At 46.7% G+C, this 72,089-nt stretch overlaps 1 long non-coding RNA gene across 1 annotated transcript; it reads left to right on the top strand.

The window, feature by feature from the left end:
* Positions 1–32,059: 32,059 nt before the first annotated feature.
* Positions 32,060–50,118, top strand: LOC138527321 (uncharacterized). The gene is made up of 4 exons (XR_011283892.1): positions 32,060–32,093; positions 34,982–35,014; positions 47,144–47,176; positions 50,085–50,118. It is a non-coding gene; the product is annotated as an uncharacterized lncRNA (long non-coding RNA).
* Positions 50,119–72,089: the final 21,971 nt, after the last annotated feature.

Here is a 72,089-nt window from a genome sequence, read left to right as displayed (position 1 = left end):
GTCATGCACACATTTTGTGGGTATGTGATTAAGGGGTAAGCACTTTCAACGTCTGCACATTTCTTCCCAGGAAAAACTCCTGATGTGGTTCAGGTTTAAATCCAGCCAATTGTTTTATCTGTTCATAGCCGCTGCTGGTGCCTTCGAAGTGCAAATCCAGCCAAAGCTATGATGATTTATGGGTCAGATTAGTCACATTGGGAGTAATGGGGTACCTGATGTATCCTGACGCTGAGGGAGCTTGGGTACAAGTCGCAAACAGTTATCTCTTCGGCCAGCCATGATCGCTGCATAAACAGCTTCAATTGATTGTATTGAAGAGGTGGATGCCGCAGAGATGCTTAGCCTAGCATAAGACTTGTTTGATGGGAATAACGTGCTGGTGAGGTATGGTTGGGGGAAACAAAAATCATCCACTACAGTTCCTACTTGTGCTAATGTTTCCTCAATTGGGGGAGTCTGAACTTTCTCCTCCTGGTAATGAGACATCTCTCCTTCAGAATTGGGGGATCCTCCTGGTAATGAGACATCTCTCCTTCAGCAATGAATTCCTCCGTTGCGAGACATGTGCTTTGTTTGCTGACATTGCTCTCTTGAGTTTATCATTCTGAGCCGTGCTCAGCTCTTGGCGTATATCATTATTTATTCCTTAACAAAGGGTCTGAATAAAACGGATTGCATAGGCAATCAACCCAGTTGGGTTTTTAGTTGCATAAATGGTTCCTGATTGCCATATACAGTCCGTTCTTCACATTCCCCATTTGAAAAGAAGCAACCCAAATTCATGGCTTTTGCCTAAAAAGAAAATATGGGTTGTTTGACCTAGCCACCAATGCCAGCACTGAATTCCAGCCATTCCCAGCCACATGGGTCTAATTCCTACCTCTGGTTAGATCTGAGGGCTACGGGCAAGGACCTGGCATGTCCCTGGAGATTCCTCTACATTGATGTCCACTATGGGGTGTGAAGCCATGCAGAAGATCATATGGAGAATGCAGATGTCATTGTGTGGAATTAGGTGCTGTAGAACATTGTAAGGCATTTTAGTACAATGGAGGTGCAGCCCAAATGATGATGTGCCCGTATCCAGTGATGCCCAGCAGCAAAGGAGATCTTTCTTTCCATGCTGGTACCACAGAAGGATGGTGAAGTCATTTGCGGTTGTTCAGTAAGGCAATTAGAGGTCTCTGTCTTTGTCGGCTGGCAGGGCATAGCAGAGTGAATCTGCTCACCCTGTAGTGATTCATATCACTGTGTTGATTGATCCCAGCCAGGTTTCTGAAAGGGCAAAGGTGGGCAACTTATGAAAATGTGGGCACAGCTAAGTCAAGATAGTGATCTCTGCCCTTAAGCTTACCCTGGTAGAAGTCAGTCAAGTTTCCCAGTCACTGCGCACAGCTTTGCCTTAAGTGGAGATTTTGGAAAGTTGCAGTGTCCAATAGGGCATCCTTACATGTTATCCTCAGGTCAGCATCTTTCTCCAAGTTCAGGACTCATTAGTGAAGCTGCAGGTAATATGGACACCTTATCCCATGGATACCTTTCTCAATCTGCCTTCCTCTATCTACTCTCTGCCCTCTGCAAATAATCCAGAGCAGGACTGTAAGACTTATTACATCACATTATCTATTAGGCGCGACCAAAGCGGCCCGGAGGCATACGGGCGACAAAGGCAATCTGTGTCAATTAGTAAGGTTGCAAAGGTCTGATCAAACCCACTTATTTAAATAGATACTTTTAAAGTTTTTTCTTTAAAGCATCTAGTGTCGAGCAATTTCTCACATCTGAAGGTAGTGCATTCAATTTTTCAGGGGTGACAGCCCAAAAGGCACCCTTTCTGACCATTTCCAGTAAGGTTTTTGGGATTTGCATTTTTTTTCACCATTTGAGTGAAGGGTGTGCACCTCTGGTTTATTTATCAGCCTATTTGAAACATAGGCTGGAAAGGATCCATTGAGAGACTTATAAGTGATGGTAAGCAACCTGAACTCAATCCTCTCTGCAATGCAGTTTTCTCCTCAACTCTGACATGTGCACATTTTCATAAGCCCATGATTGCTCCGACTTTGCTATTCTGCACCACTTGGAGTTTAGCAAGGTCTGTTTTTCCTACTCCTATGAGAAGAGAATCACAATAATCGAATTTTGAAGAAATGATAGCTCGAGCAATCGTTTCGCAAACCTTTTGGGATAAAAAAAGGGCGAATGTGTGCAAGAAATCTGATATAGTAGGCCGATGCTGCTACCAAGCTATTAACATGGCCGGACATACTCAGGGTCTGATCAAGTGTGACTCCTAGAATTATTATTTTACCCTTTGTTGGAATGAGATGATCCGCAATGCGGAAAGATTCATACTCTGCAGTGAGTTTGGCAAGCCTGGGTCTGGAGCCAATGATCATAAGCTCTGTCTTGTCATGGTCCAATGACATCCCACTCATATCCATCCACTCTTGAATAAGGTTATATACCTCTGACACAGCTATGGCTTCCCTCTCATAGTCCCCCATGAGGGGGATAAGGCACTGAGAATCGTCAGCATAGTTTGAAAAGAAGATTTTTTTTTCTTCTAGCATGCAATAGAAAGGGGCTGTGAAAAGGCTATACAGGACCGGGGAGAACGAGGCCCCTTGAGGGACACCATAACTAACTGAAAAGGGGTCCGCATCTGCTTGCTTGCTGCAAACCTGCATAGTTCTTGTCCCTAAAAAGGACTGCATCCATTCCTTTGCTTGCTCACAACAATTCGCTACCTTCTGCAGTATGTCCAAGAGGAGAGGGTGGTCCACTAAATCGAACAGGGCCAAGAAGTCCAGGGACACCAGCAGGATTGTGACCTTATTAATGTTGGTCATCATGTTGGACTTAATTTCCAGCAATGCTGATTCAGTACTGAATCCAGGGGAAGACATGACTGACTGTCGTTCAGGATGGGATGCTCTTTTATGTGGCAGAGGAGTTGTTCATACGCCACCCTATCCATTATTTTAAGGATGAAAAGAGAATTGGAGATGAGCCGATAATTGGTGTCAATTTTAGGATCAAGGTCATGTTTCTTTAACAAGGGGGTGATCCAAGCACCCTTCAGTCTGGTCGGAACACGGCCCTCTTTAAAGGAGGCATTCATGATCCTGGACATAGAGCTAATCAAAAGCTTGGAACTGGCTTTAATAGCCATAGCTGGAAACTGGTCCTCTTTACTTTAAGCCTCTTTTGGCTTAAGTTTACTTAGGAGTTTTACTTATCCTTAGCCTCAAGCTCAGGAAACAAATCTCTCCAGCTCTGAAATATCTACTGGCTCCCGGTGGCTTCAAGTCTCAAATAACCTCACCCACTCATGAAAAGGGCAGAACACTAGACTGGATACTGACGTTAAACGTCCGCATTTCTATTGATTCCAACATAGCAATTAACTGGACTGACCACCACCTATTTTGCTTCACAATTACACCACAAGAAAAACTTGCCATCCTCACCACAAATCCAAGTGCTATCGAAATCAGAAACACCCATAATCTCATGATAGACAACCTCACGCCAGTACTGGTGGAGGCTCTCGCAGACCAGTCCTATGCCAACTAAGCTCTTTGGTGTAAAGCGCTATATAAGCTCAATAAACATAAACATAAACTCCAACCAAAGCGGCATTGCTGATATCTATCACAACTGCCTCAAAACCACTATTGACGCCTTAGCTCCACTCAAAACTAAAATACCCAGGTCAGCCAAACGTTCCAACTTCTGGTTCAATGAGGATCTCGTAGCGATACGGCAAAACAAAAGATCCCCAGAACATGTTCACAGAAAATCCCCCTCAGTTGACTTGGCCCAAATTTTCCTAGCAGCAAACAAACTCTACAAATCTGCTATTATAGCACACAAAGCCAATGTCTTAAACACCTGTATAAATAATGCATCCTCGAATTCCAAAGAATTGTTAAAGAATTGGAAAGCCCCATGCCACCAATAACTCCAACCAATACGAGTAAAGCCTGGTGCACTACTATCCAAAATGCACTAGTCTAAAAAATAAACAGTCTCCAAGACAAAATACTAGACAAGAGAAAACTACTAGACGATAAAAGTTCACCTCCTCTACTCTTGGACACTGACAATGAAAACTCAGTAACTCAATTCAAATTCTCTCAGGTCAGTCAGGACCAGGTGCTAGACACCATAGCCAAGCTAAAACCATCTAACTGTAAAGGAGATTGCTTCCCCGCCGACCTAGTTAAGCTCTGTGCACCTACTCTAGCACCAATTATCACTAACTTTGTCAGTGTCTCATTTTGCACAAACACAGTCCCGGCGAGCATCAAAGAAGCATGGGTCAACCCTCTTCTCAAAAAAACATTGCTAGACCCCACAGTACCTACTAACTACCACCCTATAACGACAGTCCCCTTTCTTTGAAAATAATTACAAAATTGCTTACTCCCAAATACAAATCCACCTTGAACAAAACCATCTTCTAGGAGCTAGACAATCTGGCTTCCAGCCTAGTCATAGCACAGAAACAGCACTGTTGGTCCTTAAAATCTAAGTGGACTCAATAAGAGACTCTGGTAACTTATGCATCCTACTCTTATTAGATCTATCACCCGCTTTCAACTTGGTGGACCATGACAAACTATGTAATGCTCTGTCTGACAATTTCAAATTCTCGCACAAAGCCACCCTCTTGGTCAAATCCTTCCTTTCGGAAAAGACATCAAGAGTTGCCCTAGGGAAGGAAGCAGCGGACCCCATCCTAGTCCCCACAGGAGTGCCACAAGGGTCATGCCTCTCGCCTACACTAAATAGCTATTTGCGCCACTGGATGCAATGGGTGTCATCTACACTAACTTCGCATATGACACTCAGATATTCATCCCTATCACCGGAAACCGTGAGCAAGACACAATCACTGTAAACAAAATTTACGTCATAATCCAAAACTGGATGGCTAACTGTTAGGCAGAATCCTCTGCAGTACCCTTAGGGAACACTACAGTTGATTAAGTCCACAAGTGGCAGTACAATTTTACCTTTGGTACAAGCCTGTACTACACAGTTATAGTGGTAGCAGTAGCGGAGCAGCCAGACTATCTCAAGAGCATATGAGCAGTAATAGGGATTACACAAAGAACTACAATTACTGTGACTCAAACAAACACTGACTCAAGGTTTCTGGTTAAAAAATATAAGTACATTTATATTCAAACCATCATGTTCCCAAAACACTTCACTTCTATTAAACAAAACTGCACTCTAAATATACCATACACAACCAATTCCTTTGGTTCAGGAAAATTCAAGGTAAGTACATTAGAATTTGACAGACCAGTGTTGTGAAACATTAGACATTACCGGGGGTTAAGAAACGCTCACTTTTTAACTGTAATGACAGTACGGTCTTACGAAAGAAAAGCGTACCCGCGGGAAGAAATGCAACCGTAGTCAAACACACTTAGCACATTGAATAACAACCAAGGAAAAGTTGATAAAAATCATAGGCAAATCTTTTGTCAAGGCACTAGAATCAGAGGACGTGTTCTAAAATACAGATAAAGTCAATAGGCCTGCGCCAGCGTCAAATGGAGCAGGGATCTGTTGTCGAGGATCAAACAATCAGAACAGTTCGAGATAAACATTGCCAGGAGTACTTGGATATTGTCAAAAAGGGGGGGCAAAGGTTATAAGAGGGAAGGAAGAAAGGACAAGCATTCTGTAAGGAAAAGAGTTCACCCCAATTCCTCAAGGTCGGACGTAGAGAATGACCAAATGGACACAGTGCCTTATTTGAATGAAGAAAGCTGGTGCCACGGCAGTTGATCCTGGTAGTTCCTGCAGACTCACGGTTCCTGGAGCTTCAGTTATGGGGTAAAGAAGGAGGATGTCTCCAGAAATCTGCACTACCCAGGGCAGGGATGAAGCCAGCAGCAGCAAAGCAACAGTGAATAAAAGGTGCGCTCCTTAAAAACAGGAGAGGGCTCTACTGATGGTTATCCGGACCACTACAGCACTGTGCAGTGATTTCGACCCAGGAGAGATTCTCTGACTCTAGAAGGTGAGCTGGTTGATCCCACCAGGCTCAAGGGAAGAAGACTCCCGACTGGATCTTCTCTGTCGTTGAAGGGTAGATAGCTCAGGACTGCAGCAGGGCTTCACCGGGACTCGGGAGTTGCAGCAGCCATCTTCTTCTCTATTTCTCTTTGGTTCTTGTAGTTCCAGTGGTGACTCTGACTTCCAGCCCAAGAGTCCTGCCTTTTATGCGACAATCCCCCATTCACACAGCCTGGCTGTCAATCACACAGCAGGGGGGTTGTCCAGCCTGGACAACCACCCAAGCCAATGGACACAAAGTGCGACTTGGGTCTCCAAGGAGACCCTGTCCAGGGGGTTACTAAACCCCTCCCTCACATTCAGCCCACCTAGACACCCAGATGCCAAAGGAGGGCTTCTGTGCAGAAGCCCGCCAAAGGTCGGCGAACAAAGAAGGCAAACCTGGTTTGCAGCGCAAAGTAAAACACAAGAAGGACTTTAACAAAAATAAATGGCGACTAAACCCGAACTAAATCCGAGAGACACAGACAAAGAGGGATAGGAATTAACCCTTTCCAGTACTCCATGTAAGATGGGGTGTACTGGGTCTGCAATTTAAAGTGACTATGTAAAGTTAATGGCAACTTTATCTGTTTCTGGGGGACAGTAGTCAGCCCCAGCAAATGGAGTCAGTGGGAAGTCTCAGAGACAACCCTGTGTCAAAGCACTGAAGATGCTGTGTAACACACACAATAAGTTGGGCTCATGGAGTGGTGTCGCTCCAGAGCCCAAGATCACACAAAAAGTAGAAATACACATGGTAAAACACATGTAAGAGTGGGAAAAAAGGTTCACACTCTTACCAGGTGGAAAAGATAAACCCCAGAAATCCAGCAAAGCTGCCGAGGGACTCACTAGGTAAGGGAAGTTAGCCATAAATGAGAAATCTCCCAACACTAACAATAGTCTATGTCTCAACAATGAAAAGACGGAGATACTCATCGTGGGCTCACCCAAAATCAAATCTCTACACCCTGACTACTCGTCCATCACCATTGATGGAACGCCCATTCCTATGCTCAGACAGGTTAAAACGGTGGGCGTCCATCTAAATACTAATCTCACAATGACCAAACATATTAACTCCTTATCATCAGCCACATCGGACACGTCCAAACTTATTGTGTTAAGCCGCCAATTCCTGACCCCGCAAACCTGTATCACGCTTGTCCGGGCACTCATCCTGTCTGAATTAGACTATTGTAATGTACTATTGTTAAGGTCCTCCAACGCAAACCTGACCAAACTCCAACTCTTGCAAAATAAAGCACTGCGAGCAGCCCTTGGTATAAAAAAATCTGACCAGATCCCCTCGACTAGGAGGGAGGCCCACTGGCTCCCTATCAAAGCCATAATTATTTTTAAAACACTCTGCATTACCCACAAATGCATCAGTAAGAAAACTCCTGCCTACCTCAATAAGGCCATTATTCACAACAAGGCCATCAGAACTCTGAGATCTAACAACAGCACCCAACAATTTATCCCACGCTACAATTGCACAAGGGTGGGAGGATCCAGCTTTCCAGTCACGGCCCCCAAATTATGGAACTCCCTCCCCCATAACATCAGAAATGAGCCATCCCACCAGAGATTCAAGAAGACGTTAAAAACCTGGCTCTTCAACAAATACTAAACCTCCAGGGGAGGCCCTGCTACCATATTGACACTACTCCCCTGATATATCTGTATTGTATCTGTACCCATGACTGTTTTACTGTTGCAAATCTGTACTAATGCAACCCTGACTCCCTACTGTTACCATAGAATCAATTGCGTAAACAATGCTGTATCTTGTATAACGTGCAACTATTATTCTACTGTAACCAGAGTCTTGAAGCTTCATGTAACCTATGTTGTGATACCACTGGGTCTGGGCGTATAACAAATGTTAAAAAATAAAAATAAGACCCTGTGCATCGTCCACAAGGCTTTGTGGGGCTGGGGCTCCCACTAGATCAGATAGGCCCTCTTTAAAGGGGGCTTTCACGATCCTGCTAATAGAGCTAATCAAAAGCTCAAATCAAAGAGCCGTAGCTGGAAACTTGTCCCCTTTACAGGTAGAGGGCTTGAGTTTACCTAGGATGGTACGAAGTTCAGCTTCCAAAATACTCCTAAAGTAAAACTTAGGAGTTTTACTTATCCTTGGCCTCAAGCCCAGGGATAGTATCTCTCCAGCTCTGAAATCTCTACTGGCTCCAGGTGGCTGCAAGGATCAAGATTAAGACCCTACATATCGTCCACAAGGCTTTCTGGGGCCGGTGTTCCCACTAGATCCAACTCTCTCTTCCAAAATACCTTACTTCTCGAGCCCTTTGCTCAGCTACCTCCAACTCTCTGAGGATCAGACGCTTCTCCAGGCAGAGAGTGGCGGTAGATCTCACGGATCTGCAGGTGCCTCCCTTTGAGACCTTCCTCTTCTCCTCGTTCCATCTCTCCCTCCCTTGCTAAACCCCCTCAGTACCTGTGATTGGTGGCCTGGGCCCTTATGTATCCTGCCGGGTCATGGCCTTCTAGCTGATCACCATGCAGCATCCGCCATCCCACAGCACTTGCCTTTGGGGTCCTCTTGACCTGTGCTGCCTCACGCCGCACAGCCTGCACTCACTGTACGCGCTGGTGACCCCACTTCCTTCTTGGAATCACTGCCTTGCACCTACAGGCTTGCTTCACAACCGACTTCCACATTTAACGGTTGCCTTGCTAAGAGTTCCCTAGCACTTCACCCCTCTGTGGATTCCCAGCACCTCCCCTCCTCCACTCTCACTTTTCTCTCTCCCTGCACTTGCACAATCCAAATGTTCACAAGGCCTAGTAGGACCAACTTTTTCTTTTCATATTTCACATTTACCATTGTCCTGCTGTTCCCCTTTTTCCCCTCACTTTTCCCTGTGAGCGTTTTGAAACACAATTCCCTTGAAGTATAAGCGCCAATGGCCAATAAATAAATAAATAAATAAATAAATAAATAAATTCCAAGATGATGAGAAAATCTTCTTGTTTTGAGCAGTGGAAGGAGGGTGTTCTTTCAGTTCTGTCAAAGAATTTGTAAAGCGTTTGTCCATATATAAAGTACACATGTACTAACATTTTCTGCTTTTCTTTTTTCTGCCAGAACCAGGAACCTGTGGAGGTTCCCCTTGCTATGGTAAATACTTGTTCTTAACTATATTTTCATTGCAAAATGGTTGCACTTTGCAGTTGTACATGTAACATAATATCTATAAACTACATGCCAATACATTGCGTGGTCTAATCTATCCTTGTGCACTTATGGGTGTGCCGATTGGGGCAACTAGTGATGTCTTAAGATTAAATATGCATTTCCACAACATGTAAAAAAACAACATTGTTTGCATTTATTATGCTCACAACAAAAGGGCACATGTGGTTTAAAAGGCTATTAATAGTATTAGACTTTAAGATTCATCATTTCACAATGTGACCACTCTGCATTTGGGGTCTGCGTGTTAACTAGGTCATATGATGTATTTTCGGGGTATACACGCATTTCACTGCGGTATTTTCCATCGCATGTTTTTACTTTGAAAAAAAACTTGTTTATTTTTTTTTGGGGGGTTAAAAAATTAAATATATGGTTGTGGGTGTAAGGGAAAAAAAAGGGGGAAGCTGGGGGGGTAAACCCCCTCAAAAAAAAAAAAAACGATGAGTTTTTCAAAAAAATAAACGGCAATGAAAAAACCCGCGATGAAAAATACTGCGGCGAAATAACGTAGAACCATTTTCGGCAGGCCAGATCTGCTAGCAACCAATTTCCTGGGCCTGCCTTTGGCAATACAGAAAAATAGCATTCTTGTGCCTGCTTCACCTCTGCAACCTGCTCTTATGTGGAGGACACCTCAGTTACTCCACAGTCACCCTACCCCACCTACACTCACTCATCTCCTTCATTTTAGGCAGAGTAAACCTTGCTGTCCCTGGTATGCCCGTACTGGTGTCCATGTTTATTGGTTTCTAGCAACGTAGGTCTTGTGACAAGGGTTAAAGCTGCATGCTCAGCAGGCACTTATTATTACTCAAATTACTATATTTCAGCTAATTCTGTGTCTACCATTTAAGGGTAGTTTGTTTAAGGGCACTTCTTTCTAATATAGTAATTTAGCAGAGGCCGAGTGGAGATTGAATGCTGAAGAAACATATTTCTTTGACTGTTCAAATCATTGAGTATGGAACCCCTATAAAGTATCTTAATTAACATTTTAGGCACTGGATGTGATAGTTGATCATGGTGGTGATTATGGTGCTGCTTTGAAGCAGCTATGGTTTGTGTTATTAATTTCAGAGTCCCAAACAGTACTAGCGATGGTTGGTGATTTCCCTATAGATACGCATTTCAAATAATGTTATTCCTCACTGACCGTCCCTCTCAGGTTATCCTGGGTTCTTTCTCCTCACCTACCTCCATCTCCATCTGTGGCAGTCCCCAGGGCTGTACCCCCCTCACCCTGGTTCTTTAACACCTATCTCGCCCCCATTGCTCACCTTATCTCCACTTTTTCTCCTCACTTCCAGTGTTATGTAGACAACACCCAACTTTTCTTCAGACTACCCTCGGCCTCCCTTCCAACCTTCTCTACCATTCCTGACCGCCTATCTGCTATTCAGTTTTGGTGTACCTTCAATGACCACTGTCTCAATGCCAGCAAGACTGAGAGTCTTCCTATCAGGACTCCTGTTCCCCTTTTTCTCCCTTCATTCTGGCCATCCTCGATGGGCTCCCCCCCACCTTCCTCTGATACCAGAAACCTGCGAGTTTTCTTCAACTCCTCTCTCTCCTTCACTCCTCACATTCTGAACCTTGCTATGAAGGCCCACTTCCAACTCAACCTCCTCAAAGACATCCTCCCTTTCCTCACTTTCTGCCAGAAGCTTAATGTCTCCAGAGCACTAGTGCTCTCCAGGCGAGACTACAGCAACAGCCTCGTCCTCAATCTACCCTCTTCCTCCATCCGTCCCTGCAAGCTAATCCAGAATAGGGCTACAAGACGTATCCTTGGCCTTAAGCCAGGGACTGTATCTCTTCGGCCCTAAACCCTCTCCACTGGCTCCAGTTTGCTGCAAGGATCAAGTTCAAATCCCTCTGCATCATCCATATTGTCTAGGGCCGGTGTCCACGCTATCTGCAACTTGCTCTCACAAAATACTCTCCTTCTAGATCCTTCTGATCCTCTGGCTCCAACTCGCTGCTCGTCAAGCACTTCTCTAAGCAGAGAGCTGGCGGCAGCCGCTCCGTTTACTCAGCTGGCTGCCTCCACTGGAACAGCCTCCCACTCCGTCTCTGTCTTAAGCCAGACCTCCTTAAATACTGCAAACATCTCAAGACCTTCCTCTTCTTCTCATTCTTCCTTCTCTCCCTCCCTTGATTAACCCCTCAGTAGCTGTGATTGGTGGCCTGGACCCTTATTTGTCCTGGCCTTCTATTCGATTACCATGCAGCACCCGCCAACCCACTGCACTTGCCTACGGTCTCCTCTTGACCTGTGCTGCCTCACGCCATACAGGCCTGAACTCACTGCATGGGCTGGTGATCCCTCTTTCTTCTTGGGATCACTGCCTGGCACTTACTGGCCTGGCTCACAACCGACTTCCGCACTTACCGGTTGCTTTGCTAAGGGTTCCTTAGCACTTCATCCCTCTGTGGATCCCCAGCACTTACCCCCCTCCCCTCTCCCTTCTCTCTCTCTCTGCACTTGCACGATCCAAATGTTCACAAGGCCTAGTGGGACCACCTTTTTCTTTTCTGTATTTCACATTTACCATTGTCCTGCTGTTACCCTTGGAACACTCTTTGCCCTGTGTGTGCTTTGAAACACAATTCACTTGATGCATAAGCGCCTTGATATGATATGATATGGCATTTATAATGTGCCTATATACAAGAGTTTCGAGGCACAACGAGGCAAGGGAGGGGGAACAGATGGAAGACAGACAACTATCCTACTAGGCCAGGTGTCAGTCAGATCGCGCAAGTGCATGGGAAGGGGGAAAGGGAAAAGTGTGTGGGAGAATGGAGAGGGGAAAGTGCAGTACATGGGATAGTAGAATAAATAAGATAAATGTAACGGCCAGATGGTGGCAAGTGCAAGGTAAGAGCAACATATGTGCTGGTGGGGGGACTGTGGGGATACAGAATAACAGTCCCCAGGTGCGGGGGTTGCCAGGGACGCAGTGCAGGTGTGCCTGGACCCAGGATCAGAACGGGTGGCAGTTCAGTGCAGTTTCAACCATGAATTCAGCAGGGGAGAGGGTGAGAGAATGAAGAAGCAGAGAGGAAGGTATTGAGGTACTTCCGGAACCGGAGATGGTTCTCCTCAAGTTTCAGAGAGGCAGGAAGGCTGTTCCAGAGGGAGGCCCCTGCTGAGGGGAGAGATCTACCACCAACTCTTTGCTTGGAGTAGCGACTGACCCTGAGGGAGTTGGAGGCGGATGAGCGAAGAGCTCAAGAAGGAAGATATTTGGGAAGAGAGAGTTGAAGGTAATGCGGCCCCAGACCCCAGATGGCCTTGTGGACAATGCAGAGGGTTTTGAACTTAATCCTCGGAGCCACTGGGAGCCAGGGCAGAGATTTCAGTCCTCGAGAGATACGATCCCTGGGCTTGAGGCCAAGGACAAGTCTTGCAGTCCTGTTCTGGATAAGTTGCAGAGGGCGGAGAGTAGAGGCAGGCAGATTTAGATAGAGGCTGTTACAATAGTCCAGCCTAGAGAGAACTAGGTCTCTGGAGGCGGTGAACTTCTGGGGGAAGGAGAGGAAAGGAAGAATACCTCTGAGGAGGTGTAGCTGGTAGTGTGACTTCTTAGAGACGTCAGAGATGTGAGGAGAGAAGGAGAGTGTGGAGTCGAAGATGACTCCAAGGTTTTTAGCCTTGCAGGTGGGAGCAGGAAGAGGGCCAAGAGAGGCCAGCCAGTGAGCTGCAGGGAAGGAGGGAGTGGGTGTGACAATGAGTAAAATCTCAGTCTTACTGGCATTGAGGCAGAGGTAATTGACGACCCACCACTCCTGGATAGCAGACAGGCAGTCAGAGATGAGGGAAGGAGAGGAGGAGGCCGAGGGTAGCCTAAAAATTAGCTGGGTTTCATCCGCATAGCACTGAAAATTGGGGCAGAGAGCAGCGATGCAGTGGGCTAGGAGTGCTAGGTATTGGTTAAACAGCCAGGGAGAGAGGTTAGATCCCTGGGGGACACCACAGGTAGAGAAAAAGATATCGGAGAGGAAGGACCCAAGTTGGACCTGGGAGGGTCGGTTGGAGAGAAAGAGGTCAGCCACGCCATAACCTGACCAGTGATACCCAGGTTATCAAGGAGATGGTTGAGCAGGATGGCATGGTTGACAGTATCAAAGGCAGAAGAGAGATCAAGCAGGATGAGGACACACAGGATGTTGGAGTCAAGGTTGGAGAGCAGGTCCTCACAGCACTACTAGACCCAATACAACTACAAGTGTCAATACAAGGGAAGGTGATTTTTTGATATGGGACGGAACTAAACTTGTATGGGGGTATCATACCACACCATCCAGTGCTGTCATCTTACAAAGGAAAAAGCCACAAGGTGGAATGCAGAACAACACAATGTCTCCACCAGGGGTATCTAATTACAATGCCCACAGTTTAAATGACCGAAACCCGTCTGCCATATCGTGGTTGTATAACACCCCCACCAGCCAGCCTGCCCCCATACTAAACAACTACCTGCCAGATAACGTCAGGAAGGAAGAGGAAAAGCTGCTAGCAATACACGAAATATTATATGATGCATGGGCCAAGGGGGGCGGGGATGAGAAAGGGGGGTCTAGTTTGTCCCTTGCCCAGGGAGTTGGGAAGTACATGAGGAACAAGAACAACAGACGGAAGAGGGAAGCAGGGAGGAGGAAGTATGATGAGTACTATGGGCTAGGTCTAGATAAGATGGAAGACCCACGACACCCCCACCAAACAAATAAGTGGTATGCAGATATGAGTGCCACAGCTAAACAAACAACAAACGAGAGCTGTTATGTTTGCTCCCTCATCCCTCATGCATCAGGTACACCCAAAGTACTGTTACCCAAAGAGTTGCCAATTATAGATGCCCAATGTCTCCTTCATCTCACGTTGTGCAGGATTAAGAACACCTTCCAGGCACATGAAGTGACTTTTCAAATGCTGCAGAACGAGAAAACGTGCTACCCAAAACCGGCAGGGGTGGTATGTCTGAAAGAACCATTTTTTGTAATTGAAGGGACACTTTTTTCTGATAACAAGCGGAAGGATGAAGAAGTAGTGTGCAAAGCGGAAGCACTGAGAGGTGTGGCACCGGAGAAATTGCAGTGGATAGAAGAAACATGTACACCAGTATGGAAAGAACACATTTCAAAACTAACTTGGGTAACCGCCATCGAAAAACCCTTCAAACTACAGAGCGAAATGGACTATGAACTGTGTTTTAAAGGAGAAGGGAGAACCTCCATGGGAACAAACAAGAGCTGTAACAAGACCCTCACCATCCCAGATCTAAGAAAAGGGACTGCGGCCCTTATGGACACGTACTGGGTATGCGGCAACCAGGCATACCTGCACCTCCCCCCGTCATGGAGTGGCAGCTGCTCAATGGCCACTCTGCACTCGGCCCTAATGGTGATACCCGAAAGCCACATCGATGGGAGCAAAAGGACACAGGAACGCATGCAGCCGAGTGTGGCTCAACCAACTGCAGAGTCACAAATGTATGTCCTGTCTTCCGGAAGCAAGGGAGAGGTGCTGACCCGTAACAGACGAGCATCAAATTACATATCAAAAGCATCATCAGAACTATTGGCTCAGATCCCAGACAAATATCGATTATTCAGCTCAGCAGAAACATTTTTCGCCTCACTCGTCTCAAGTGTCCAAGCAAGGGCAAATGCAAAATGGCTCCAGATAACCCGCTGGGAATTGATTCAGCTGGCAAACGACACTGAAGAAGGGTTCAATATAATAAAAGTGGAACTAAGAGCTTTACGACTGATGACCATGCAAAACAGGTATGTCCTGGACCTGTTGACGGCGATAGACGGCGGTGTTTGCCGAAAAATAGGAAGTGCCTGTTGCACTTTCGTACCTTCTGAAGACGCAGAGAACGGCTCCCTGTCCCATGTGATCGAAGCAGTCCACAACCTAGGAGAAAAAATGAAAATGGAAGGTGGAGCAGAAGACAGTACATGGTTCGATAACATCTTCTTCTGGGTCCCTTCATGGCTTGGAATAACTGTGAAATTTTTGATGCCAGCTGTGGTGTTCCTCCTTTTAATTTTTTGCCTGTGTCAGGTGGGTCTTCGAGTTTGTGCTAACGCAGTACCAAATGGTGCAATGATGATGGTGACAGTGGGCAACTCACACGGTACAATAAAAACGATGCAAGAAGCACAAGTACAAACAGGGATAGATAACACACCCAGGTACCAACTGGTGCCTATGTACCACTATAAGGATATTGTAGATAAGTTATGGCACACCACCATCAAAGAGCCCCGTATACTAGAATGGTACGAGGAAGTTTGGGTAGATTTGGAAGGAGACGGTGGATGCATATATCTAACATGTACTCCAGATGAATACGCCAGGAGAGGTGAGAGCTTAAGGGGGGTGTGCAGAGCATGGATGCCCATCAAAGGAACTCCTGCATGGGATGAGGCAGTGATGGACGAAGCAGAATGTAGGAGGATAGAAGATTTAAAGAATTCGTTACTTAAGGAACGAAAGGGGGGAAATGTAAGGGAGGACTGGTCCAGGAGACCCCCCTCGCCTGCGTTTTCTCCCCAGGTGAGGGCTATGGCTCATTGGGCGTCCCCTCATGCCACCCGGGCCCAGGTGGTGGAGGGTTCACCCGCTGGAGACATTGCCCACACGTATTGATTGCCCACACGTATTGATTGCCCACACGTATTGACTGCCCACATGTAGTAAAATTTAGCTAGGCCCAGAAACCATTTTGTCTGGTAAAGATGGTGTGAGCTCAGCGCACTGTAGCACGGCCCCCACCCTTGGAGAGTCTCAGTCATCCCTGTCGCCGCAGCACCCTGGCAGATCCGCTGCGAGCACGTTCCCACGAACAAGACGGACATGAGCTAGCGTAATACACTAACATTGTATCAGTTCACCTCCCGCAGTGTATCATCGCTCCCAGCATGACCCGGCCAGCAGGCCTGGGAAATGAAAATAACAGTAAAATGGTCATCAGATGGCAGACAGTCTTTATATATTAATGTCAAGACCACTCGCAAAGTATGCTTTCTTCCACAAAATCCCTTATATTACAAAAGCCTGTAAAACGTATAAACATAAGAAAGCATGCTTCCATGATATAAGCGATGGCGAGCCCACACCATTGCAGTTGGGTGCTAATAACAAAGGAACGCACCAGGGATCTATTTGTTACGTGTATCACTGGGAAACTTACACTCTATGGGCTTGCGCCATAACTGAACTAATGCTGCTAGAGGACACGAGAAGATGAATGTAACCATACAGAGGGCTTATGTGAAGGATGCACGAGAAGGCGTTTGTCATGTGTGCATGTCTAGGCCCCACATGTGCCACCACCGTCACAAACAGTGGCGGGTCATTTTCTATGTACTCCACCAATCCTAATTCTACCTCACTTACTGCAAATATATATGCATATAACTAAATACTGTAGTTGTCAAAACATAATGTATGAATAAGGTGCTCAGACTGGGTATAATCGAGACGCATCCAGCAAAGTTTAAATGCATGTTTTGTATTGATTTGAATAAGTATTATAGAGTGTTCAAATGTTTGTGATGTCTTTACCTAAAATCGGCAACACACGAGGGAGATACCTTTGTGAAATACGTGCAAGGCCATTCCCCCTCCCACCCTGCGAAGGCTGCCAAGGCATGAGAGCAGAGACCGCACCGCACTGCTTTACCTCCCCCAATCAGACTGGAGCCGCTTCAAAGAGTTGTAATCCCCTCTGTAGCACCCAAGGCCGCGGCCCGCCACCTGCATTATTTACAGCTCAGCAGTAAACCTCTGCCTGAACACACGCGCCCCCTCGTAAACCCCACAACCCACCAGACCATCTCAGACTTATGGCCCTGTGCAATCAGGACACCCAACACTTTGACAACACACAGAGGAACATCCATAACAACTTCTAACAAGGCAGAAAGACCTGTACCGCCCGTCCCAGGCCCTGAAGCTTAGCCCCTCGACCTATGGCCCCGGTCAACAGGACACTGGTAACCATGTCCTGACGTATTACCTCCAGACCCCTCACAAGGTACATTCCTCCTGTGTTGCATTAACCTGTAGTATAACCTATTGGAAGATTTACTAAAGAGAATAATATTGAAATGACTGAATGACTGCGGTGTGCATGGCATAGGGCAACCAAGTCAGGAAAAGACATTCATCTCTGACACTGGCCACAATGGCACAACAACACCGTCCGGATGAACTCAGCCGACCTGCCAGGCCCAGCCCAACCCACGAGGCTGACCAGTGACGTCGTCCAGCCAAAGCCAACCGCATCGCAGCAGCACCTATAGTTAGTCGTCGCCACCCAATCCCATTAAACTTGTGCCCCCTATATTGTGTAGGTTCTTATGACGTTTTTTGTTAATATATACGCCTGTCTTTGCTATTGTCAGACAGAGCGCTCTCGGAGTTTGCAGAGTTCTTTGCATGCCCTATTCTGATTGATAAACTCCCATTTACGCTCACCCGCACTCTGTCTTGGCCTTATTCCCATTTTGGGAGAGTCCTTCATTGTCTCTCATTGCGGGGAGGATCGTGCTGTTTGGGGACGCATGCCTTCAATGTTCAGGAGAGCAGTTTCCGTGGTCTGGTAGCTCTGAAGCCAGACTGCTGGTCATGAAGACAACCAACAGATTCAGTGTGGAGATTAAGCTGGTAGATGGCCGTTTCTCCAGGAGCTTGCCCAGAAAGGGATTGATGGAGATAGGGCGATAGTTAGCCGTGCAGGAGGGGTCGGCAGAGGGTTTCTTAAGAAGAGGGTGCACAAGGGAGTGCTGGATGGGAAGACTCCAGTGGTGAAGGAGTGATTGCAGAAATCAGCCAGGGCAGGAGCCAGGGAGTCGATGTGGTCCTTGATAGTTTTGGAGGAACAGGGGTAAACCTGTTTCGACAAGACTTTCATAGATCGGACTTGTCTAGAAACCTTGTCTGCAGAGAAAAGGGGAAAGGCAGAGAAGGAGGGAGGGGGTGGCTGCAGAAGGGCCAGAGGAAGAGCAGGGGAATGGAGGGAGGGAGGCGATAGGAGGCGAGTGAGGACAGGATGTCCTGTGTTTTTTAAATTAGGTGAGAAGCTAGTGCCGTGCAGAAGGCCTGGGAAGGTACAGGAGAGGTAGAGACTGCGGCAGGATTGGCTAGTTCCTTGCAGATTTTAAAAAGTTCAGCCGAGTTGTTAGATGCCGCAGAGATGCGGGCTTGGATATGAGCTCTCTTCTTGGTGAGGACGGAGAGCCGGTATTGCCTTTGCAGCAGGCGGCAGGCCAGTTAAAGGATGACCATGAAGCATGCCATTTCCTCTCAGCCACCGTGCACTTGCGTTTTAGGGTGACAAGGTCTGAGTCATACCAGGAGTTACACTTGGCTTTGGGCTTCAGGTGGATTCTCATGACAGGGGCAAGGATATCAAGAGTATCAGATATAGAAGAGTGGAGCATGGAGAGGGCTGTGTCAGGGTGAGAGTCAGCCAAAGGGGGAGGAGGGGGTGAGAAGGTGGTGGCAAAAGCCTCAACTGACACGCGCTTCATGGGTCGGATGACTGAGAAGGTGGGTGGCAGTGATGGAGGTGGCTTGGCCTGGGGGGTCGGGAGGGTGAGGTGGGAGGATAGGAGAAAGTGATCACTCCAGGAGAGAGGAGTGGAGAGAGGACAGAGAGGGGAAGGTCAGAGGAGATCAGAACATTGAGTGTGTGCCCTGCGGAATGAGTCAGGCCAGAGTGGAGAATGGTGAGTGAGAGAGTCGCAGAGGTTACGAAAGAGTCCAGAGGGGGGACAGGAGGCATCCAGGCGGATGTTGAAGTATCCAAGAAGGAGGAGTTCAATGCTTGAGGCCAGGAGTGAGGAGGAGAGGTCTGCCCACTCAGAGTGGAAGGAAGAAATCTGACCAGGTGGCCGATAGATGGTAGCCACAGTAAGGGAATGGCTAGGAGAGAGAGAGAGAGCCGGCAGACGAGGCATTCAAAGGAGGAGTAGGTCTGCGTAGGAGTGACAGAGGCAGGAATCCACTTCGGGAAGATAAGGGCTACACCCCCACCGGATCTGTTGGGCCTGAGCGCAGAGAGGATTTTGTAGCCGTCAGGTAGGAGCATGTCAAAGCTGGTCACAGAGCTGGCTGTGAACAATGTTTCAGTGAGACTGAGGACATCTAGGTCAAGTTCTTCAAGAAGGCGGCAGATTTCAGAGCAATGTTTGACAACAGAGCGAGAGTTAAGAGTGGCAATGTGGAGAAGGTTGCCATCCTTGAAGGACTTCCAGGGAGGGGTACAGATCAGTGGTACGCCCTGCAGTGGTGTCGAAGGAGCCAGAGAGGGGGCAGAGAGGGAGGGGGAAGGCAAGGTAGACGAGCAAAGGGGAGGTGGGACAGCAGGAGAAGAAAGGAAGTTGATGAGGCGCAGGAAGCACCTATCAAAGAGGTGAAGGTTGGCCTGAGTGCCTTGGACCAAGACGGTCCCATTAGAGTAAACATTAATGATGACCTTAGAGGAGTGGAAGGAGGCCAGGAGGACGTCCCAACGGGTGCCACCATTAATGAGATAAGAGGAGAAAGGAGAGAGCACAGAGACCATATGAAGGGTCCATAAGTCAGGTGAAGGCACGACAAAGAGGATGTCGGTGAGAGTTTCCTTGGAGGAGGCACTGGTGTAGGTGTTAGCGATAGGGAGGCCTGGGTTGGAGACCAGGATGTCCTTTTTAAACTTCTTCCTACCAGATTTAGTGAGGAGAGCAGGAAAGTCGATAGAGAAGCAGTTAAAGAAGATAGGAGAGACAGAGAGCACCATAGAGTAGGTGGAAAAGGGGGGGACACTGGCGAGAGTAGGCAGACAAGATAGCGAGCAGCAATCAAGTAGCGTAATAGGATAGACTCAAGGTTAAAGAGCTCAGAATGCTCAACTTTAGAACTGGTGAGAAGCCACCTAAGTTTGAGAATCCTGAAAGGGGTGAAAAGCCCTAGTTTTACACTGCGCAAAATGTTTTTTTTCTTTTTTTTTAATACAGAAGCAGTGCGTATTACAGCAACATGTGGAGAAGCCACCTAAGTTTGAGAATCATGAAAGGGGAGAAAAAGCCCTAGTTTTATACAGTGCAAAATTAGTTTAAATACAGAAGCTGTGCGTATTACAGCAACACAGGGGACAGCACAGCCGTGTTTAAGAGTCTGAGGTTGGGTAGGCAGGAAGGCTAGTGGGACTGATCAGGGAGACTGACTGGCAACTGGCAGCCCCTGCGGACACCTGCAGACACAACAGGAGCCGCAGCCATGGGAGCCGCCCATTGCCTTAGGAGCCCTTAGCCGTGGGGGGACTGCCGGGCAGGGGGCTGCCCAGGAGGGTCAGTTAAGGCCAGATGAGCACCCAATGGGGGGAAGGCAAAGGGGGGTGGGTGGGCAGGGAGGGCGGAAGGGAGTGGGGACCGGGAAGTGGCTGCAGGGGGAGCGGAAGGGGGAGAGGGAAACAACGCACTTGAAGCGTTCAAACACCACCACACCAAAACAATGAAAGGAGACCGCAAGGACCATGCTGGGATCTTACCAGCAAGCTGGAAATGCCGGCCAACTGCGCACACCCGCTTCGCTGGACAAAAGAAGCGAGCGGGGAGAGCAGCCGACTGGTAGTCCAGAAGGACTTGTAGTATTCACCAATCATAGGGGGGGGGCAGGCGGGCAGGGAGGCGGGATGGAGTGGGGCCCAGGAAGTGGCTGCAGAGGGAGGGGGATAGGGGGAAACAACACGCTCAAAGCACTTAAACACCAAAACACCAAAACAATGAAAGGAGGCCCCGAGGACCGTGCTGGGATCTTACCAGCAAGCTGGAACTGCCGGCAAACTGCTCACACCTGCTTCGCCTTACAAATTCTGAATAAATAAATGAATACACAATTTCCAAGATGATGAGAAAAGCTTCTTGTTTGGAGCAATGGGAGGAGGGTGTTCTTTCAGTTTGGTCGAAGAATTAGAAAAGTGTTTGTCCATATATAAAGTGCACATGATCCTAACATTTGCTGCTTTTCTGTTTTCTGCCAGGACCAGCAACCTGTGGAGGTTCCCCATGCTTTGGTAAATACTTGTTCTTAACTATATTTTTATTGCAAAATGGTTGCACTTTGCAGTCGTACACGGAACATAGGATCTATAAACTAAATACCAATACATCGAGTGGTCTAATCTATTCTTAGGCACTTATGCGTGTGCCAATTGGGGCAAATAGTGCTGTCTTAAGAGTAAATATGCATATCCACAACATACAAAAAAAGAAAATTGTCTGTATTTATTAAGCTCACAACGATTGTACTCATGTAGTTTAAAAGGCTATCAATAGCTTTAGACTTTTAGATTCATCATTTCACAGTGAGACCACTCAGCATTTGGGGACTGCGTGTTAACTAGATCATATGATCTATTGTCGGCAGGCCAGATTTGCTAACAACCGATTTCCTGGGCCTGCCTTTGGCAGTGCAGAAAAGCACCATTCTTGGGGCTGCTCCACCTCTGCAACCTGCTCTTATGTGGAGGACACCTCTGTTACTCCATAGTCCCCCTCCCCCGTCTACACCCCACTCATCGCCTTCATTTTAGGCGCAGGAAACCTTGCTGTCCCTGGTATACCTGCGCAGATGTCCATGCACTGTAGGTCTTGTGATGAGGGTTAAAGCTGCATTCTCAGGTGGCACTTATTATTACTTAAATGACTATATTTCAGCTAATTCTGAGTCTACCATTGCTTCTGTATAAGGGCACTGCTTTCTAATATAGTCATTTAGCAGAGGCTGAGTGAGTTGAAGATTGAATGCTGAAGAAATGTATTTCTTTTGCTGCTAAAAACATTGAGTATGAAACCCCTATAAAGTATCCCTATGCTCAGACAGGTTAAAACGCTGGGCATCCATCTAGATATTAATCTAACAATGACCAAACATATTAACTCCTTATCATCAGCCACATCTTACACGTCCAAACTTATTGCGTTAAGCCGCCAATTCCTGACCCAGCAAAACTATATCACGCTTGCCCGGGTGCTCATCCTGTCTGATTTAGACTATTGTAATGTATTATTGTTAGGGTCCTCCAACACAAACCTGGTCAAACTCCAACTCTTGCAAAATAAAGCACTGCGAGCAGCCCTTGGTATAAATAAATCTGTCCACATGTCCACGACTAGGAGGGAGGCCCACTGGCTCCCTATCAAAGCCAGAACTATTTTTATAACACTCTGCATTACCCACAAATGCATCAGTAAGACAGCTCCTGCCTACCTCAATAAGGCCATTATTCACAACAAGGCCATCAGAACTCTGAGATCTAACAACAGCACCCAACAATTTATCCCACGCTACAATTGCACAAGGGTGGGAGGATCCAGCTTTCCAGTCACGGCCCCCAAATTATGGAACTCCCTCCCCCATAACATCAGAAATGAGCCATCCCACCAGAGATTCAAGAAGACGTTAAAACCTGGCTCTTCAACAAATACTAAACCTCCAGGGGAGGCCCTGCTACCATATTGACACTACTCCCCTGATATATCTGTATTGTATCTGTACCCATGACTGTTTTACTGTTGCAAATCTGTACTAATGCAACCCTGACTCCCTACTGTTACCATAGAATCAATTGCGTAAACAATGCTGTATCTTGTATAACCTGCAACTATTATTCTACTGTAACCAGAGTCTTGAAGCTTCATGTAACCTATGTCGTGATACCACTGGGTCTGGGCGTATAACAAATGTTAAAAAATAAAAATAAGACCCTGTGCATCGTCCACAAGGCTTTGTGGGGCTGGGGCTCCCACTAGATCAGATAGGCCCTCTTTAAAGGTGGCTTTCACGATCCTGCTAATAGAGCTAATCAAAAGCTCAAATCAAAAAGCCGTAGCTGGAAACTTGTCCCCTTTACAGGTAGAGGGCTTGAGTTTACCTAGGATGGTATGAAGTTCAGCTTCCAAAATACTCCTAAAGTAAAACTTAGGAGTTTTACTTATCCTTGGCCTCAAGCCCAGGGATCGTATCTCTCCAGCTCTGAAATCTCTACTGGCTCCTGGTGGCTGCAAGGGTCAAGTTTAAGACCCTACCTATCGTCCACAAGGCTTTCTGGGGCCGGTGTTCCCACTAGATCCAACTCTCTCTTCCAAAATACCTTACTTCTCGAGCCCTTTGCTCAGCTACCTCCAACTCTCTGAGGATCAGACGCTTCTCCAGGCAGAGAGTGGCGGTAGATCTCACGGATCTGCAGGTGCCTCCCTTTGAGACCTTCCTCTTCTCCTCGTTCCATCTCTCCCTCCCTTGCTAAACCCCCTCAGTAGCTGTGATTGGTGGCCTGGGCCCTTATGTATCCTGCCGGGTCATGGCCTTCTAGCTGATCACCATGCAGCATCCGCCATCCCACAGCACTTGCCTTTGGGGTCCTCTTGACCTGTGCTGCCTCACGCCGCACAGCCTGCACTCACTGTACGCGCTGGTGACCCCACTTCCTTCTTGGAATCACTGCCTGGCACCTACAGGCTTGCTTCACAACCGACTTCCACATTTAACGGTTGCCTTGCTAAGAGTTCCCTAGCACTTCACCCCTCTGTGGATCCCCAGCACCTCCCCTCCTCCACTCTCACTTTTCTCTCTCCCTGCACTTGCACAATCCAAATGTTCACAAGGCCTAGTAGGACCAACTTTTTCTTTTCGTATTTCACATTTACCATTGTCCTGCTGTTCCCCTTGTTCCCCTCACTTTTCCCTGTGAGCGTTTTGAAACACAATTCCCTTGATGTATAAGCGCCAATGGCCAATAAATAAATAAATAAATAAATAATTTCCAAGATGATGAGAAAATCTTCTTGTTTTGAGCAGTGAAAGGAGTGTGTTCTTTCAGTTCTGTCAAAGAATTTGTAAAGCGTTTGTCCATATATAAAGTACACATGTACTAACATTTTCTGCTTTTCTTTTTTCTGCCAGAACCAGGAACCTGTGGAGGTTCCCCTTGCTATGGTAAATACTTGTTCTTAATATATTTTCATTGCAAAATGGTTGCACTTTGCAGTTGTACATGTAACATAATATCTATAAACTACATGCCAATACATTGCGTGGTCTAATCTATCCTTGTGCACTTATGGGTGTGCCGATTGGGGCAACTAGTGATGTCTTAAGATTAAATATGCATTTCCACAACATGTAAAAAAACAACATTGTTTGCATTTATTATGCTCACAACAAAAGGGCACATGTGGTTTAAAAGGCTATTAATAGTATTAGACTTTAAGATTCATCATTTCACAATGAGACCACTCTGCATTTGGGGACTGCGTGTTAATTAGGTCATATGATGTATTTTCGGGGTATACACGCATTTCACTGCGGTATTTTTCATCGCATGTTTTTACTTTGAAAAAAAACTTGTTTATTTTTTTTTGGGGGGGTTAAAAAATTAAATATATGGTTGTGGGTGTAAGGGAATAAAAAAAAAGGGGGGAAGCTGGGGGGGGGTGGGTAAACCCCCTAAAAAAAAACCAAAAAAAACGAGTTTTTCAAAAAAATAAACGGCGATGAAAAAACCTGCGATGAAAAATACCGCAGTGAAATAACGTAGAACCATTTTCGGCAGGCCGGATCTGCTAGCAACCAATTTCCTGGGCCTGCCTTTGGCAATACAGAAAAACAGCATTCTTGTGCCTGCTTCACCTCTGCAACCTGCTCTTATGTGGAGGACACCTCAGTTACTCCACAGTCACCCTACCCCACCTACACTCACTCATCTCCTTCATTTTAGGCAGAGTAAACCTTGCTGTCCCTGGTATGCCCGTACTGGTGTCCATGTTTATTGGTTTCTAGCAACGTAGGTCTTGTGACAAAGGTTAAAGCTGCATGCTCAGCAGGCACTTATTATTACTCAAATTACTATATTTCAGCTAATTCTGTGTCTACCATTTAAGGGTAGTTTGTTTAAGGGCACTTCTTTCTAATATAGTAATTTAGCAGAGGCCGAGTGGAGATTGAATGCTGAAGAAACATATTTCTTTGACTGTTCAAATCATTGAGTATGGAACCCCTATAAAGTATCTTAATTAACATTTTAGGCACTGGATGTGATAGTTGATCATGGTGGTGATTATGGTGCTGCTTTGAAGCAGCTATGGTTTGTGTTATTAATTTCAGAGTCCCAAACAGTACTAGCGATGGTTGGTGATTTCCCCATAGATACGCATTTCAAATAATGTTATTCCTCACTGACCGTCCCTCTCAGGTTATCCTGGGTTCTTTCTCCTCACCTACCTCCATCTCCATCTGTGGCAGTCCCCAGGGCTCTATCCCCCTCGCCCTGGTTCTTTAACACCTATCTCGCCCCCATTGCTCACCTTATCTCCACTTTTTCTCCTCACTTCCAGTGTTATGTAGACGACACCCAACTTTTCTTCAGACTACCCTCGGCCTCCCTTCCAACCTTCTCTACCATTCCTGACCGCCTATCTGCTATTCAGTTTTGGTGTACCTTCAATGACCACTGTCTCAATGCCAGCAAGACTGAGAGCCTTCCTATCAGGACTCCTGTGCCCCCTTTTCTCCCTTCATTCTGGCCATCCTCGATGGGCTCCCCCCCACCTTCCTCTGATACCAGAAACCTGGGAGTTATCTTCAACTCCTCTCTCTCCTTCACTCCTCACATTCTGAACCTTGATATGAAGGCTCACTTCCAACTCAACCTCCTCAAAGACATCCTCCCTTTCCTCACTTTCTGCCAGAAGCTTAATGTCTCCAGAGCACTAGTGCTCTCCAGGCGAGACTACAGCAACAGCCTCGTCCTCAATCTACCCTCTTCCTCCATCCGTCCCTGCAAGCTAATCCAGAATAGGGCTACAAGACGTATCCTTGGCCTTAAGCCAGGGACTGTATCTCTTCGGCCCTAAACCCTCTCCACTGGCTCCAGGTTGCTGCAAGGATCAAGTTCAAATCCCTCTGCATCATCCATAATGTCTAGGGCCGGTGTCCACGCTATCTGCAACTTGCTCTCACAAAATACTCTCCTTCTAGATCCTTCTGATCCTCTGGCTCCAACTCGCTGCTCGTCAAGCACTTCTCTAAGCAGAGAGCTGGCGGCAGCCGCTCCGTTTACTCAGCTGGCTGCCTCCACTGGAACAGCCTCCCACTCCGTCTCTGTCTTAAGCCAGACCTCCTCAAATACTGCAAACATCTCAAGACCTTCCTCTTCTTCTCATTCTTCCTTCTCTCCCTCCCTTGATTAACCCCTCAGTAGCTGTGATTGGTGGCCTGGACCCTTATTTGTCCTGGCCTTCTATTCGATTACCATGCAGCACCCGCCAACCCACTGCACTTGCCTACGGTCTCCTCTTGACCTGTGCTGCCTCACGCCATACAGGTCTTAACTCACTGCATGGGCTGGTGATCCCTCTTTCTTCTTGGGATCACTGCCTGGCACTTACTGGCCTGGCTCACAACCGACTTCCGCACTTACCGGTTGCTTTGCTAAGGGTTCCCTAGCACTTCATCCCTCTGTGGATCCCCAGCACTTACCCCCCCCCCTCTCCCTTCTCTCTCTCTCTGCACTTGCACGATCCAAATGTTCACAAGGCCTAGTAGGACCACCTTTTTCTTTTCTGTATTTCACATTTACCATTGTCCTGCTGTTACCCTTGGAACACTCTTTTCCCTGTGTGTGCTTTGAAACACAATTCACTTGATGCATAAGCGCCTTGATATGATATGATATGGCATTTATAATGTGCCTATATACAAGAGTTTCGAGGCACGACGAGGCAAGGGAGGGGGAACAGATGGAAGACAGACACCTATCCTACTAGGCCAGGTGTCAGTCAGATCGCGCAAGTGCATGGGAAGGGGGAAAGGGAAAAGTGTGTGGGAGAATGGAGAGGGGAAAGTGCAGTACATGGGATAGTAGAATAAATAAGATAAATGTAACGGCCAGATGGTGGCAAGTGCAAGGTAAGAGCAACATATGTGCTGGTGGGGGGACTGTGGGGATACAGAATAACAGTCCCCAGGTGCGGGGGTTTCCAGGGACGCAGTGCAGGTGTGCCTGGGCCCAGGATCAGAACAGGTAGCCAGGTAACCAGTGCAGTTTCAACCAGGAATTCAGCAGGGGAGAGGGTGAGAGAATGAAGAAGCAGAGAGGAAGGTATTGAGGTACTTCCGGAACCGGAGATGGTTCTCCTCAAGTTTCAGAGAGGCAGGAAGGCTGTTCCAGAGGGAGGCCCCTGCTGAGGGGAGAGATCTACCACCAACTCTTTGCTTGGAGTAGCGACTGGCCCTGAGGGAGTTGGAGGCGGATGAGCGAAGAGCTCAAGAAGGAAGATATTTGGGAAGAGAGAGTTGAAGGTAATGCGGCCCCAGGCCCCAGAAGGCCTTGTGGACAATGCAGAGGGTTTTGAACTTAATCCTCGGAGCCACTGGGAGCCAGGGCAGAGATTTCAGTCCTCGAGAGATACGATCCCTGGGCTTGAGGCCAAGGACAAGTCTTGCAGTCCTGTTCTGGATAAGTTGCAGAGGGCGGAGAGTAGAGGCAGGCAGATTTAGATAGAGGCTGTTACAATAGTCCAGCCTAGAGAGAACTAGGGCTCTGGAGGCGGTGAACTTCTGGGGGAAGGAGAGGAAAGGAAGAATACCTCTGAGGAGGTGTAGCTGGTAGTGTGACTTCTTAGAGACATCAGAGATGTGAGGAGAGAAGGAGAGTGTGGAGTCGAAGATGACTCCAAGGTTTTTAGCCTTGCAGGTGGGAGCAGGAAGAGGGCCAAGAGAGGCCAGCCAGTGAGCTGCAGGGAAGGAGGGAGTGGGTGTGACAATGAGTAAAATCTCAGTCTTACTGGCATTGAGGCAGAGGTAATTGGCGACCCCCCACTCCTGGATAGCAGACAGGCAGTCAGAGATGAGGGAAGGAGAGGAGGAGGCCGAGGGTAGCCTAAAAATTAGCTGGGTTTCATCCGCATAGCACTGAAAATTGGGGCAAAGAGCAGCGATGCGGTGGGCTAGGAGTGCTAGGTATTGGTTGAACAGCCAGGGAGAGAGGTTAGATCCCTGGGGGACACCACAGGTAGAGAAAAAGATATTGGAGAGGAAGGACCCAAGTTGGACCTGGGAGGGTCGGTTGGAGAGAAAGAGGTCAGCCACGCCATAACCTGACCAGTGATACCCAGGTTATCAAGGAGATGGTTGAGCAGGATGGCATGGTTGACAGTATCAAAGGCAGAAGAGAGATCAAGCAGGATGAGGACACACAGGATGTTGGAGTCAAGGTTGGAGAGCAGGTCCTCATGGATGTTCAGGAGAGCAGTTTCCGTGGTCTGGTAGCTCTGAAGCCAGACTGCTGGTCATGAAGACAACCAACAGATTCAGTGTGGAGATTAAGCTGGTAGATGGCAGTTTCTCCAGGAGCTTGCCCAGAAAGGGAGTGATGGAGATAGGGCGATAGTTAGCCGTGCAGGAGGGGTCGGCAGAGGGTTTCTTAAGAAGAGGGTGCACAAGGGAGTGCTTCAGGGGGGATGGGAAGACTCCAGTGGTGAAGGAGTGATTGCAGAAATCAGCCAGGGCAGGAGCCAGGGAGTCGATGTGGTCCTTGATAGTTTTGGAGGAACAGGGGTAAACCTGTTTCGACAAGACTTTCATAGATCGGACTTGTCTAGAAACCTTGTTTGCAGAGAAAAGGGGAAAGGCAGAGAAGGAGGGAGGGGGTGGCTGCAGAAGGGCCATAGGAAGAGCAGGGGAATGGAGGGAGGGAGGCGATAGGAGGCGAGTGAGGACAGGATGTCCTGTGTTTTTTAAATTAGGTGAGAAGCCAGTGCCGTGCAGAAGGCCTGGGAAGGTACAGGAGAGGTAGAGACTGCGGCAGGATTGGCTAGTTCCTTGCAGATTTTAAAAAGTTCAGCCGAGTTGTTAGATGCCGCAGAGATGCGGGCTTGGATATGAGCTCTCTTCTTGGTGAGGACGGAGAGCCGGTATTGCCTTTGCAACAGGCGGCAGGCCAGTTTGAGGATGACCATGAAGCATGCCATTTCCTCTCAGCCACCCTGCACTTGCGTTTTAGGGTGACAAGGTCTGAGTCATACCAGGAGTTACACTTGGCTTTGGGCTTCAGGTGGATTCTCATGACAGGGGCAAGGATATCAAGAGTATCAGATATAGAAGAGTGGAGCATGGAGAGGGCTGTGTCAGGGTGAGAGTCAGCCAAAGGGAGAGGAGGGGGTGAGAAGGTGGTGGCAAAAGCCTCAACTGACACGCGCTTCATGAGTCGGATGACTGAGAAGGTGGGTGGCAGTGATGGAGGTGGCTTGGCCTGGGGGGTCGGAAGGGTAAGGTGGGAGGATAGGAGAAAGTGATCACTCCAGGAGAGAGGAGTGGAGAGAGGACAGAGAGGGGAAGGTCAGAGGAGATCAGAACATTGAGTGTGTGCACTGCGGAATGAGTCAGGCCAGAGTGGAGAATGGTGAGTGAGAGAGTCGCAGAGGTTGCGAAAGAGTCCAGAGGGGGGACAGGAGGCATCCAGGCGGATGTTGAAGTATCCAAGAAGGAGGAGTTCAGTGCTTGAGGCCAGGAGTGAGGAGGAGAGGTCTGCCCACTCAGAGTGGAAGGAAGAAATCTGACCAGGTGGCCGATAGATGGTAGCCACAGTAAGGGAATGGCTAGGAGAGAGAGAGAGAGAGCCGGCAGATGAGGCATTCAAAGGAGGAGTAGGTCTGCGTAGGAGTGACAGAGGCAGGAATCCACTTCGGGAAGATAAGGGCTACACCCCCACCGGATCTGTTGGGCCTGAGCGCAGAGAGGATTTTGTAGCCGTCAGGTAGGAGCATGTCAAAGCTGGTCACAGAGCTGGCTGTGAACAATGTTTCAGTGAGACTGAGGACATCTAGGTCAAGTTCTTCAAGAAGGCGGCAGATTCCAGAGCAATGTTTGACAGCAGAGCGAGAGTTAAGAGTGGCAATGTGGAGAAGGTTGCCATCCTTGAAGGACTTCCAGGGAGGGGTACAGATCAGTGGTACGCCCTGCAGTGGTGTCGAAGGAGCCAGAGAGGGGGCAGAGAGGGAGGGGGAAGGCAAGGTAGCCGAGCAAAGGGGAGGTGGGACAGCAGGAGAAGAAAGGAAGTTGATGAGGCGCGGGAAGCACCTATCAAAGAGGTGAAGGTTGGCCTGAGTGCCTTGGACCAAGACGGTCCCATTAGAGTAAACATTAATGATGACCTTAGAGGAGTGGAAGGAGGCCAGGAGGACGTCCCAACGGGTGCCACCATTAATGAGATAAGAGGAGAAAGGAGAGAGCACAGAGACCATATGAAGGGTCCATAAGTCAGGTGAAGGCACGACAAAGAGGATGTCGGTGAGAGTTTCCTTGGAGGAGGCACTGGTGTAGGTGTTAGCGATAGGGAGGCCTGGGTTGGAGACTAGGATGTCCGTTTTAAACTTCTTCCTACCAGATTTAGTGAGGAGAGCAGGATAGTCGATAGAGAAGCAGTTAAAGAAGATAGGAGAGACAGATAGCACCATAGAGTAGGTGGAAGAGGGGGAGACACTGGCGAGAGTAGGCAGACAAGATAGCGAGCAGCAATCAAGTAGCGTAATAGGACAGACTCTCAAGGTTAAAGAGCTCAGAATGCACAACTTTAGAACTGGTGAGAAGCCACCTAAGTTTGAGAATCCTGAAAGGGGTGAAAAGCCCTAGTTTTACACTGCGCAAAATGTTTTTTTCTTTTTTTTTAATACAGAAGCAGTGCGTATTACAGCAACATGTGGAGAAGCCACCTAAGTTTGAGAATCATGAAAGGGGAGAAAAAGCCCTAGTTTTATACAGTGCAAAATTAGTTTAAATACAGAAGCAGTGCGTATTACAGCAACACAGGGGACAGCACAGCCATGTTTAAGAGTCTGAGGTTGGGTAGGCAGGAAGGCTAGTGGGACTGATCAGGGAGACTGACTGGCAACTGGCATCCCCTGCGGACACCTGCAGACACAACAGGAGCCGCAGCCATGGGAGCCGCCCATTGCCTTAGGAGCCCTTAGCCGTGGGGGGACTGCCGGGCAGGGGGCTGCCCAGGAGGGTCAGTTAAGGCCAGATGAGCACCCAATGGGGGGAAGGCAAAGGGGGGTGAGTGGGCAGGGAGGGCGGAAGGGAGTGGGGACCGGGAAGTGGCTGCAGGGGGAGTGGAAGGAGGAGAGGGAAACAACGCACTTGAAGCGCTCAAACACCACCACACCAAAACAATGAAAGGAGACCGCAAGGACCATGCTGGGATCTTACCAGCAAGCTGGAAATGCCGGCCAACTGCGCACACCTGCTTCGCTGGACAAAAGAAGCGAGCGGGGAGAGCAGCCGACTGGTAGTCCAGAAGGACTTGTAGTATTCACCAATCATAGGGGGGGGCAGGCGGGCAGGGAGGCGGGATGGAGTGGGGCCCAGGAAGTGGCTGCAGAGGGAGGGGGATAGGGGGAGACAACACGCTCAAAGCACTTAAACACCAAAACAATGAAAGGAGGCCCCGAGGACCGTGCTGGGATCTTACCAGCAAGCTGGAACTGCCGGCAAACTGCTCACACCTGCTTCGCCTTACAAATTCTGAATAAATGAATGAATACACAATTTCCAAGATGATGAGAAAAGCTTCTTGTTTGGAGCAATGGGAGGAGGGTGTTCTTTCAGTTTGGTCGAAGAATTAGAAAAGTGTTTGTCCATATATAAAGTGCACATGATCCTAACATTTGCTGCTTTTCTGTTTTCTGCCAGGACCAGCAACCTGTGGAGGTTCCCCATGCTTTGGTAAATACTTGTTCTTAACTATATTTTTATTGCAAAATGGTTGCACTTTGCAGTCGTACACGGAACATAGGATCTATAAACTAAATGCCAATACATTGAGTGGTCTAATCTATTCTTAGGCACTTATGCGTGTGCCAATTGGGGCAAATAGTGCTGTCTTAAGAGTAAATATGCATATCCACAACATACAAAAAAAGAAAATTGTCTGTATTTATTAAGCTCACAACGATGGTACTCATGTAGTTTAAAAGGCTATCAATAGCTTTAGACTTTTAGATTCATCATTTCACAGTGAGACCACTCAGCATTTGGGGACTGCGTGTTAACTAGATCATATGATCTATTGTCGGCAGGCCAGATTTGCTAACAACCGATTTCCTGGGCCTGCCTTTGGCAGTGCAGAAAAGCACCATTCTTGGGGCTGCTCCACCTCTGCAACCTGCTCTTATGTGGAGGACACCTCTGTTACTCCATAGTCCCCCTCCCCCGTCTACACCCCACTCATCGCCTTCATTTTAGGCGCAGGAAACCTTGCTGTCCCTGGTATGCCTGCGCAGATGTCCATGCACTGTAGGTCTTGTGATGAGGGTTAAAGCTGCATTCTCAGGTGGCACTTGTTATTACTTAAATGACTATATTTCAGCTAATTCTGAGTCTACCATTGCTTCTGTATAAGGGCACTGCTTTCTAATACAGTCATTTAGCAGAGGCTGAGTGAGTTGAAGATTGAATGCTGAAGAAATGTATTTCTTTTGCTGCTAAAAACATTGAGTATGAAACCCCTATAAAGTATCCCTATGCTCAGACAGGTTAAAACGCTGGGCATCCATCGAGATATTAATCTAACAATGACCAAACATATTAACTCCTTATCATCAGCCACATCTTACACGTCCAAACTTATTGCGTTAAGCCGCCAATTCCTGACCCAGCAAAACTATATCACGCTTGCCCGGGTGCTCATCCTGTCTGAATTAGACTATTGTAATGTACTATTGTTAAGGTCCTCCAACGCAAACCTGACCAAACTCCAACTCTTGCAAAATAAAGCACTGCGAGCAGCCCTTGGTATAAAAAAATCTGACCAGATCCCCTCGACTAGGAGGGAGGCCCACTGGCTCCCTATCAAAGCCATAATTATTTTTAAAACACTCTGCATTACCCACAAATGCATCAGTAAGAAAGCTCCTGCCTACCTCAATAAGGCCATTATTCACAACAAGGCCATCAGAACTCTGAGATCTAACAACAGCACCCAACAATTTATCCCACGCTACAATTGCACAAGGGTGGGAGGATCCAGCTTTCCAGTCACGGCCCCCAAATTATGGAACTCCCTCCCCCATAACATCAGAAATGAGACATCCCACCAGAGATTCAAGAAGACGTTAAAAACCTGGCTCTTCAACAAATACTAAACCTCCAGGGGAGGCCCTGCTACCATATTGACACTACTCCCCTGATATATCTGTATTGTATCTGTACCCATGACTGTTTTACTGTTGCAAATCTGTACTAATGCAACCCTGGCTCCCTACTGTTACCATAGAATCAATTGCGTAAACAATGCTGTATCTTGTATAACCTGCAACTATTATTCTACTGTAACCAGAGTCTTGAAGCTTCATGTAACCTATGTCGTGATACCACTGGGTCTGGGCGTATAACAAATGTTAAAAAATAAAAATAAGACCCTGTGCATCGTCCACAAGGCTTTGTGGGGCTGGGGCTCCCACTAGATCAGATAGGCCCTCTTTAAAGGGGGCTTTCACGATCCTGCTAATAGAGCTAATCAAAAGCTCAAATCAAAGAGCCGTAGCTGGAAACTTGTCCCCTTTACAGGTAGAGGGCTTGAGTTTACCTAGGATGGTACGAAGTTCAGCTTCCAAAATACTCCTAAAGTAAAACTTAGGAGTTTTACTTATCCTTGGCCTCAAGCCCAGGGATCGTATCTCTCCAGCTCTGAAATCTCTACTGGCTCCTGGTGGTTGCAAGGATCAAGTTTAAGACGCTACATATCGTCCACAAGGCTTTCTGGGGCCGGTGTTCCCACTAGATCCAACTCTCTCTTCCAAAATACCTTACTTCTCGAGCCCTTTGCTCAGCTACCTCCAACTCTCTGAGGATCAGACGCTTCTCCAGGCAGAGAGTGGCGGTAGATCTCACGGATCTGCAGGTGCCTCCCTTTGAGACCTTCCTCTTCTCCTCGTTCCATCTCTCCCTCCCTTGCTAAACCCCCTCAGTAGCTGTGATTGGTGGGCTGGGCCCTTATGTATCCTGCCGGTCATGGCCTTCTAGCTGATCACCATGCAGCATCCGCCATCCCACAGCACTTGCCTTTGGGGTCCTCTTGACCTGTGCTGCCTCACGCCGCACAGCCTGCACTCACTGTACGCGCTGGTGACCCCACTTCCTTCTTGGAATCACTGCCTGGCACTAACAGGCTTGCTTCACAACCGACTTCCACATTTAACGGTTGCCTTGCTAAGAGTTCCCTAGCACTTCACCCCTCTGTGGATCCCCAGCACCTCCCCTCTTCCACTCTCACTTTTCTCTCTCCCTGCACTTGCACAATCCAAATGTTCACAAGGCCTAGTAGGACCAACTTTTTCTTTTAGTATTTCACATTTACCATTGTCCTGCTGTTCCCCTTGTTCCCCTCACTTTTCCCTGTGAGCGTTTTGAAACACAATTCCCTTGATGTATAAGCGCCAATGGCCAATAAATAAATAAATAAATAAATAAATTCCAAGATGATGAGAAAATATTCTTGTTTTGAGCAGTGGAAGGAGGGTGTTCTTTCAGTTCTGTCAAAGAATTTGTAAAGCGTTTGTCCATATATAAAGTACACATGTACTAACATTTTCTGCTTTTCTTTTTTCTGCCAGAACCAGGAACCTGTGGAGGTTCCCCTTGCTATGGTAAATACTTGTTCTTAACTATATTTTCTTTGCAAAATGGTTGCACTTTGCAGTTGTACATGTAACATAATATCTATAAACTACATGCCAATACATTGCGTGGTCTAATCTATCCTTGTGCACTTATGGGTGTGCCGATTGGGGCAACTAGTGATGTCTTAAGATTAAATATGCATTTCCACAACATGTAAAAAAACAACATTGTTTGCATTTATTATGCTCACAACAAAAGGGCACATGTGGTTTAAAAGGCTATTAATAGTATTAGACTTTAAGATTCATCATTTCACAATGAGACCACTCTGCATTTGGGGACTGCATGTTTACTAGGTCATATGATGTATTTTCGGGGTATACACGCATTTCACCGTGGTATTTTTCATCGCATGATTTTACTTTGAAAAAAAACTTGCTTATTTTTTTTTTGGGGGGGTTAAAAAATTAAATATATGGTTGTGGGTGTAAGGGAATAAAAAAAAAGGGGGAAAGCTGGGGGGGTAAACCCCCTCAAAAAAAAAAAAAACGATGAGTTTTTCAAAAAAATAAACGGCAATGAAAAAACCTGCGATGAAAAATACTGCGGCGAAATAACGTAGAACCATTTTCGGCAGGCCAGATCTGCTAGCAACCAATTTCCTGGGCCTGCCTTTGGCAATACAGAAAAATAGCATTCTTGTGCCTGCTTCACCTCTGCAACCTGCTCTTATATGGAGGACACCTCAGTTACTCCACAGTCACCCTACCCCACCTACACTCACTCATCTCCTTCATTTTAGGCAGAGTAAACCTTGCTGCCCCTGGTATGCCCGTACTGGTGTCCATGTTTATTGGTTTCTAGCAACGTAGGTCTTGTGACAAGGGTTAAAGCTGCATGCTCAGCAGGCACTTATTATTACTCAAATTACTATATTTCAGCTAATTCTGTGTCTACCATTTAAGGGTAGTTTGTTTAAGGGCACTTCTTTCTAATATAGTAATTTAGCAGAGGCCGAGTGGAGATTGAATGCTGAAGAAACATATTTCTTTGACTGTTCAAATCATTGAGTATGGAACCCCTATAAAGTATCTTAATTAACATTTTAGGCACTGGATGTGATAGTTGATCATGGTGGTGATTATGGTGCTGCTTTGAAGCAGCTATGGTTTGTGTTATTAATTTCAGAGTCCCAAACAGTACTAGCGATGGTTGGTGATTTCCCCATAGATACGCATTTCAAATAATGTTATTCCTCACTGACCGTCCCTCTCAGGTTATCCTGGGTTCTTTCTCCTCACCTACCTCCATCTCCATCTGTGGCAGTCCCCAGGGCTGTACCCCCCTCACCCTGGTTCTCTAACACCTATCTCGCCCCCATTGCTCACCTTATCTCCACTTTTTCTCCTCACTTCCAGTGTTATGTAGACAACACCCAACTTTTCTTCAGACTACCCTCGGCCTCCCTTCCAACCTTCTCTACCATTCCTGACCGCCTATCTGCTATTCAGTTTTGGTGTACCTTCAATGACCACTGTCTCAATGCCAGCAAGACTGAGAGTCTTCCTATCAGGACTCCTGTTCCCCTTTTTCTCCCTTCATTCTGGCCCAACTCGATGGGCTCCCCCCCCATCGAGTTGGAATACCAGAAACCTGCGAGTTTTCTTCAACTCCTCTCTCTCCTTCACTCCTCACATTCTGAACCTTGCTATGAAGGCCCACTTCCAACTCAACCTCCTCAAAGACATCCTCCCTTTCCTCACTTTCTGCCAGAAGCTTAATGTCTCCAGAGCACTAGTGCTCTCCAGGCGAGACTACAGCAACAGCCTCGTCCTCAATCTACCCTCTTCCTCCATCCGTCCCTGCAAGCTAATCCAGAATAGGGCTACAAGACGTATCCTTGGCCTTAAGCCAGGGACTGTATCTCTTCGGCCCTAAACCCTCTCCACTGGCTCCAGGTTGCTGCAAGGATCAAGTTCAAATCCCTCTGCATCATCCATATTGTCTAGGGCCGGTGTCCACGCTATCTGCAACTTGCTCTCACAAAATACTCTCCTTCTAGATCCTTCTGATCCTCTGGCTCCAACTCGCTGCTCGTCAAGCACTTCTCTAAGCAGAGAGCTGGCGGCAGCCGCTCCGTTTAGTCAGCTGGCTGCCTCCACTGGAACAGCCTCCCACTCCGTCTCTGTCTTAAGCCAGACCTCCTTAAATACTGCAAACATCTCAAGACCTTCCTCTTCTTCTCATTCTTCCTTCTCTCCCTCCCTTGATTAACCCCTCAGTAGCTGTGATTGGTGGCCTGGACCCTTATTTGTCCTGGCCTTCTATTCGATTACCATGCAGCACCCGCCAACCCACTGCACTTGCCTACGGTCTCCTCTTGACCTGTGCTGCCTCACGCCATACAGGCCTGAACTCACTGCATGGGCTGGTGATCCCTCTTTCTTCTTGGGATCACTGCCTGGCACTTACTGGCCTGGCTCACAACCGACTTCCGCACTTACCGGTTGCTTTGCTAAGGGTTCCTTAGCACTTCATCCCTCTGTGGATCCCCAGCACTTACCCCCCTCCCCTCTCCCTTCTCTCTCTCTCTGCACTTGCACGATCCAAATGTTCACAAGGCCTAGTGGGACCACCTTTTTCTTTTCTGTATTTCACATTTACCATTGTCCTGCTGTTACCCTTGGAACACTCTTTGCCCTGTGTGTGCTTTGAAACACAATTCACTTGATGCATAAGCGCCTTGATATGATATGATATGGCATTTATAATGTGCCTATATACAAGAGTTTCGAGGCACAACGAGGCAAGGGAGGGGGAACAGATGGAAGACAGACAACTATCCTACTAGGCCAGGTGTCAGTCAGATCGCGCAAGTGCATGGGAAGGGGGAAAGGGAAAAGTGTGTGGGAGAATGGAGAGGGGAAAGTGCAGTACATGGGATAGTAGAATAAATAAGATAAATGTAACGGCCAGATGGTGGCAAGTGCAAGGTAAGAGCAACATATGTGCTGGTGGGGGGACTGTGGGGATACAGAATAACAGTCCCCAGGTGCGGGGGTTGCCAGGGACGCAGTGCAGGTGTGCCTGGACCCAGGATCAGAACGGGTGGCAGTTCAGTGCAGTTTCAACCATGAATTCAGCAGGGGAGAGGGTGAGAGAATGAAGAAGCAGAGAGGAAGGTATTGAGGTACTTCCGGAACCGGAGATGGTTCTCCTCAAGTTTCAGAGAGGCAGGAAGGCTGTTCCAGAGGGAGGCCCCTGCTGAGGGGAGAGATCTACCACCAACTCTTTGCTTGGAGTAGCGACTGACCCTGAGGGAGTTGGAGGCGGATGAGCGAAGAGCTCAAGAAGGAAGATATTTGGGAAGAGAGAGTTGAAGGTAATGCGGCCCCAGACCCCAGAAGGCCTTGTGGACAATGCAGAGGGTTTTGAACTTAATCCTCGGAGCCACTGGGAGCCAGGGCAGAGATTTCAGTCCTCGAGAGATACGATCCCTGGGCTTGAGGCCAAGGACAAGTCTTGCAGTCCTGTTCTGGATAAGTTGCAGAGGGCGGAGAGTAGAGGCAGGCAGATTTAGATAGAGGCTGTTACAATAGTCCAGCCTAGAGAGAACTAGGTCTCTGGAGGCGGTGAACTTCTGGGGGAAGGAGAGGAAAGGAAGAATACCTCTGAGGAGGTGTAGCTGGTAGTGTGACTTCTTAGAGACGTCAGAGATGTGAGGAGAGAAGGAGAGTGTGGAGTCGAAGATGACTCCAAGGTTTTTAGCCTTGCAGGTGGGAGCAGGAAGAGGGCCAAGAGAGGCCAGCCAGTGAGCTGCAGGGAAGGAGGGAGTGGGTGTGACAATGAGTAAAATCTCAGTCTTACTGGCATTGAGGCAGAGGTAATTGACGACCCACCACTCCTGGATAGCAGACAGGCAGTCAGAGATGAGGGAAGGAGAGGAGGAGGCCGAGGGTAGCCTAAAAATTAGCTGGGTTTCATCCGCATAGCACTGAAAATTGGGGCAGAGAGCAGCGATGCGGTGGGCTAGGAGTGCTAGGTATTGGTTAAACAGCCAGGGAGAGAGGTTAGATCCCTGGGGGACACCACAGGTAGAGAAAAAGATATCGGAGAGGAAGGACCCAAGTTGGACCTGGGAGGGTCGGTTGGAGAGAAAGAGGTCAGCCACGCCATAACCTGACCAGTGATACCCAGGTTATCAAGGAGATGGTTGAGCAGGATGGCATGGTTGACAGTATCAAAGGCAGAAGAGAGATCAAGCAGGATGAGGACACACAGGATGTTGGAGTCAAGGTTGGAGAGCAGGTCCTCACAGCACTACTGGACCCAATACAACTACAAGTGTCAATACAAGGGAAGGTGATTTTTTGATATGGGACGGAACTAAACTTGTATGGGGGTATCATACCACACCATCCAGTGCTGTCATCTTACAAAGGAAAAAGCCACAAGGTGGAATGCAGAACAACACAGTGTCTCCACCAGGGGTATCTAATTACAATGCCCACAGTTTAAATGACCGAAACCCGTCTGCCATATCGTGGTTGTATAACACCCCCACCAGCCAGCCTGCCCCCATACTAAACAACTACCTGCCAGATAACGTCAGGAAGGAAGAGGAAAAGCTGCTAGCAATACACGAAATATTATATGATGCATGGGCCAAGGGGGGCGGGGATGAGAAAGGGGGGTCTAGTTTGTCCCTTGCCCAGGGAGTTGGGAAGTACATGAGGAACAAGAACAACAGACGGAAGAGGGAAGCAGAGAGGAGGAAGTATGATGAGTACTATGGGCTAGGTCTAGATAAGATGGAAGACCCACGACACCCCCACCAAACAAATAAGTGGTATGCAGATATGAGTGCCACAGCTAAACAAACAACAAACGAGAGCTGTTATGTTTGCTCCCTCATCCCTCATGCATCAGGTACACCCAAAGTACTGTTACCCAAAGAGTTGCCAATTATAGATGCCCAATGTCTCCTTCATCTCACGTTGTGCAGGATTAAGAACACCTTCCAGGCACATGAAGTGACTTTTCAAATGCTGCAGAACGAGAAAACGTGCTACCCAAAACCGGCAGGGGTGGTATGTCTGAAAGAACCATTTTTTGTAATTGAAGGGACACTTTTTTCTGATAACAAGCGGAAGGATGAAGAAGTAGTGTGCAAAGCGGAAGCACTGAGAGGTGTGGCACCGGAGAAATTGCAGTGGATAGAAGAAACATGTACACCAGTATGGAAAGAACACATTTCAAAACTAACTTGGGTAACCGCCATCGAAAAACCCTTCAAACTACAGAGCGAAATGGACTATGAACTGTGTTTTAAAGGAGAAGGGAGAACCTCCATGGGAACAAACAAGAGCTGTAACAAGACCCTCACCATCCCAGATCTAAGAAAAGGGACTGCGGCCCTTATGGACACGTACTGGGTATGCGGCAACCAGGCATACCTGCACCTCCCCCCGTCATGGAGTGGCAGCTGCTCAATGGCCACTCTGCACTCGGCCCTAATGGTGATACCCGAAAGCCACATCGATGGGAGCAAAAGGACACAGGAACGCATTCAGCCGAGTGTGGCTCAACCAACTGCAGAGTCACAAATGTATGTCCTGTCTTCCGGAAGCAAGGGAGAGGTGCTGACCCGTAACAGACGAGCATCAAATTACATATCAAAAGCATCATCAGAACTATTGGCTCAGATCCCAGACAAATATCGATTATTCAGCTCAGCAGAAACATTTTTCGCCTCACTCGTCTCAAGTGTCCAAGCAAGGGCAAATGCAAAATGGCTCCAGATAACCCGCTGGGAATTGATTCAGCTGGCAAACGACACTGAAGAAGGGTTCAATATAATAAAAGTGGAACTAAGCGCTTTACGACTGATGACCATGCAAAACAGGTATGTCCTGGACCTGTTGACGGCGATAGACGGCGGTGTTTGCTGAAAAATAGGAAGTGCGTTGCACTTTCGTACCTTCTGAAGACGCAGAGAACGGCTCCCTGTCCCATGTGATCGAAGCAGTCCACAACCTAGGAGAAAAAATGAAAATGGAAGGTGGAGCAGAAGACAGTACATGGTTCGATAACATCTTCTCCTGGGTCCCTTCATGGCTTGGAATAACTGTGAAATTTTTGATGCCAGCTGTGGTGTTCCTCCTTTTAATTTTTTGCCTGTGTCAGGTGGGTCTTCGAGTTTGTGCTAACGCAGTACCAAATGGTGCAATGATGATGGTGACAGTGGGCAACTCACATGGTACAATAAAAACGATGCAAGAAGCACAAGTACAAACAGGGATAGATAACACACCCAGGTACCAACTGGTGCCTATGTACCACGATAAGGATATTGTAGATAAGTTATGGCACACCACCATCAAAGAGCCCCGTATACTAGAATGGTACGAGGAAGTTTGGGTAGATTTGGAAGGAGACGGTGGATGCATATATCTAACATGTACTCCAGATGAATACGCCAGGAGAGGTGAGAGCTTAAGGGGGGTGTGCAGAGCATGGATGCCCATCAAAGGAACTCCTGCATGGGATGAGGCAGTGATGGACGAAGCAGAATGTAGGAGGATAGAAGATTTAAAGAATTTGTTACTTAAGTAACGAAAGGGGGGAAATGTAAGGGAGGACTGGTCTAGGAGACCCCCCTCGCCTGCGTTTTCTCCCAAGGTGAGGGCTATGGCTCATTGGGCGTCCCCTCATGCCACCCGGGCCCAGGTGGTGGAGGGTTCACCCGCTGGAGACATTGCCCACACGTATTGATTGCCCACACGTATTGATTGCCCACACGTATTGACTGCCCACATGTAGTAAAATTTAGCTAGGCCCAGAAACCATTTTGTCTGGTAAAGATGGTGTGAGCTCAGCGCACTGTAGCGCGGCCCCCACCCTTGGAGAGTCTCAGTCATCCCTGTTGCCGCAGCACCCTGGCAGATCCGCTGCGAGCACGTTCCCACGAACAAGACGGACATGAGCTAGCGTAATACACTAACATTGTATCAGTTCACCTCCCGCAGTGTATCATCGCTCCCAGCATGACCCGGCCAGCAGGCCTGGGAAATGAAAATAACAGTAAAATGGTCATCAGATGGCAGACAGTCTTTATATATTAATGTCAAGACCACTCGCAAAGTATGCTTTCTTCCACAAAATCCCTTATATTACAAAAGCCTGTAAAACGTATAAACATAAGAAAGCATGCTTCCATGATATAAGCGATGGCGAGCCCACACCATTGCAGTTGGGTGCTAATAACAAAGGAACGCACCAGGGATCTATTTGTTACGTGTATCACTGGGAAACTTACACTCTATGGGCTTGCGCCATAACTGAACTAATGCTGCTAGAGGACACGAGAAGATGAATGTAACCATACAGAGGGCTTATGTGAAGGATGCACGAGAAGGCGTTTGTCATGTGTGCATGTCTAGGCCCCACATGTGCCACCACCGTCACGAACAGTGGCGGGTCATTTTCTATGTACTCCACCAATCCTAATTCTACCTCACTTACTGCAAATATATATGCATATAACTAAATACTGTAGTTGTCAAAACATAATGTATGAATAAGGTGCTCAGACTGGGTATAATCGAGACGCATCCAGCAAAGTTTAAATGCATGTTTTGTATTGATTTGAATAAGTATTATAGAGTGTTCAAATGTTTGTGATGTCTTTACCTAAAATCGGCAACACACGAGGGAGAAACCTTTGTGAAATACGTGCAAGGCCATTCCCCCTCCCACCCTGCGAAGGCTGCCAAGGCATGAGAGCAGAGACCGCACCGCACTGCTTTACCTCCCCCAACCAGACTGGAGCCGCTTCAAAGAGTTGTAATCCCCTCTGTAGCACCCAAGGCCGCGTCCCGCCACCTGCATTATTTACAGCTCAGCAGTAAACCTCTGCCTGAACACACGCGCCCCCTCGTAAACCCCACAACCCACCAGACCATCTCAGACTTATGGCCCTGTGCAATCAGGACACCCAACACTTTGACAACACACAGAGGAACATCCATAACAACTTCTAACAAGGCAGAAAGACCTGTACCGCCCGTCCCAGGCCCTAAAGCTTAGCCCCTCGACCTATGGCCCCGGTGAACAGGACACTGGTAACCATGTCCTGACGTATTAACTCCAGACCCCTCACAAGGTACATTCCTCCTGTGTTGCATTAACCTGTAGTATAACCTATTGGAAGATTTACTAAAGAGAATAATATTGAAATGACTGAATGACTGCGGTGTGCATGGCATAGGGCAACCAAGTCAGGAAAAGACATTCATCTCTGACACTGGCCACAATGGCACAACAACACCGTCCGGATGAACTCAGCCGACCTGCCAGGCCCAGCCCAACCCACGAGGCTGACCAGTGACGTCGTCCAGCCAAAGCCAACCACATCACAGCAGCACCTATAGTTAGTCGTCGCCACCCAATCCCATTAAACTTGTGCCCCCTATAGTGTGTAGGTTCTTATGACGTTTTTTGTAAATATATACGCCTGTCTTTGCTATTGTCAGACAGAGCGCTCTCGGAGTTTGCAGAGTTCTTTGCATGCCCTATTCTGATTGATAAACTCCCATTTACGCTCACCCGCACTCTGTCTTGGCCTTATTCCCATTTTGGGAGAGTCCTTCATTGTCTCTCATTGCGGGGAGGATCGTGCTGTTTGGGGACGCATGCCTTCAATGTTCAGGAGAGCAGTTTCCGTGGTCTGGTAGCTCTGAAGCCAGACTGCTGGTCATGAAGACAACCAACAGATTCAGTGTGGAGATTAAGCTGGTAGATGGCCGTTTCTCCAGGAGCTTGCCCAGAAAGGGATTGATGGAGATAGGGCGATAGTTAGCCGTGCAGGAGGGGTCAGCAGAGGGTTTCTTAAGAAGAGGGTGCACAAGGGAGTGCTGGATGGGAAGACTCCAGTGGTGAAGGAGTGATTGCAGAAATCAGCCAGGGCAGGAGCCAGGGAGTCGATGTGGTCCTTGATAGTTTTGGAGGAACAGGGGTAAACCTGTTTCGACAAGACTTTCATAGATCGGACTTGTCTAGAAACCTTGTCTGCAGAGAAAAGGGGAAAGGCAGAGAAGGAGGGAGGGGGTGGCTGCAGAAGGGCCAGAGGAAGAGCAGGGGAATGGAGGGAGGGAGGCGATAGGAGGTGAGTGAGGACAGGATGTCCTGTGTTTTTTAAATTAGGTGAGAAGCTAGTGCCGTGCAGAAGGCCTGGGAAGGTACAGGAGAGGTAGAGACTGCGGCAGGATTGGCTAGTTCCTTGCAGATTTTAAAAAGTTCAGCCGAGTTGTTAGATGCCGCAGAGATGCGGGCTTGGATATGAGCTCTCTTCTTGGTGAGGACGGAGAGCCGTTATTGCCTTTGCAGCAGGCGGCAGGCCAGTTAAAGGATGACCATGAAGCATGCCATTTCCTCTCAGCCACCCTGCACTTGCGTTTTAGGGTGACAAGGTCTGAGTCATACCAGGAGTTACACTTGGCTTTGGGCTTCAGGTGGATTCTCATGACAGGGGCAAGGATATCAAGAGTATCAGATATAGAAGAGTGGAGCATGGAGAGGGCTGTGTCAGGGTGAGAGTCAGCCAAAGGGGGAGGAGGGGGTGAGAAGGTGGTGGCAAAAGCCTCAACTGACACGCGCTTCATGGGTCGGATGACTGAGAAGGTGGGTGGCAGTGATGGAGGTGGCTTGGCCTGGGGGGTCGGGAGGGTGAGGTGGGAGGATAGGAGAAAGTGATCACTCCAGGAGAGAGGAGTGGAGAGAGGACAGAGAGGGGAAGGTCAGAGGAGATCAGAACATTGAGTGTGTGCCCTGCGGAATGAGTCAGGCCAGAGTGGAGAATGGTGAGTGAGAGAGTCGCAGAGGTTACGAAAGAGTCCAGAGGGGGGACAGGAGGCATCCAGGCGGATGTTGAAGTATCCAAGAAGGAGGAGTTCAGTGCTTGAGGCCAGGAGTGAGGAGGAGAGGTCTGCCCACTCAGAGTGGAAGGAAGAAATCTGAACAGGTGGCCGATAGATGGTAGCCACAGTAAGGGAATGGCTAGGAGAGAGAGAGAGAGCCGGCAGACGAGGCATTCAAAGGAGGAGTAGGTCTGCGTAGGAGTGACAGAGGCAGGAATCCACTTCGGGAAGATAAGGGCTACACCCCCACCGGATCTGTTGGGCCTGAGCGCAGAGAGGATTTTGTAGCCGTCAGGTAGGAGCATGTCAAAGCTGGTCACAGAGCTGGCTGTGAACAATGTTTCAGTGAGACTGAGGACATGTAGGTCAAGTTCTTCAAGAAGGCGGCAGATTTCAGAGCAATGTTTGACAACAGAGCGAGAGTTAAGAGTGGCAATGTGGAGAAGGTTGCCATCCTTGAAGGACTTCCAGGGAGGGGTACAGATCAGTGGTACGCCCTGCAGTGGTGTCGAAGGAGCCAGAGAGGGGGCAGAGAGGGAGGGGGAAGGCAAGGTAGCCGAGCAAAGGGGAGGGGGGACAGCAGGAGCAGAAAGGAAGTTGATGAGGCGCGGGAAGCACCTATCAAAGAGGTGAAGGTTGGCCTGAGTGCCTTGGACCAAGACGGTCCCATTAGAGTAAACATTAATGATGACCTTAGAGGAGTGGAAGGAGGCCAGGAGGACGTCCCAACGGGTGCCACCATTAATGAGATAAGAGGAGAAAGGAGAGAGCACAGAGACCATATGAAGGGTCCATAAGTCAGGTGAAGGCACGACAAAGAGGATGTCGGTGAGAGTTTCCTTGGAGGAGGCACTGGTGTAGGTGTTAGCGATAGGGAGGCCTGGGTTGGAGACCAGGATGTCCTTTTTAAACTTCTTCCTACCAGATTTAGTGAGGAGAGCAGGAAAGTCGATAGAGAAGCAGTTAAAGAAGATAGGAGAGACAGAGAGCACCATAGAGTAGGTGGAAGAGGGGGGACACTGGCGAGAGTAGGCAGACAAGATAGCGAGCAGCAATCAAGTAGCGTAATAGGATAGACTCTCAAGGTTAAAGAGCTCAGAATGCTCAACTTTAGAACTGGTGAGAAGCCACCTAAGTTTGAGAATCCTGAAAGGGGTGAAAAGCCCTAGTTTTACACTGCGCAAAATGTTTTTTTTCTTTTTTTTTAATACAGAAGCAGTGCGTATTACAGCAACATGTGGAGAAGCCACCTAAGTTTGAGAATCATGAAAGGGGAGAAAAAGCCCTAGTTTTATACAGCGCAAAATTAGTTTAAATACAGAAGCTGTGCGTATTACAGCAACACAGGGGACAGCACAGCCGTGTTTAAGAGTCTGAGGTTGGGTAGGCAGGAAGGCTAGTGGGACTGATCAGGGAGACTGACTGGCAACTGGCATCCCCTGCGGACACCTGCAGACACAACAGGAGCCGCAGCCATGGGAGCCGCCCATTGCCTTAGGAGCCCTTAGCCGTGGGGGGACTGCCGGGCAGGGGGCTGCCCAGGAGGGTCAGTTAAGGCCAGATGAGCACCCAATGGGGGGAAGGCAAAGGGGGGTGGGTGGGCAAGGAGGGCGGAAGGGACTGGGGACCGGGAAGTGGCTGCAGGGGGAGCGGAAGGGGGAGAGGGAAACAACGCACTTGAAGCGTTCAAACACCACCACACCAAAACAATGAAAGGAGACCGCGAGGACCATGCTGGGATCTTACCAGCAAGCTGGAAATGCCGGCCAACTGCGCACACCCGCTTCGCTGGACAAAAGAAGCGAGCGGGGAGAGCAGCCGACTGGTAGTCCAGAAGGACTTGTAGTATTCACCAATCATAGGGGGGGGGCAGGCGGGCAGGGAGGCGGGATGGAGTGGGGCCCAGGAAGTGGCTGCAGAGGGAGGGGGATAGGGGGAAACAACACGCTCAAAGCACTTAAACACCAAAACACCAAAACAATGAAAGGAGGCCCCGAGGACCGTGCTGGGATCTTACCAGCAAGCTGGAACTGCCGGCAAACTGCTCACACCTGCTTCGCCTTACAAATTCTGAATAAATAAATGAATACACAATTTCCAAGATGATGAGAAAAGCTTCTTGTTTGGAGCAATGGGAGGAGGGTGTTCTTTCAGTTTGGTCGAAGAATTAGAAAAGTGTTTGTCCATATATAAAGTGCACATGATCCTAACATTTGCTGCTTTTCTGTTTTCTGCCAGGACCAGCAACCTGTGGAGGTTCCCCATGCTTTGGTAAATACTTGTTCTTAACTATATTTTTATTGCAAAATGGTTGCACTTTGCAGTCGTACACGGAACATAGGATCTATAAACTAAATGCCAATACATCGAGTGGTCTAATCTATTCTTAGGCACTTATGCGTGTGCCAATTGGGGCAAATAGTGCTGTCTTAAGAGTAAATATGCATATCCACAACATACAAAAAAAGAAAATTGTCTGTATTTATTAAGCTCACAACGATTGTACTCATGTAGTTTAAAAGGCTATCAATAGCTTTAGACTTTTAGATTCATCATTTCACAGTGAGACCACTCAGCATTTGGGGACTGCGTGTTAACTAGATCATATGATCTATTTTCGGCAGGCCAGATTTGCTAACAACCGATTTCCTGGGCCTGCCTTTGGCAGTGCAGAAAAGCACCATTCTTGGGGCTGCTCCACCTCTGCAACCTGCTCTTATGTGGAGGACACCTCTGTTACTCCATAGTCCACCTCCCCCGTCTACACCCCACTCATCGCCTTCATTTTAGGCGCAGGAAACCTTGCTGTCCTTGGTATGCCTGCGCAGATGTCCATGCACTGTAGGTCTTGTGATGAGGGTTAAAGCTGCATTCTCAGGTGGCACTTGTTATTACTTAAATGACTATATTTCAGCTAATTCTGAGTCTACCATTGCTTCTGTATAAGGGCACTGCTTTCTAATATAGTCATTTAGCAGAGGCTGAGTGAGTTGAAGATTGAATGCTGAAGAAATGTATTTCTTTTGCTGCTAAAAACATTGAGTATGAAACCCCTATAAAGTATCCCTATGCTCAGACAGGTTAAAACGCTGGGCATCCATCTAGATATTAATCTAACAATGACCAAACATATTAACTCCTTATCATCAGCCACATCTTACACGTCCAAACTTATTGCGTTAAGCCGCCAATTCCTGACCCAGCAAAACTATATCACGCTTGCCCGGGTGCTCATCCTGTCTGATTTAGACTATTGTAATGTATTATTGTTAGGGTCCTCCAACACAAACCTGGTCAAACTCCAACTCTTGCAAAATAAAGCACTGCGAGCAGCCCTTGGTATAAATAAATCTGTCCACATCTCCACGACTAGGAGAGAGGCCCACTGGCTCCCTATCAAAGCCGGAATTATTTTTATAACACTCTGCATTACCCACAAATGCATCAGTAAGACAGCTCCCACCTACATCAATAAGGCCATTATTCACAACAAGGCCTTCAGAACTCTGAGATCTAACAACAGCAGCCAACTATTTATCCCACGCTCCAAATGCACAAGGGTGGGAGGATCCAGCTTTCCAGTCACGGCCCCCAAATTATGGAACTCCCTCCCCCATAGCATCAGAAATAAGCCATCCCACCAGAGATTCAAGAAAAAGTTAAAAAGCTGGCTCTTCAACAAATACTAAACCTCCAGGGGCAGCCCTGCCACCATAGTGACACTATTCCCTTGATATATCTGTATTGTATCTGTACCTGTGACTATTTTACCGTTGGAAATCTGTACTGATGCCACCCTAACTCCCTACAGTAACCATAGAATCAATTGCATAAACAATGCTGTATCTTGTATAACCTGCAGCTATTATTCTACTGTAACCAGAGTCTTGAAGCTTCCTGTAACCTACGTCGTGATACCCCTGGGTCTGGGCGTATAACAAATGTTAGAAAATAAAAAGAAATAAAATAAAATAAGACCCTGTGCATCGTCCTCAAGGATTTGTGGGGCGGGGCTCCCACTAGATCAGACTAGGCTCTCTTTAAAGGGGGCGTTCATGATCATACTAATAGAGCTAATCAAAAGCTCAAATCAAATAGCCATAGCTGGAAACTGGTTCGCTTTACAGGTAGATGGTGTGAGTTTACCTAGGATGGTACGAAGTTCGGCTTCCAAAATACTTCGAAAGTAAAACTTAGGAGTTTTACTTATCCTTAGCCTAAAGCCCAGGGATCGTATCTCTCAAGCTCTGAAATCTCTACTGGCTCCTGGTGGCTGCAAGGATCAATTTTACGACCTTCTGCATCGTCCACAAGGCTTTCTGGGGCCGGTGCTCCCACTAGATCCAACTCTCTCTTCCAAAATACCTTACTTTTTGAGCCCTTCGCTCAGCTACCTCCAACTCTCTGAGGATCAGACGCTTCTCCAGGCAAAGAGTGGGGGTAGATCTCTCTCCTCTGCAGGTGCCTCCCTTTGAGACCTACCTCTTCTTCTCCTTCCAACTCTCCCTCCCTTGCTAAACCCCCTCAGTAGCTGTGATTGGTGGCCTGAGCCCTTATGTGTCCTGTCGGGTCCTGGTCTTCTAGCTGATCACCATGCAGCATCCGCCCTCTCACTGCACTTGCCGTCGGGCTCCTCTTGACCTGTGCTGCCTCACGCCGCATAGCCTGCTCTCACTGTATGCGCTGGTGACCCCCTTCCTTCTTGGAACCACTGCCTGGCACTTACTGGCCTGCCTCACAACCGACTACCGCATTTAACGGTTGTCTTGCTAAGAGTTCCCTAGCACTTCACCCCTCTGTGGATCCCCAGCACCCCCCTCTTCCACTCTCCCTTCTCTCTCTCTCTCTCTCTCTCTGCATTTGCACTATCCATTTGTTCACAGGCCTAGTAGGACCACCTTTTTCTTTTCTGTATTTCTCATTTACCATTGTCCTGCTGTTACCCTTGTTCCCCTCCCTTTTCCCTGTGAGCGTTTTGAAACACAATTCCCTTGATGTATAAGTGCCTTACAAATGCCCAATAAATAAATAAATAATTTCCAAGATGATGAGAAAATCTTCTTGTTTTGAGCAGTGGAAGGAGAGTGTTCTTTCAGTTCTGTCAAAGAATTTGTAAAGCGTTTGTCCATATATAAAGTACACATGTACTAACATTTTCTGCTTTTCTGTTTTCTGCCAGGACCAGCAACCTGTGGAGGCTCCCCTTGCTTTGGTAACTACTTGTTCTTACCTATATTTGGATTGCAAAAATGGTTACACTTTGCATTTGTGCATGGTACGTAGGATGTATAACTACATTCCAATACAGTGAGTGGGCTAACCTATTATTATTCACTTATGAGTGTGTAGATTGGGGCAAATAGTGATGTCTTAAGTTTAAATATGCAATTCCACAACAAGCAACAACAAAAATAGGATCATATTTATAAAGCTCACAATAATGGGGCACATGTTTTTTAAAAGGCTATCAATAGCAGCAGACTTTTAGCTTCATCACTTCTCAGTGAGACCACTCAACAATTAGGGACTGTGTGTTAACTATGTGGTCAGGCCAGATTCGCTGATGAGCGATTTCCTTGGCCTGCCTTTGCCAGTGCGGAAAAACACCATTCTTGGGCCTGCTCCACCTATGCAACCTGCTCTTACATGGAGGACCCCTGTTACTCCCATATTCACTTTAACCTGCCCGCCCTTGCTCATCTCCCTCATTTAGGCGAAGTAAACCTTGCAACTGCCAATCTCAAGCTAGGCCTCTCTGTCCCCTCCCAAGATACTGCTATCTGCAGTTTAACCTCATTACCTGCCACTCCCTCCTACCCCATAGCCAACCTTTCCCCCCACCTCCAATTGTAAGGGGACCCTTATCCTATGATGGGGGTGTAAACACAATTTTGGCACAAGCCTACTTACATTAACAAACTCCCCACTCCCAGCTCATGCTGGAGAAAATAACACTTTCAGCATAAAAGCATTTATTTGACAGAAAGATAAAATAAAAAGACAGCAATTTAGCAACAATGGGAAGAAAATGCAAGTTATAAAAAACACAAATATTTAGAACACAGTCGCACGTTCCTTTAAAGCCAATGTTTAGGACCCAGCTCGGCTTAACAGCCTCACATCTCCAGATAGCATCACTCATCAGCCTCACTGCACTCCCTTTTTCCTCCTGCTCCAGTCAGCTCTTTAAGTGAGAATGTGGCAATGAAGCTGCAGGGGCAGATCAAACTCCGGGCACTGGCTTGGTGCGAGTCCACGGAAGAATCCCTCCTGAATCATGTGTGCATGCACTCTTGTACTCTTGTGTTGTCAATTAGCGTGATGCAATATTCTAGAACTTTCTCAGTGCAAACATGTTTACTGGTGGAAAAAACCCACTTGGTAACTCTCCAAGGTGCTCTCCCCTTCCAACTCAGAGCCCATCTGCAAATTTCTGGTATGTCTCTTATCAGTAATTGAAAGATTAAAGACTAAAGATTAAAGGCTTAATACCACATAATAGAAATATGCCAGTTACGAGGTCAAAGTACAATGTACATTTATTAACAGGCAGATGTCTGGCTCTCAACACCCTGCATTGTGTGCAAACAGAAACCGTGAGATGCAAGAGTGCTGGACATTTCAAAAACACAAGTATTTATACAGGTTTTCCACAATCCCGGACACATCCTCCAGCCCCTCTTCGTGTAATACATTTACCTAGGGTTCATGGCCTATCCACATAACTAAGTCATGCTTAAACATCTTTGAATAGTTTGTTGTTTTCCTTTAAACATTTCACATGTTTTTCAAATATAAGACACAAAGGTAACATTCCTTATTTTGCTCGCTTATATTTGCCTATAATGTGTTCTTGAGTTTAAAGTCAGCTTAGTTTTAAGGAGCGAAAACAAAGATTTCTGCAAGAAGAGCACGTTCAACTATTCATCATTCTACTTTGCTGTTTGAACAGGGAAGGCACTATTAGAACAGATGGTATCTAAATTACTGATTAGTACGGCTTTTGTTTAACTCCAATGTTTCTCCGTGTAGGACAAACAATCCACTTTAGCAGCTTCAACATTCTTATCTATGTTGTCATTATGGAAACAGTACAAAGTTTGTTTTGCTCTGCTGGAGCCAAAAACACAATAATAAACCTGGGACAGAAAGCAAGAGGCGATCAAAATGGCTGATAATTCAAAATGGCGGCGTAGTCAGCCTGTTTCAGGTTCATTCAATGCAATTTATAGTGTGATGCAAATGTGCTTAGGCCAATCATTTACTATCAGGTGGTTTTCATGCAAAATATACTTTTACAAACCCTCCTTTTGGCCTAAGACAAGAGCATAACTCAAACATTAGCATCATCCGAAAACCATGTATCATCATCAGAGCATCCTGAATCGCTATCTTCAAAAACATTGATCACCATTAATTCCTTTATGGTGATGTCCTGCATTACCAAGGCATTAGTAATTTTTCCCGACCTATGTGTCTTAGGTTCTAGTTGTCAGGTTGACATATCCTTACATACTCTCGGTCAGGTGTTACATACATACATTGACATATTTTCACATACATTGGGTCAGGTGTGACACATATATAGTATGGAAGGGTTTGGGTGAGTTACGATGGGTTTTTATTTTGAAACAGACAATTTGGCCTTAACCTTAATTGCAGACTATGGAAAATGCCCCATGCCAAGATGGAAGTTCTCAGCCTAAGTTCTGATTGGCTGGTGATTGTTTATAGAGAGGACAGTGAACATTCTAAACTGCCTTTCATTGTCGTAGCCCAGCTGAGAGGACGTGTGCTAAGCTACTCCTGCTTAACTTGATCAGGGGCTTCAAGTTTCAAGTGGTCGAGCGGCTTCTTTGAGAAAATAACAGAAATTGAGTTTGGAGTTGATTGGGAAACAGGACAGGAGTGCGAAAATTCCATTTTTCCGAGAGAAGAACTTATTCAAGACTCTTTCAAGAGATAAGTGCCTTTAAATTATTTCAAAGTGGAAGATTACTTTAGTTCTGAACTCTCTTTCTACCAATTTTTTGTAAAAAGGTTAAATTGTTTTTAAATGTTCAAGAGCGCGAACACGATCTTTTTACGAACGCATAAACTGAAGCGCAAGCGCATGTTTTCTTAAGCTACGTGGCTTTTCAAAGCTAGCGCGTGTTCGAGCCGTTAATAAGCTACCACGCGTGAGCGAGAACATTGCTACGTGAATTAACCGCACGTGCGCGAGTATATTGCTGCGTGAATTCTTCCGCGTGTGTGCGAGAACATTGCTACGTGAACTAACCGTGTGTGCGCGAGTATATTGGTACGTGGATTCAACTGCGCGTGTGCGTGTTTTCCGCATCTTGGATTAATAGCGCGTGTGCGTGTTTTTCCGCAACTTGGATTTTAGCGCTTGTGCGTGAATTTCTCCACGTGAATTTTTCATCGCTAGTTTCAAGCTCTTCATTTTTTAAAGACTATCTTAACATTAAAAAAAAGAAGAAGAAAATACAAAATTGGTTTTCATTGGAACTTCCTTTACTTCATAGATAACTTTAAGACTTTGTTTAAGTAAATTGAAGATCAAGAAGTTACTGGAAAAGACTTCTAATGCATTCAAGGACCTAACAAAGAAGGCAGAATGGTCATTGAGTTTCTTGGCAACTAGTAAGGAAGTCTATTCTACTAAATCACTTCTCTGGGCATTTTGAAGAGAAGTACCAGGTATGGTCTTTACAACATTTTAGTAAAGGATATAGTATTTTAAGGTCAGTGACTCAATGAGAAATTGAGGTGTTTTTATATGCTTATGTTTCAACTACAGGTGAGTAACCAGCTAGTCGATAGCTTCCAGCCTGGTGTTTGTTAATGTGTCCCTTTCCCCCTTTCTCCTTGAAGTGTGGCAAACTGAGCAGTAATTTGTCCAGAGCTCTGAGTGCTACATTTTAGGCGGATTGTCGGGGGTTCAGCAGCATCCGCAGACGCAAGACCAGAATCTCAGCCTGACAGTAGTTTACCAACTGCTTGTGCACAACTCCCCCCTATCATGGAACAGATGACAGGACGACACTGTATGCAACAACAGCAAAACAGTACAATGCCAAGGATCACTATTAGGACTGCAAATATTTTCCAGCCCCAAGATTGTAATAAGTCCCAGAACCATGGGCCAATATCCCAGTTGCCCTCTGAAACATGTACTTCAGTACTCCAGGTGTGCAATTTCTTAATTGCCTAAAATATGGTGGGGGAGGAATCAGGTACAAAAACGCAACACGCGGATCCCACCATTTTGCACACAATGTCAGGCTTGAGGTCCAAAGATGGATTGTCCGCAGAAGCTGCTGAACCCCGGTAGTGCCCCACGAATGCTTCCCTCTCAACTGATAGATTACAGTTAAGCTGGCAGCATCCAAAAGGGAAAAAAGGGGAATTTGGACAAAATAAGAAACACTAGGTCTTGTTTAGCTCTAGTCTTCTTTCAACCTAAAAGAAGGAAACAGAATGACATTGTCTGATCACTAACCTTATCTCAGAAAGACACCTTCTTAGTTATAAGATACATTTTAACATCCGCACCATACCTGGTTTTCTTCTAATAAGAGCCAAGAGGAGTTTTTACTTGCAGGACTCTTTTGGCTGAAGTATGCTGCTGGGAATTAATTGAAGTTCCCTGGTTGCAGTCCAACCTTGCCAATATCAGCTTGAGTTCCTTCCTTTGTGATGGCAACTAGATCAACACCTTTTGTTTGCTTCCTAAAAACGTATACTTAACCATTAGTCTTGGTAAAGCAAGAGTCAACAAACTTGTTCAGTTGTTCAGTTGAAAATGGTTATTGTGCTCCTCTGCTATAAGTTTGCTTTAATAATATACAACAATGTTTCAGAACTTGTGACTTATTCACTTTATGAATTCAAAGAATTTCGTGAGTGAGTGTCCATTGAAGATTTAAATCCGAAAATCAATGCATGTATCGCAGTAACAATCACACGATGGATTGGAGTTTCCAAATGTACAATGGTTAATAGGGAAGAAACTAACGTGCGCACGAGAGAGGAAGTTAGTGTACGTGTAACGAAATTATACATTAAAACCTCGTAGTGAAGGTCCAAAGAAGCCCGCGCCACACGTGTATTCCTAACTTCACTGTCAATTGCGCAGACAGTGCACGCCGTGCCCATCAACATGAGAACCAATCTCCAGTTCTCATAATTTCTTCGCACGACGCACACGCTCGAAGCATACAGAGACTAATCCAAGTTCAAGCGTGACTCTCCATTGTAACGAGCACTCGGGTTACTTAGCAACATATGGGCTCCATGAGGAAACAACAGTAACGGTAATAAACACACAGTATTACCTGCACAAAGTTTTCTTTTAAACAGTTTGATAACCCGTCAAAGCAAAAACTAGAATTCTAATTTCACACGCTCTCCTGGCTCCAGACTCTCACTCACAGCGTAGTTAGCACCAGTTCAATAATAACATTCACATTTTAACTTGCTGCTTTACCCTAAAATACTCTCAATTGAGTAAGTCTTCCTTTAAGAGGAGGATCTTAAAAACTGGGACTTTAACTGAACAAAGGGGAAAGAAAACCACTTGGCTTGCTTCTTTCTTTAACTGATGCTCTCTGGTATGATTTCCTAGTTCTCCAGACACCTTCCTGAACCGGATAAGCTCTCATAAGTGAAAAGGCCCAGCTCAAATCTCAAAAGTCACCAGAGCTCCAATCCTAGGTCCTGTCTGCTGGGCTGCTGACAATGAAAGGCAGTTTAGAATGTTCAGCCTATGCCTTTTTTACACTTCGGACCAATCAGGAGCTTACTTAGAATCTTCATCTTGGCTTGGGAAGCTCTCCACAGTTTGTGCAGCAAGGGTAAGGCCCAAACCATAAATCATGGAAAACACACATTCCCACAACCACCATTCAACCACCGTAAAAAAAACCTGACAGTCTCCACCACGCTCAGCAAGAATGATGTCTAGCACCATCCTACTTTGGAGAGCCACTAATCTAATAGCCTTTTGCTCTAATGTCATGTTATATAGGATGTCAGTGGTTTCGTTGAAGGTTTTCTCTAAAATCCTCGCCAATTTTCTCATATCTTGGGAGTTTATCTGCCCCCAAAATGGTACAAAGGATTTAGCAACGTCACCCAGAATCTGTGAGGGAGTATCACCATCCCACCTTGGACGAGTTCTAGAAACTTCAGCAGTGGTTCCCAAGTACCCTCCCAGTCTCTTGGCAAACATGGATACACTTCATTACCGCAAACAAAGTAAACAGGATCTCCTACATACAGAGGTCTAACCTCACTGGTTAGTATGGCAGTATTCATACATCCATCAAATGTACCCATTGGCTGGGAACCCTCTCTTTGTATGCAAAATGGAACAGAGTGTGGACTATGGTTAATGGTATAGGAAGGAGACATAGCATTACTATTACCTACAGGAGCCATTTTAAAGGTAATCATAGATTGGAACGGTCTGGAGAGTCTATCAGAAGGCCTAATGGAAGCGATGTTTAGCTTGCTCCTATTTGCAAACAGAGAACATGCTGAAGGTGCTAAAACTCATTTTTCAAACTCGTTCCGATTAGTCCCATCAAAATTCCCAGTAACACTATTGTTCCACCTGCAAAAAGAATAAAGCCCTAAGTGAAGCATAACAAGCAGTAGTTGGAGGGAGAGGATGTATATACCAGCCCAATCCTTTTTCCCCATGTTGCTGCAGATGTGAACATATCCAGCAATTGGTCTTATTTAGAATGGCATGTGTGGCGTTCATAATCATCAAGAGGGTGTTGTTGTGATAACCCCCCTCTATGTTGGAGGTCTCGAGGATGAAGAGTGTGTGAATGCACATATGTGGAGACACTTGCAGTTGGCAATAAAATATCAAGCGGATGTGCACCCTCCAGATACCTAAACCCGAATGTCAATGTAATTGCAATACAAGGTGTTATTGTGATCAGTACCCATTTGGTCCTCGGGGACCATGGTCCTCGATGGGCGAATTCATCATCAGTAAAACAATCAGTATCCTTACTAGTACGAGTGGCCCCTAAAATAGGCATAGTTTCTCAGCGTCCGTTGAGAAGCCTCACTGTTAGGCTTTTTTAGTTCATTCGTGGGTGGCACTTGTCCACGTGACCTATCTTGATTGAAGGTAACTTTGCCGGTCCTTGCCTCTTATCATATGCAGAAGAGGAACGACTAGGGACTGCCTCAACGTTGTTTTCTTGTGGGTACAGAATCTTAGCTGCACTTTCCTATTCCATTTACATGAATGTAATGTCAGCAGGCCCTAAATCTAAATCCTGTTCTGTGGTCGCAGATTGTACCTTAAAACTCCAGGTACAGAATTATCAGGGAACAAAGTGTCGTCGTTTCCTGAAGAAGATAAAGAAGCAGAAACAAGATCGATCGACGGTGAAGAAGAAATTGAAGAAGAAGAAGCAATCTCCCCAGACCCCACGGGCTCAGGAAGGACTTTTGAAGAAGAAGTAACAATCTCCTCAGGCCTCAGGAAGAACTTTTGTGGCACCCTCGGTGTCACTCAAAGCAGGCTTGTTATGACTCTCAGGATTATCAATTCCCTTCTCTGCCCCTTTGTCATAGGGCAGAGGGAAAGGAATCCTCTTCACATGTGTCACATTGATCCAGTGTTTCTTTCCGGTCACTCGTACTGCAGTTTGCGTAGCCAAAAGGATCTGATGGGGTCCCTTCCAACGAGGTGCAAGGCAGGTGACCCTCTTGACATTTTTCACGAAGACCCACTGACCAGGTCGGAGTCGGTAACCTGGACCCTCGTATTTTACAGTGAGGGCTGCTCGTACCTGTTGGTGAATCAAATGCAAGTTTTGAGTCAACTGGTCACAATAATCAGACAAAAGCGGATACTCGATATCTCTCAACTGTTTGGGCCTCAGTGCATTCCATACGTTGGCTGGTCTCCCCATGACAATCTCATAGGGGGAGAGCCTTGTCTTTGACTGTGCCGTCATTCGCATAGATAGTAAGTCTATTGGCAAAGCGTCCATCCATTTCAGATTGCTGTGTGCACAGACTTGATGGCGTTCCACAAGGCCGGCACTCTGAGCATGTCTGGGCGAGTGGAACTGTTTATCAACCTGTAATCCCGCACATACTTGCAGGATGACAGCAGCGATAAAATGTGGGCCATTATCAGACCAAATTACCCTCGGCAAGCCAAACCTAGGAAAATATTCCTTAAGCTTGGTCTTTACCGTTGACATTGCTGTGGCGTCTTTCAGTGGGAAAGCCTCAACCCATTTACTAAAGGCACAGATCACAACTAAGACATATTTATAGTTTTGGCAACGTTCCATCTCAGTGAAATCAAAATGGATCACCTCAAAAAGCATGGAGGGGGGACCAAAAGTGCACTTCAGTGTCGATTTTCCCTTCCCAATCTTATGTTGCAAACATATCATGCAACTCTGGACCAAACGTTCAGCAGTTTTCTGGATATTAGTGTTATACCAGAAGGGATCTAATTTTTGAAACTTTTTTTAGCACATATTTGTGTTGGGCCATGAGCCATGGTGACCATAGCAGTGTCATAGACATTGGGTAGCACCCATCTTTGCTTCTCATTATCCACCCTGTCAATCTGGAAAAGTGAATACCCTTCATTTGGATGATAGACGTATATTGATGGCCAAAGGCCAACCGTCTTATGCACAGAATTATAGAAATACAGACTGCTATGCTTGACCAACAAGCGGCCATTTTAATCGTAGCAAGAATCGCCATTTTGCTTGTTTACCATTGCTCATTGCTTTCTGTCTAAACTGCTTTGAAGCTTGCAATTCTTGCGAATTCTGCTTACTCTGCTCAACTGTTAACATTGTTGTCTGAATATGAAAGGGCAAGGCCGCGGGACTGAGGAGTTCGCTGAAACTCCTCGTGAGCAGCCCAGAAAGGAATGCCCACGCTCCCTCTCTGTAGCCTTGAGGGAGAGCTGCAGGGCATTTAATCATTTCACAGCTGCCAGCCAGTCTCGTACTGTGGTAGAATGTGTTAGAATAAAGCAGCTAAAGGCTTGAATTATGCTCTTCTAACCGCCCCCCTTCACAAAACCCTTTAGAGCGTGTCGGCTCCCAGGACACGAATAGCACCTCATAGATAGCAAAGCTTGGAATGTGACTCTTCCCCCGTGTGCAGCTTGCTTCCAAGAACAGAAGCACTGTGTTCTGTTCAACAACTAGAAGATGCCTCCGCACTTTCTGAATTGCACATTGTTACTAGAATAGACATCGAAAGTGTCATAATTGTCATACTCGTCGGAAATGTCCATGATCATCCCGAGTTCAAAGAAACTCAATAAAAGGGGGGTGTTAAACATGTCATAGCTGATTGTATGATATGCATTTTGTATATTTGTAACTGAGGTACGTAATTCGCTCTCTTGCGTCCCTCGAGGTCTAGAGAATACACGTCGCGGGGCGTGAGACCATAGTTGCCCAATTGGGACTATTTTGCTTGCAATAAACCCTAGCATTGGAAATGTTAACCTTGTGTCTGGCGCATTCTTCCGTGTATGGTTATTGCCTTGTTTCCATATCGCGAGGGACCCCTAAGGCCCCCTTTCAAGATGGCGCCCGGATAGGGACCCTCCCCCACTTGCCCCTTCGTAAACGTTGTAACGGAGTAGAGGCGGAAGAACAGCGAGGACGGGACGATCGAGTCGGGATCAAGAGGTGTATGGGGCGCCCTGTAGAAGTGAGGAGAGATTCCTTCACAGATCTGCACACATCTGATCCCTGATCGACGTACCGGGCCAGAGGGCAAAGGAGGCGTGGGTCCCGAAACGAGGCAGAAGCCAGAGAAGCGCAGACACCACGTTGGGAGAGGTTGCGTCAGGACACAGGCGACTTGTTTTATCAGGTGAGTCATTCCCCGATTCAAACGAAACCCTGATTATGGGTACAGTGTTGATTTTGCAAATTCAAACATCCAGAGTAAGGTTGGTTAACCAAGGGGAAGGTTAAAAACATGCCTGCAGTACTGTCCACTTTAGCGGGGCTTTTCCGCTGCGGTAGACAGTCCTTGGAAAATGGGCAAAGTGCACCGCCTGGGGGAACGCCGGCTTATGACATGTATGCAAAATATGGTGTGGGTGCAATAATATTTTGTGAAATTTGGCATAGGCAAACTAGAAAGCAACAGGACCATCAGTGGCCGATTAATGGTAGCTTTGAGATTGCGAGGATAGATAACCTAGAAAGGGTGTTGATAAGGAAAAAAGCGTGACCCGCAGCTTTTGAGACTATCAAAGATTGGAGGAGGGAAGCAATGCTCCGATTTAGGAGTAGAAAGAATCATGCGCGTAGGCACAAATCGAAGCTTGAGGTAGCAGAAGAAAAGGAGGAGGAGGAGTGGATGGCAAATCTAAGACGGGAAGGGAGACGTGAGCAAATGAACATAGAAGGAATATACCCGCAGCGGGAACTACACATAGCAGACAAATTAATGGAACATTTGTTAACCCATACGGGTCGAGGCCTAAAACCAGGATCGAAACCAAACATGCCAGTAGTGACTGCGCAGGCCCCACCAGTAGCTCTCATACCCCCTCCCACAGCCCAAGCACTTCCCCTCATGCAAGCATTAACCCACGCCCCACCCACAGCTCGAGCCCTCCCACAAGCGCAGACCGCACACGCGCAATTTCCCAGCACCCAGCAAGGCCCTTCACAGATGCCACCTGTGTCACTTGTCCCATCCGCACCTCCCGCTCCAGAGACAGATTCAGCACCATCCGCCCCTCCCGAAGTCGAAAATGAGACCGGGGAGGCAAGAGGCGGGGCTGAAGGAACAGGATTTGGATGGGTAACTCGCAGCGCGTCAGCAAAGAAAGAAAGGTTGAATTACAGCAAGAGGCAGAAATGTACATAGAAGGAAATGATAGGACGGCAGCATTGGCCTCATTATATGGGTACCGAAGAAGCAACGAGAGACAGCTAGTGTTGGAATACATGGGGACATTTTTGGTGGGAGAATGGAAAAAGTTACTTGGGAATTTACCGCCACAACGATTGTTAGATATGAATAAGTTAGCACGCAGTGAGCAAAGAGATGAAGATGTAAGAGTACATGTGTACAAACTCATTGAACTGAAAAATGAAATGGAAGATAGATATGCTGAAATGTTTGCTACACCTGAATATAGTCATGAGTGTATTAAGAAAGGTAGGAAGGAGGCGTCGAGGTTGTACATGCAAAAATCGTGGCCGACAGTTTTTCCAGGTGGTGCAAAGCATTTGCCGGCACAGGGACAAATAGGTGATAAACAAAGATTGCAGGCATGGGTGGGGGAAACAATGCGATGGATGTCGAACAAAAGAACGCCAGTGGAGGAAGTAAGTGAGATGTGTAATGGGTACCCATTGGAGATGAGAAAAGAAGTGATGCGAACGATGGTAGGGGTGTTACTGCAGCAGGTAATTGGATACAATAGAGGTAGAGGAAATGCACAAGGCAGGGGAAATTTGAATAATATGCACGGGGTGTCATTGGGATTAAATCAATGTGCGTACTGTAAAGAGGAAGGACACTGGTGAGCGCAATGCCCGCACCTACAGAATAGAGGTGGGTTTGGCCAGAGAAAGCCTCATAGAGGACATCAGGGGTCAAATGGCCCAAGCAGAAATAGCATGCAGCAGGGATATACCAATGGAGGTAATCAAAACCAATCCCATGGTCAAAACCAAGCTCAACAGAACCAGGCATTGAACCAAAGTGTTCCGAACCAAAATCAGGGTGGCAGGGCCAACAGAGAAATGATCAGAGTGGAGGACACCAAGGGGGAAATGGGAATATTTTTTGATACGCAGCCAAACACATATTATAGCAGCGGCGGTGACTACACATCGGACGATGTGTTATTTTCGCAATAGGACAGCCCACGGCAGGGGTCGGAACCAGTGTCTATTCCCGTGAATCAGAGAGGACCCTACGTAGAAACGAGAGTTGGGAATAAGGAGCAATGTTTCCTTGTAGATACAGGGGCACAAAAGTGTTCGATAGACCACCACTTGGTTCCGGAGATCCCATTGTCGGGGCAAAAGAATGTTTCTGTAGGGTTCGCAGGTACATCAGTAATTAACGCCGTGTCCGAAGCTGTCCCAATTACAATAGGACCATTTACGGAACAGTGTCCATTTCTTCTGACAGAAAATTGTGGGGAGAACTTGCTAGGATTAAATTTGTTGAGAAAATTGGGGGCAGTTATACATTGTACGGCAGATGCGGCAGATGGGGTGTTCCTCACGATTTGGCCTCACGATGCACCGGTGACGGAATTTATGTCAGAAGCGTTACCAGAAGAGCTAAGTAGAGTACCAACCTGTCTGTGGGCAATGCATGATAACGATGTAAGATGCTTGAAAATAGAGCCAGCAAAAATAACTTTGAAAGAAGGTGTTACATTACAACGAATTCCCCAGTATAAAATTTCTGTTGAAGGTGAGAAGGGATTAAAGATTATTGTTACTGTCCTGGTGATATTGGGGGTGGTTGAAGAAATTGCAGGTAGCACGTGCAACAGCCCTATTCTTCCAGTTCACGAGAAAGGGGGCAATGAAGTACCATATCGTTTCATAATTGATCTGCGCGCATTGAACAAAGTGGTAGACCCACAATTCCCTTTGGTCCCAGATGTCACAACAATACTGACAATGATACCGGCCACTGCAGAATACTTTAGTGAAGTTGATTTGAAGAACGCGTTCTTTAGCATTCCAGTGGATAAAAGCAGTAGATATATGTTCGCGTTCACTCTAGAAGGTCGATCATTCACATTCACACGCATTCCACAAGGATACACAGAAAGCCCAAGCATTTACAGCAGGGCACTAAAGGAACAGCTAGATATGCTAGAACTACCAACAGGTTGTACACTCTTGCAGTACATAGATGACTTGTTACTAGCTGCTGACACAAAAGAGATCTGCAAAGAAAGTACTATATTACTATTGACACACCTAGCGACCTACGGTCACAAGGCAAGTTTGAAGAAATTCCACTATAATCAAAAGGAGGTGCCTTATTTGGGTTACCTACTTTCAAAAGAAGGGAGAGGATTAACACCAGAACGCATAGAAAGTATTTCTAGTATGCCTATTCCAAAAACTCAAAAAGGAGTGAGAGCTGTAATAGGCATGGCCTCTTATTGTCGGCGGTGGATTAGTAATTTTGCATTGATTGTAAAGCCGATGATAAAATTAACTAAAAAGGATGCAGTGATGCCTTTACAATGGGATGAGGAATGCCAGAAAGCTTTTGAGCAATTGAAAGCTGCATTGTGTGCTGTGCCAGTTTTAGGCACTCCTAACTATAAAAAGATCTTTAGACTATTTGTGAGTGAGAGTGAAGGATCTGCATTGGCGGTTTTGACACAGGAACAAGGCGGGAGAAATAGGCTCTGCGGCTATTTTTCTTCTGCGCTGGACCCTGTAGCGCGCACTACCATGATGTTTGCGATCTGTTGCTGCGTCAGTGAAACAAACGGAAGGAATGGTATTGGGGCACACTTTAATTCTGATGGTGCCACATGCTATAGACGTTCTATTAAATAGAACACAGACGCAACACCTCACTTCTGCCAGACTAACAAGATATGAGCTCATCTTGTTTGCACCCCACATCCAAATTATGAGGTGTAGCACATTGAATCCTGCAGATTTAATGCCATTGTCCATAGCAGAAATTGGTGACAACGAATCACCACCCCATGATTGTTTAATGGTCACTGAAGAAGAAACAAAGGGAAGAGTTGACTTGAGCGACATCCCACAGAAAGAGCCAGATGGGGAGTTGTTTTGTGATGGCTCATGTTTTAAATTACCTGATGGCACATCAACTGCCGCATATGCAATTACTACCCTAGAGAGCGTTGTAAAAAGCAGAAGAATTCCCTACAACTCGGCACAAGCCACAGAGATAATAGCACTAACAAGAGACTGTGAACTTTCTGAAAACTTGAATGTAAACATATATACTGATAGCCAGTATGCCTTTGGCGTGGTCCATAACTTTGGTCGACACTGGGCTGAGAGGGGCTTCTTGACATCACATGGGGCCAGGATTCAGCATGGCCCTTTGATTGTGCAGTTGTTGTCTGCACTCACGTTTCCAAAGCGCCTGGCAATAGTAAAATGCGAAGCGCATAAAAAGGTGACATGCAAAATAGGAGAAGGAAACGCATTTGCAGACAGGATTGCGAAACAAACTGCCACTGACCTACATAATAAGATCATGACAGTACAAACAGAGGAAGTACCTTGTATGATAGAGAATGGAGTTGCCACAGTCAAAGAAATGCAGGCTGAGGCCACGACCAACGAGATTCAGGGGTGGGCTGAGGGCTCTACTGAGTTAGATTTGGAAGGATGTTGGTTGGACAAAGAGACCAAGAACTGGATGTTGCCAAATTGTTACGTAACCGCAATGGTTACAATGACGCATAGCCCTACCCACATTTGCGCGAAGAAGATGGTACAGCATTTATCCACAGTATGGAAAAATGAGCACATAAAAAAGAATGCAGAAAGGCTAGTGAAGAATTGTATTACGTGCCTGCAACACAATGTAGGGAAGGGAACCGTGACTCCAGTAGGTAGTTTTGGCCCACCCCCTATGCCATTCGTCGTGATCCATTTCGATTTCATAGAAATGGAAAGGTGCCAGAACTACAAATTTGTGTTAGTGATGATTTGTGCATTTAGCAAGTGGGTGGAGGCATATCCTTTAATACTGTACTGCCATGTCAACGGCAAAAGTAATGTTTAAGGAGTTTTTCTCCCGGTTCGGGCTGCCCCATGTCCTGTGGTCAGATAACGGCCCACACTTTGTGGGTGCAGTAGTACTACAGATCTGTGCAGGCCTGCAGATTAACAAGCGATTCCACAGCTCCAGGCATCCGAGTTCCGCCGGACTTGTTGAGAGACATAACGGCGTATTAAAGTCAAAAATAGCAAAAATCTGTGCTGGGAGCAAGTTGAGTTGGGTGGATGCATTACCTCTAGCGCTATTGTGTATGCGGACGTCTGTGCAGGCTAAAACTGGGCTCTCTCCCTATGAAATTATCATGGGGAGACCGGCAAATGTATAGTGCGCACTGCAGCCCAAAAGATTATGTGAGGTCGAGCATCCTGTGTTAAGCACATACTGTGGCCTTTTAATGCAGAAGTTGCATTTGATTCATCAGCAGGTGCAGGAGGCGTTACCAGTGCGATACACCGGACCGGGGCACGTGCTGGAGCCTGGAAGCTGGGTCCTGATTAAAAACTTTCAACAGAAGATGTCATTAGCACCCAGGTGGCACGGCCCCTACCAAGTACTTTTGGCGACACAGACGGCCATTCGAGTGGACGGTCACAAGGCATGGATCCATGCGACACATGCCAAAAGATTCCCAGGACTGCTGACAACTTCCGACCACCTGAGAAAGGAAACGGTCTCGGAAACGAAAGAAACTGTTGCCAATCGAACGACACAGCACCAGCCTGAGTGAGAAGTGAAACTCAAAACAAAGCCTGAGCAAGAAGTGAAACAGAAACCAGAGCCTGGAGAAACTGCCAAAAAGGGGGAAGGGCGAACAGGGCCCCAACGTTGCCCAGCAGAATCAACATCACTGCCGAGCGACACAAACTCTGAATTGCAGACACCAGCAGAAACAACGCGTGTACCCCTTTGGCGCCCACCAGCTTCTGCAAACGCACCAAAGCCAAAGAAAGAAACTACATCAATGCCACGGCGCTCATCGCTACCCATCATTGCGCCGCAGGCTGACACTGAGCCTGATACTGGAAGTGCATTGGCACTATTTACAGATCACACTATTTACAGATCACCCCCCCTGAGTGTCTGTGTGCCCCCCCTGTCCCCCTGTGAGTGCCTGTGTGCCCCCTGTGAGTGTCTGTGTGCCCCCCTGAGTGTATATGTGCCCCCTTGCCCCCGTGAGTGTCTGTGTGCCCCCTGCCCCCCCTGTGAGTGTCTATGTGCCCCCCTGCCCCCCTGTGAGTGTCTATGTGCCCCCCTTCCCCCGTGAGTGTCTGTGTGCCCCCCTGCCCCCCGTGAGTGTCTATGTGCCCCCCTGCCCCCCCCGTGAGTGTCTGTGTGCCCCTCCTAGCACTTACTCCTATCATCTGTTCCGTGACTCTCGATAGCAGCTTGTCTGTCTCCCCTCCTCCCCCCCTTGTTTTGCTTTTTAAATTTGTCTCTGATATTTTTGATCAGTAGCGTGCCTTGTTCTCCTTCCCCCTCCTCCCCTTGCCCCCCTTCCCTCCCACCCCACCGCATGTTACCACCTGCACTGCGTAAATTGTCGTCAGACATAGTAATGTTACTGCTTGCTTTGTTCTCCTTCCTTTCCATTACCTCTTACCTTACTTGTTCTATGCACTTGCACTATCAGAAATGTCGACAGACCTATTACGATAATTTTTTTTCACATTCTGTATTGTTTCAAGGACTTTTACTGAATGCAACTGTATTTTCCTATGTCCCCTCCCTCCTTGAAGCGCTTTGAAACACATTGTGTATAGGCGCTATATAAATAAACTATCATATCATATCATACCAGGAGTGAAACGATATGATCTGCGGCCTCGACAGGAAAAGTGATCCACAGATCTTTGGTGCTTTTTCTTTTGCCTTTGGTTCCACTCACAGACAGAGTAAGAACCAGGGGCGTAGAGGAGAGCGGTGTGTGAGAATTGTGCAAATTGGACAATTCGAGACACACGGCTCCTCGGTGAGCTTATGATAGATTACATGTGTCAGGAGCCAGAGTGGGACAATCTGGACCCACATAAGTACTAAGGCTGATAGGTTACATGTGTCAGACGCCAGAGCGGGACAAGCTGGATGCACATAGTACTCCGTCAACAAAGAACTGTTCAGAAATAGTTTGAGCAGTGGAAGAAAAGACAACTAATCTTGCTTGGAGTGGATAAGTGATTGAGGCTGTGGGAAAAGCTGGCATAATTGAACTGTGACATTTCCGTTGAACTTTTCTGGCATCAAGAACGAGAGACATTTGCGACAAACTTTGCCAGCAAGAAGAAGGACGATGAAGAACAAATCAAGACCGGTTTCAGCCTCCTCCTGCACCCCTGCTGAAAAGATGATAGTTTTAGAGACTGTAAATTTAGGGAAAAAGCATGGTAAAAGAAATAAGGTACTGATTTGGACATCGGTCCTGTGTTCTCTAAGTATGGTAGTACCAACAATAATAGCTATTACACTATGGTTCCTGGAGTCCGCGCACCCATTAGAAACACTTTTGCCAAAAGCAGCTACTGAAAGCCCGGTTCATGTAATCACTGGTACTTTGTCCCCAATGGAAGAAAGACATAGGGCCTCATTACACGGATGGCGGAGAACCATGGCGGTAAATCCCCCAACCCGCAAAGGGACCTCGTAGTAAGGCGGTAAGGATTTACCGGTACCGATATTTTACCAGTACCGGTAAATCCTTACCACCATCCGTGTAATGAGGCCCATAGAGAAGGCTATGGCAACAATACATTGTTGCTCATCATGAACATGACCCATGCGGTTTTAAAGAAAAAAGATTGCTGGGTTTGTGCCCATTTACCACAGCACAGTGGGAAAGGGATAGGCTGGTATGTACAACCATTATCATTGGTTTATTCATGTGAAGTATCGTTGAGTGCAATGTTCTTTGGGAAATGGAACAAGAGTAATACGGGTCAGCTAGATGAGACCAATATGAATGAATTTGAGGAAGTGATCATGAGACTTGTGGATTGTTCCATATTCCACAAAGCTCGCATGTTTTCACCAGATCCCATGAGGAAAAATACACGAAAGACAACAAGACTAGATAGATTACATAGGCATAATAGACCGACCCCGCCAGCAGAAGAAACATCAGTAATGACATTTCGAATGAGGGATGAATGGAATAAAGATATAAAGATGCTGTGCCCCCTGCCAATACAGTGGACTACAGCCCCAAAACTGCTCCCCTATGTTTAAAGAAAAAAGCTTCCTATAAAGTAGGAACGTTTAGCAGCTGCCTGAACACAGTGGTTTTAAAGCACAAAATAGAACCCGTGTATGTAGGGGACCCTGTTTACTTTATATGTGGGGAAAAAGAATATCCATGGTTCCTAGGAACTGGGGAGGTACGTGTTACTTGGGTCTACTATTCCCAGGAGTGTTCCTCTTAGAAATTGCAGAAGTAGTGAGGCGATTAAAAGGTAGAACCCGAAAGAGTAGTGAAGATGGAATGATAGCAATGGATGTAGCCAAATCGTTTATACCATTCTTGGCCCAAATAGAAAATTCCTATAATATAAGAAAACTGTCTAGAATATTAAAAAATACAATAGATTCAACAACGGATATTTTATTCAATATGACTTTAGAAGAGAAAGGAATAAGACTAATGGTACTACAAAACAGAATGGCTCTTGACATAATATTAGTTGATCGTGGGGGAGTTTGCAAACTCGTAAAAACTGCATGCTGTGTGTTCATAGATGAATACTCCCCTACCATATTCAGAGCCATCAAGAAACTACATGTCCTTAGTTCCACACTCTCTACTGAAGAAGGGGGTTGGGGGATAGGATCCTGGTTTTGGGGACTATTGCGGTCCTGGGGATGGAAGCTAATTTCGATACTAGTGGTGGTACTTGGTATATTCATAACATGTTGCAGTTGCATACAATGCCTACCAATAGTTTGCACTGAGATAACTGAGGGATGTATATACATGGTGTCGAGAGGAAAACAAACGCATGGCTGAAATAACAGAGACACTGATGAAACAAAAACAGTAAAACAATTCATGGCTATAGACATTAATGATGAAGATGATGCTTATGATAGCATGAAAGGTTCAGACATAGATACCCCAGACTTATCCTCAGCAGAGGAAGATACAATGAATGAATAAGACGCTTGGCATACGGCCAAAAGGAGGGTTTGTCAATCTGGAAAAGTGAATACCCTTCATTTGGATGATAGACGTATCTTGATGGCCGAAGGCCAACCGTCTTATGCACAGAATTATAGAAATACAGACTGCTATGCTTGACCAACAAGCGGCCATTTTAAACGTAGCAAGAATCACCATTTTGCTTGTTAACCATTGCTCATTGCTTTCTGTCTAAACTGCTTTGCAGCTTGCAATTCTTGCGAATTCTGCTTACTCTGCTCAACTGTTAACATTGTTGTCTGAATATGAAAGGGCATGGCCGCGGGACTGAGGAGTTCGTTGAAACTCCTCGTGAGCAGCCCAGAAAGGAATGCCCACGCTCCCTCTCTGTAGCCTTGAGGGAGAGCTGCAGGGCATTTAATCATTTCACAGCTGTCAGCCAGTCTCGTACTGTGGTAGAATATGTTAGAATAAAGTAGCTAAAGGCTTGAATTATGCTCTTCTTACGCCCCCCCTTCACAAAACCCTTTAGAGTGTGTCGGCTCCCAGGACACAAATAGCACCTCATAGATCGCAAAGCTTGGAATGTGACTCTTCCCCCGTGTGCAGTTTGCTACCAAGAACAGAAGCACTGTGTTCTGTTCAAGAACTAGAAGATGCCTCCGCACTTTCTAAATTGCACATTGTTACTAGAATAGACATCGAAAGTGACATAATTGTCATACTCGTCGGAAATGTCCATCATCATCCCGAGTTCAAAGAAACTCAATACAAGGGGGGTGTTAAACATGTCATAGCTGATTGTATGATATGCATTTTGTATATATGTAACTGTAACTAATGTACGTAATTCGCTCTCTTGCGTCCCTCGAGGTCTAGAGAATACACGTCGCGGGGCGTGAGACCATAGTTTCCCAATTGGGACTATTTTGCTTGCAATAAACCCTAGCATTGGGAATTTTAACCTTGTGTCTGGCGCATCCTTTCGTGTATGGTTATTGCCTTGTTTCCATATCGCGAGGGACCCCTAAGGGCCCCTTTCAACCCAACAACCCTCATCATCTAGGGGGCTGAGGGTCCACTGTTTGATTTCTTCTGGAGTAGCTTCAGCCTGAATTTCTTTTACACTGCTAATCCCTTCATCCATCATACAAGTGTCCGTGACCCATCTTGCTGGCTGAAGCACATAAATCTTTTTGTGCAAATCAGTAGCAGTCTGTTTGGCTATTGTGGCAGCAATACCAAATAGCGCAATACACTTTCTAGTGTGCAGCGCACTTCATTATTGTTAGTTGTGTAGGAAGTGCAAGTGCTGATAGCAACCGGACTATCAGAGTACCATGTTGAATTTTTGTTCCATGTGAGATCAAGAATCCTCTCAGCCCATAGTCAGCCAAAATTATGAACTACTGCAAATGCATACTGGCTATCTGTATACATGTTTACACTAAGCCCTTCAGAAATTTCACAAGCTCTTGTTAGCGCAATAATCTCTGCTGCTTGCGCAGAATTATGCGGAATTCGTTTACTTTCCACAACAATGTTTAATTTGGTGATTACGTAAGCAGCAGCAGTGGATGTGCCATCCGGAAGTATAAAACGGGAGCCATCACAGAATAGCTCCCCTTGCATATTCTTTAAGAGTGTATCAATTAAATAAATTCTGCCCTCAGTTTCTTGTTCTGTATTATAGAGACAATCATGTGACATCTTGTAACTGCAATCTGTCTCTTGTGGAGAAGGCAATAGTTCAGCCGGATTCAATGAACAACATTTCTTAATTTGGATATGCTGTGCAAATAGAATCAGCTTGTATCTTGTTAATCTGGCTGATGTGAGATGCTGCTTCTGCGTTCTGTTTAATAGAACGTCTACGGAGTGGGGTACCATCACGGTTAAAGAGTGACCTAAAACCATACCCTCACTTTGTTTCACAGATGCAGCAGCAGCAGCTAGAGCTCTCAAACACCTTGGTAAAGCGCATGCAGTGTGGTCTAACATGGAGGAAAAATAGCTGTACGGCCTATTCTTGCCCCCATGTTCCTGTGTCAAAACAGCCAACACACATCCATCATGTTCATGCACATACAAAACAAAGCCTTTTTCGTAATTTGGTGTGTCCAAAACTGGTGCTGAACACAACGCAGCCTTCAGCAAATCAAAAGCGTTCTGGCAATCCATGTTCCACGGTAAAGGCAAAGAAATGTCTTTCTTTGTCAGTGCCAAGATAGGTTTTATCAACAAAGCAACATTTGGGATCCACTGTCTACAATATGAGGCCATGCCTATTAAAGCTCTGACCTCCTGTGTATTTGGAACAGACATATCAGAGATGCTTTGTATCCTTCATGTGTCAGTCACCATCCCTCCTTCGCCAGGAGATAGCCCAAATAGGCGACCACCTGTCGACAATACTGAAACTTCTTCAATGAAGCCTTATGTCAGTGCTCTGCTAAATGAATAAGCAGTGCTCTGTTTGCAAGCATCTTCAGAATCATCAGCTAGAAGTAGATCATCAACATATTGCAACAATGTGCAAGTGGAGGGTAACTCAAGCGTATCAAGCTGTTCCTTCAACGCTCTATTATAGATACTTGGACTCTCAGTGTACCCTTGTGGCACACAAGTGAATGTGAACAATCGTGGAACATTCATGTCCATCAAATCACTTCATATATCAACTAAATACGTTCCCATCTGTTCTATCAAAATATTATGTTCAGGAATACCCCCTTGATCAGAAATCGCAACTAAAACAGCCGATTCATCACCCTCGTCTATGTACTTTTTAGCCCAAGTATACAATTCTCTCTTTCTGTCTTTAAATATTGTGCCACGAGTCATTATTCTTGGATCAGCTCCCGCCCCTTCAACCACTACAGGTGGAGCCGAACCACCTGATAAAGAGAGTTCATACAAATCTTGTACAATAGGTAGCAGAGGCAATACCGCTGGAAGTGCAGACAGAATTATGGGGACGGCAACTGTTGGCACAGGTGGAGGTGCAGGAGGAGGAAAAACAACGGGAAGAAGAGGAACAACAACGGGAGGAGGAATAATAATGGGGGAGGCACAGAAGGAGGTGGTGCAGTTGAAACAGTTCTACGTTCATTCAATAATGTATTAATGAACTTGTCTGATGTATGAACATCCTGAGAAGGATATATCTTTTGCACGTGTAGTTGGAAAGCCCTATCCATACCTCTAATGGATTCTGACTGTTTCTGCTGATCACGCAATAATGCTTCCTCAGCATTC

Source organism: Ambystoma mexicanum, chromosome 14 (assembly GCF_040938575.1).
Source record: "Ambystoma mexicanum isolate Mex_15411 chromosome 14, UKY_AmexF1_1, whole genome shotgun sequence".
Taxonomy (NCBI): Eukaryota; Metazoa; Chordata; class Amphibia; order Caudata; family Ambystomatidae; genus Ambystoma; species Ambystoma mexicanum.
Note: the sequence above shows the minus strand (reverse complement) of the source record. Positions and strands in the feature narration are given on the sequence as shown.